The following is a 72,089-nucleotide window of genomic DNA, read 5'->3' on the forward strand; positions in this document are numbered from 1 at the left end:
TGAGTTCTAAGTATATTTTAGATATAAGGCCCTTGTCTGTTGTAGCTAGTGGAGATCTTCTCCCAATCTGTGCACTTTCAGTAGAAAGTTGCTAGTTATGTCTTTTGCCATGCAGAAGCTCTGCAGTTTATGGAATCCCATTTGTTCAACCTTTCGATTTGTTGTTTCTGAGTCTTTATTAAGAAAATTTCAGCCTGTGCCAAGGAGTCCTAGAGTGTCTCTTATTCCTTCCTGTAATGTTTTCATGGTGTCTGCTTTGACTTCGAGGTCTTTGATCCATTTGGAGTAGATTCTGGTGAAAAGTGACATATAAGGATCTAGCTTTAGCTTTCTACAGTTGTTTAACCAATTTTGCCAGCATCATTTACTAGAAGAGGCTGTCTTTCTTTCATTCTATTTTAACTCCCTTATCGAAAATTAGATGGCTATAGGTCTGAGGGTTCATTTCTGGGTCTTCCATTCTATTCCATTGGTCCTCAGGTCTGTTCTTGTGCCAGTTCCAAGCTGTTTTGATTACTATGGCTTTGTAGTAGGGTTTGACGTTTGGTATTGATATTCTTCCAGCACTGTTCTTTCTGCTAAGGATTGTTTTTGCTATTCAGGGTCTTTTATTGTTCCATACGAAGTTTTGGATTGCTTCTTTGATTTCATTGAATAATGAGGTTGGGATATTGATAGGTATTGCAAGGAATTTGTAGATAGCCTTTGGCAGTATTGCCATTTTCACGATGTTAATCCTCAGAATAGAGGAACATGAGAGGTTTATCTACTTCTTTAGTTCTGCTTTAATTTCTCTTTTCAAGTTTTTAAAGTTTCCATCATAGAGGTCCTTCACTTCTTTTTTTTTTTTGCCTGTCTTGGGGCTTGAACTCTGGGCCTGGACACTGTCCCCTCAGCTCTTCAGCTTAAGGCTAATGCTCTACCACTTGATCCACAGCGCCACTTCCAGTTTTCTGGTGGTTTATTGGACATAAGAGTCTCTCAGCCTTTCCTGCCCGGGCTGGCTTTGAACTGCAATCCTCAGATCTCAACCTCCTAAGTAACTAGGATTACAGGCATGAGCCACTGGCGCCTGGCTCCTTCACTTATTAAGTTAACTCCTAGGTATTTACAAAAGGAGTTGCTTTCCTGATTTCAGCCACACTCCTGATTATTGGCATACAGAAAAGCTATTGATTTTTTAGGGTTAATTTTATGCCCTTCTACTTTTCCAAAGTTTTGGATCAGCTCGAGTAACTTGGGTGGGGTCCATGGGGTTCTTATAGAGGGAGCCATGAGGTCACATGGATAGTGAGGATGTTCCAAGAAGGGGAAATCCCTTTTGTAGCCCTAAGATAGGAACTCCAGACTTTCTTGGGCATGGAGGTGTTGGCCAAGCTGAAAGAGCTATGCTTGAAAGCAATGAGGACCACCCACAGATCTTTATGGTTCAAGTCATGGTTGGGCAGAGAGAAACACTGCTAAGTGGATGGGTAATGGCCATGAAATAGGAATAGACTAGTTGAGAACAAACAGCTTTCCCAGAATGTCATATCCTAGTGTACCATCATCCAGGGATTTTGAACAGTGGGCCACTGGGCAGAGAAAGGAAGGAGTAACTTTCTGATATTTTGACATTGAGGCTTGTTTTCTTTGTTAAAGATCGTTGGACTGAATATTAGACTGTGAGATAGTTCATGACCTCCCTTAAAAGTTATTCTACACCTTAAAATTCATGAACAACTTCGTGTTTCCATTAGGAAAAAGCCTATAGACTCAGCTCTGCCACCTTGTTAACCTCTCTTCCTTTCCCATCTTTCATAGAACTCTTCTCCAGTTATTGGATTGCTCTCAGCTTCTTGACTAAGCTGTGCTTTCTCTAAGCCCTTGTAAAGATTGTCCTTTCTGTGTGAAGTTTCTTCTACTATCCTCAGAGTTCACAGTGAATGCCAGATACCCTGGAAGCTTTCTCTAGTTTAGGTACTTTCGTCAAGTGCTATCTTAATATAGTGTCCCCCTTCTAACAGAGCACTGAAATAATTAAGACACACTAAGAACAAAGGGTGAAGCTAGGCACTAGTGCCTCCTAGCTATTCAGGAAGCTGCTATCTGAGGATCACAGTTCAAAGCCACTTGAGTAGGAAAGTCTGTGAGATTCTTTATCTCCAATGAACCACCAGTAAAATTAGAAATGGAAGTATGGCTCAAGTGGTAGAGTGGTAGCTTTAAGCTAGGGAGTAGGGAAAGCTATGCAACACAGCCTAGTCCCCCTGAGTCAAGGCTCAGGAAACACACACACACACACACACACACACACACACACACACACACACACACACACAAACATGAGAGGGGCTGGGAATGTGGCTAAGTGGTAGAGTACTTGCCTAGCATGCATGAGCCCTGAGTTTGATTCCTCAGTACCACATACACAGAAAAAGCCAGAAGTGGTGCTTGTGGCTCAAGCAGGATAGTGCTAGCCTTGAGCAAAAGAAGCTGAGGGACAGTGCCCAAACCCTGAGTTCAAGCCCTAGGACTAGCAAAAAAAAAAAAAGAGAAAAGTATACAGGGTATACCAGTATACCTATTTAATGTTCAACTTCACAATATAATGCTGGCAGCTGAAGCCCACTATGAACTTGGCCTAATACTGTACTTTCTCCCTACTCTCAATCATTACTTGAATTTTATGTTTACTATTTCATGTCTCTGTACACTTTATTACATGTGTACATATTCCTAAATAATGTAGTGTTGTTTTACATTATTTTATATGTTATTCCAAAGGTGTTGGACATTTCCCTTCAGTACACTTCTTCCTCATAGCTGAACATATGAAACTCTCGATCATTTCCACTATTGTATATTATATCATAGTTTATTTCTGAGTGAGCAGAGGAAGGGTGGGAAAATGTAGTTGTAATATGTGAAAATGTAGTTGTATATATGTAAAAACGGAACTAGGAAATTTGAGGAGTTGGTGGGGTTGGGAGAGATGAGTGGGAATGAAGAAGAGGTGAATGACTGATCAAGATGCATTGTACTGGGCTGGGAAGGTGGCTCAGTGGTAGAGCGCTTGCCTTGAATGCCTGAGGCCCTGGGTTGGATTCCTCAGTACCACATAAGCAAAAAGAAAAAAGCCGGAAGTGGCGCTGTGGCTCAAGTGGTAGAGCTCTAGCCTTGAGCTGAAGAGCTGAGGGACAGCGTTCAGGCCTCATGACCGGACCCCCCCCCCCCCAAAAAAAAAAAAGATGCATTCTACTCATAAACAGGTATCATGAACTGAAATCCTTTTTGTACAATTGCTGAAAGATAATAAAAAACAATTTGCCTTCCCACTGATGTACATTCCGATTGTTGACTGTGTTTGCTACTGCAAACATATTAGTAACAAGTATCATACTAGTAGTTTTATAAATGTGAAAGTTTCTCTGGCTATACAGTCAGAAATGGATGCAAAATCCTCCTTCCTCCTCTCGCATTTTAAACTCATGCGGGATTGGCAACACAAGGTAGCTTTTAATGCATTTTGGATAAGGAGAGGCACAGGGGAGGGGACTATGTAGTCTTGTTTACCATGGCGTTTTCTAGAGGACTCTAAACTCTTACCGGTATGATGAATGACAAGAGCAGGGATTTAGCAAAGGTTGCTTAGGAAACCTGAAAAGGATTGGGGAGTAAAGGCTTCTCTTCTAGATATTTCTCTTCTCTAGAGAAGAAACACGGTTTGCTCATGAGAGTAGATTTTTCTTTGCTTCTCTTTAAAAAACAATTGCGTGTGTGTGTGAGGTGGTTCTGGGTAGGAAGCACAGATCCGGTGCCAGAGCTCTGGCTCAGCTTCCTCAAAGGCAGGCCACCAGGCCCCTCCTTCGTACTGCGCTGCCCTGTGAGGGCCCAGCTCCAGTCACTGGAGCCGGGATTCCCGGGCCTCTCCCTCGGGCACCTCAGGCGGAGGCAGTGATGATGTATGAGGGGGAGGAGATGTCGAGCACGTGGTCCACAGCAGTGGAGAGGCCTCAGAGCCGGGCGCAGCGGTCCAGAAGCACAGGCGAAGCAGGCTCCGGACGTAGGGATGAGTGTGGCGCGGGTCGCAGGCCCGGTGCTGGCCGTGCTGCTGCTTCTGGCGTCGGTATTGAGTGCCACAATGCTTGCCCCTGGCGACTCCTGGGAGCCAGGTAAGCGCAGGCCCGGTTGCCAGTGCCCCCCCCCCCCCCCCCCCAGGCTCCCCGGAGCCTAGAGAGCGCTGAGCTCCGCCCCCCCCCCCGCCCCCTCCCCCCCCCCAGCCTGGTGAGCGCTCTCCTGGCTGCCCCCTCTGGAGCTTTGTGAGTGCGCACCAGACTGCTGCCGCCTTCTCTCCCCTCCCTCCCGGCAGCCGGGTGAGCACAGTCCCGCCCACTCCGTGTCTTCTCGCGGCAATTCCCTGCTGGGAAAGACTCGGGGGCCTGGGATGCTGAGCCTGAGCGCTCCGCCTCCAGCCTGAACCGCTGCAGTCCTGGCCGCCTGGCCTAGGCGCTTCCGGCTGCAGTCCTCTTGGCAGGGAGAGAGTGGCCCCTGCCCCGTTCCCCCCACCCCGCGGTGAAGGCCCAGGCGCACTGGCTGTGTGGAGAGGAAGGCGCCGGGGCTGGGCTGCCCTCCGGCCGCGTCTTCCGTGGAGAGAAGCCTTTAATCTAGACACTCGTTACTCGATCGCTGCAAAACTGACTTTCATCTAGTATGCAGCACAAAAATGCAGGCCTTTCCCCTAGGTCTGGTCGGCAGGGAACGTGGCGGAGTAGAACTCGCGGCCCTTGGTCTGTACTGGGATTAAATCCCGCGCAAATGGCGTCCAGGGGTGAGAGGTGGCAGCGGAGGGCTGCCCGAGGTGTCTTTGGGGAACTACCACGCTCGCCTCTTCGATTAACGTTCAGAAGTGGAGGCTGGACTTCCTGACTGCCTGAGCTTTGTGTTGTGGGGAGGAGGACTGCCCCAGGGCCGGAGAGGGCAGGAGGCCGGCTGGGGGGCTTCTGCCTCTGCTGAATACTGTGCAGCTGGGACAGGAGAAGCAGTTCATCCAGTGATCCCCAACTTACTTTGTCCCAGAGCTCACCGGGGGAAAGGGTGGAAAATAAAAATTGGACATGGTGCTTTTGGCTCATGCCTGTAATCCTTGCTACTCAGGAGGCTGAGGTAAGAGAATTTCAGTTCTAAGCAGTTCTGAGTTTATCTCGGTGGAGTTGTGGCTCAAGTGGAAGAGTGCCTGTCTTGAGCGAAAAAAATTAAGGGACAGTACAGGACCTGTCCTGTACACACACACACACACACACACACACACACACACACACATACACACACACTTAATGCAAATACCTAAGAAAGCCTTTGGGGTTAAATTAACTATTTCAACAATTCTCATGAAAACATTGGTGGAAAACATGTTTACACATGCTCATGATTAATTAAGATATTTGTCAAGTTAAAAAGTCGGGAAAAAGGGCTGGGAAGGTAGCTCAGTGGTAGAGTGCTTGCCTTGCATGCCTGAGGCCCTGGGTTCGATTCCTCAGCACCACATAAGCAAAAAGAAAAAAGCCGGAAGTGGCACTGTGGCTCAAGTGGTAGAGCGCTAGCCTTGAGCTGAAGAGCTGAGGGACAGCGCCCGGGCCCAGAGTTCAGGCCCCACGACCGGACCCCCCCCCCCCCCCCCCCAAAAAAAAAAAAGTCAGGAAAAAATTTAAAAGGCTAATCTTTGTTCAGCTGCTAAAGGAGCTTTGTAACCTAGAGGTTAGGTGTATTTGGCTGGCTATCTCAGTTTATATCCTGGCTGCTAGCAGATTCTGACCTTGGACAAGTTCCTTGATCCTTTTTGGATTCATAGTGGCATGTACCTTTAGTCCTAGCTACTTGGAATGCTGAAGCCATAGACTTGAGGCAAGAACTATTTTACAGGGCTGTTATGGCATGCAGGAAGAGCATGATTTGGGTATCTACAATAACACAGTTACCATGGTAAATTAGCACCATTAAATTGGTGCCCTTGTAATAGGAAACAGGTCTACTGTGACTCAGAAGGGCAGAATTTTGCATTTCCAACAAGCTGCCCAGGCTTTTGAGTTCACAATATGGTATTATGGCTGAGGAATATTTGGGTTTTGAAATTGAACAACTTTGGTTCAGATCAGTGATGTCACTGAAAAATTTTCATGGGCATGGTCAAAACTCTTTTGGGCTTTAATCTGTATATGTAAAATGAAGAAAAATTTAGCTTATATTATTATATGGAAACTATTAAGTTGCATTTCTTCCTAATTCTTATTAGATTTAGAAAAAAACAAACATGTGGAACTGAAGATGGATCAGGCTCTGCTACTCATTCATAATGAACTGCTAGAAACAAACTTGGCTGTCTACTGGAAGTCTGAATATTGTTATTGTGTATGTATTGTGTGTATATTCACAGTTTTATTTCCTTTGGAGTTTGTTTTATTCAGTCCTTATTGCTCTAATCTAAAACTCTTTTCCCTGCACTTGGACAGGTTAAGAAAATAAATAAGAATTAGAGGAGATATAATCAAAAGTAAGACCCTATCTAAAAAGTAACCATAGCTGAAAACAGGGCTGGAGGTGTTGCTGAATGGTAGAGCATATTCCTAGTTAGAACAAAGCCCTCAGTTTGAACCCAGTATGGGGGAAAAAAAAAATCAGCTAGATGCTGGTGGCTCATGCCTGTAATCCTAGCTACTCAGGAGGCAGAGATCTGAGGATTGTGGTTCAAAGCCAGCCCAGGCAGGAAAGTCTTTGAGACTCTTATCTCTAGTAAACCACCAGAAAACCAAAAGTGGCACTGTGGTTCAAGTGGTAGAGTGCTCTCCTTGAGCTGAAGAGCTCAGGGATAACACCCAGGCCCATAGTTTAAGCCCCATTACCAAAAAAACCCCCATTATAATAGATACTTTATGATGAAGTAGATGTTGGAACATGAAGTAGATGTTGGAATGTAAGGGACCGGTTAAGCTTTAGCATTTACATAAATATTTACAATAAATATTTACTAAATATACAAAATAAGAAGGCTCTAAATTTATGTGTCTCCAAAGAATACAGAAAACAATGGTAGAAACTACAAAATGAAAATGTAGAGACAAATAACATACTTCCATCAGACTGTAACAGAGTAATAGTGGTAAAGTTAAAAAGTGTGGATTTTATAGCCAAAATTCCAGATTGGAGTACTCCTCTGTCACTTTGTAACCTTGAATATAATATTTTTTGTGCACTGTTCCTCAGTGTCTTTGCCTATAAACCTAAAAGAATAATAGAATTTATAAAAAAACAGTTGTACATCTTGCAATCCCATTTCTCTGCCAAATAGAAAACAAACACAATAAAAGCTATGATACAAACATTAAATATTTAATAGAAAAATATTGAGGCCAGGCCAAAGTAATTACTATGAAAATATTTTAAGTATTTTTAACAAAGTTGATAATAAATGCCACAGGTACTGTTATAGCTGAGGGCTTGTTCTATGTCTTAGGATACTTAATTTAATCCTTATAGCAATCCAATGGAGAGGTAATGCAGTAGAGAAGATTTTTTTTTTTTTTTTTTTTTTTTTGTCGGTCATGGGGCTTGAACTCTGGGCCTGGGCGCTGTCCCTCAGCTCTTCAGCTCAAGGCGAGCGCTCTACCACTTGAGCTACAGCGCCACTTCCATGCAGTAGAGAAGATTTTATAAATAATTCTGAGATTAAGTAAAAGATAGTGACTTTTTTCTGGTTGCATAACTGTTAGGTGACAGCATGGGAATTTACACCTTTTGGAGCTTTCTCAGAATTCTTCTTTCCTAATCAGAAAGAAAAAGGGAAATGCAAAACTGTTCAAAGTGCTCTCAAAGTTTTGGAAGGCAAACAATGTAAATATAAACAACAATAAAAGAAAAATAAGTGAAGATATGAGTTATAATATTTTAAAAGGTCACACAGTTGACAAATTTAAGGGAACAATAATATTTGAGAAAATTTGAAATTAAGATCAAGATAACCTGAAATTAAAAGAATTATATTGTGAATAGATTAATGAAATTTATTAGGTAATAAATTTGAGATTCAAAATATAGTAGGTGTTATGGCAGACTTCTATAATCCTAGCTTTTGGGAGGCTGAGGAAGGAGAAGATGAGTTTGAGACCTAGTTTTCAATCTTTGGCAATTTTTCTTTTTCTCTTCTCTCTCTTTTTTTTGGTGGGCCTGAGGATTAGGTCCATTTTTCTGTCATTTCTTTATTTGGTTTTATTTTTGTCATTTTCTGGGTTTAGGCTGAGAGCCTCATGCTTGATAGACAGGTGGTCTACCACTTGAACCATTCCTCCAATCCCTTTTCTGGGTTGGTTATTAGTGAGATAGAGTCTTGTTTTATGCCTGAACTAGCCTGGATTATGATTCTCCTACTTGTGCTTTTTCATGTCACTGTGATGATAGGCACACAACAGTATGCCTTTCCATTGATTGAGATTGAATGTTGTGAACATTTTTGTTTGAGCTGGACTTAAACCATGATCTCTGCCTCTCACGGAGCTAGAACATGGCCTTGTGCCATCACACCCAGCTTTTTCTTTCTTTCTTTCTTTCTTTTTTTTTTTTTTTAATTGTGAGAATACCATACAGAGGAGTTACAATTACAGGGGCAAGATAACAAGTACATTTCTTATCAAGCATTTTTGCCTCCTCTTTGTTTCCCCTTTCCATCCCTTCCCATACACCGCCCTCCCCCCACCTGATCCTCCCCCCACCCCCCACCAAAGTTGTAAAGTTCATTTTTCGACATAATGACTTGGACATCTCATTGTTGTAATGGTTCCACCTGTATCCCTAGTTAAACGATTTGTTTTTTCCCTTCTCCTCCACAAATAATACCAACATCAAATACAGTGAAAGCATGGGTTATACCATGGGGGGAGGGACATACAGAGCAACATAGAAATCATCTTATAAATATGTTAGAAACGATTGCATGATCTTTTTTTTTTTTTTTTCTTGAGATCGGTCTTGCTACATTTTCTAGGGCAGGCCTTGAACTCAGGGTCCTTCTGCCTCTGTCTCCTGAATAGCTGGAATTATAGTCATACACTCCTATGCCAGCTATGGAATTAGTTTTTCCATTTTCTATTTCTTTCTTTCTTTTTTTACTTTTGTGGGTCATGGCACCTGAATTCTGGGCCTGGGCACTCTCCCCCAGCTCAAGGCTAGTGCTCCACCACTTGAGCCACAACACCACTTCTGACTTTTTCTGTTCATGTGGTGCTGAGGAATCGAACTCAGGGCCTCATGCATGCAAGCCAAGCACTCTGCCACTGAGCCACCTTCCCAGCCCAGTTTTTCCATTTTCTTAAAATATAATATGAAAATTGTCTCAAGAAATTGAGAACATAAAAACTAGATAATGAAATTGGAAAAGTTATAACATTTCTTCACCTAATTTTTTGGAACTTTCAATAAATTATTCTTTTTTTTTTTTTTTGGGTCCGGTTGTGGGGCCTGAACTCTGGGCCTGGGCGCTGTCCCTCAGCTCTTCAGCTCAAGGCTAGTGCTCTACCACTTGAGCCATAGCGCCACTTCCGGCTTTTTTCATTTTGCTTATGTGGTGCTGAGGAATCGAACCCAGGGCCTCAGGCATGCAAGGCAAGCGCTCTACCACTGAGCCACCTTCCCAGCCCCTCAATAAATTATTCTTATCCTATATGAATCTAGCTCCCATGCCTCCCTAAAGGAAATGGACTTGCTGTTTGATTTCTGCAATATAGGTGGGGTGCCAGCCTCCTGAGTAGCTAGGATTACAAGCGTGAGCCACTGGCACCCGGCGGGCTGTTAAATTTAAAACCTGGCAAAGACATGGAGAGAAATACAGGCCAATATCAATGTCAAATTTTAAAAATTCTATCAGAATAAATAGCATATGCAAAGATTATACTAGTGACAGTTTCAGTAGGCATCAGTGTAAAGGAAGTGATAAAATTTTGACAGGAAACATACAGGCTAAATGGAGAGATAGTTAATGTACTGAGGTGACGATTACCATAGGAAAAACAGTAGCACTTCCTATGTTTATTCAGATATTGAGCACAATTGCTATAGAATGTTTTGTATAATCTGCATAAATAATTCTGGATTTCACATGAAAAAGTAAATGAGCCAAAGATTCCTGGTGGCCCAAAACACTGGGCAATGCAGAGACTTACTGTAGCAGATAACATATATGATGAAGCTACAGTCACTTTGTAGCCAAAAAAGACCTTGGTCTTTTTAACTAACATACCAAAATAAATATAAAAAGTACAGTTAATCTACTCAAGAGGCTGAGATATGAGCATCATAGTTTGTATATATGCTGCCTAAGCGAACACTGAGCATCATAGTTTGAAGCCAGAACATGCAGGAAAATCCATGAGACTCTTATATCTAATTAGCTACTAAAAAGCCATAAATGGAGCTCAAGCTAGAACACTAGCTCAAAGACAGGGCCCTAAGTTTAAGCTTCAGGACTGGCACAAAAAAAAGTAAAATTGAATTTATGTAATTTTTTTTTGCCAGTCTTGGGAGTTGAACTCTGGGCCTGGGCACTGTCCCTGAACTCTTTTGCTCAAGGCCAGCACTCTACCACTTGAGCTACAGTGCCACTTCCAGCACTGTGATTAATTGGAAATGAGTCTCACAGACTTTCCTGCCATATCTTTTCCAGACTGGCTTTGAACTGTGATCCTCAGATCTCAGCCTTTTGAGTAGCTACGATTTTCAGGCATGAACCGCTGGCACCAAGTTGAATTTATGTAATATTTTAAGGGTTTGTAAACAATTTATCACACACTCTAAAAACAGTCAACTTGAAAAATAAAATCTACCAACTTAAAAAAAATGGAAAAGAATGAAAATATTTTTAAGTTAATGAAGTAACAAGAAATAAGTGAAATTAGATTAGTATGTTCAAATAAAAATTTAAAAACAACAAAATATAAGAAAATGAAAAGGAAAAAAACTAGAATGCAGAAATATTTGACGTAGTAAAAAATATCACAATAGAAAAGCATATTTTTAATAATGTTCAATAAAACATGAGATATAACTGATGGTTCACACACTGTAGGAAACAGTATCAAACATGCTGACTTTATTATTATTATTTTTTTGGGTCCAGTCATAGGGCCTGAACTCTGGGCCTGGGCGCTGTCCCTCAGCTCTTCAGCTCAGGGCTAGCTCTCTACCACTTAAGCCACAACACCACTTCCGGCTTTTTTTCTTTTTGCTTATGTGGTGCTGAGGAATCAAACCCAGGACCTCAGGCATGCAAGGCAAGCGCTCTACCACTGAGCCACCTTCCCAGCCCAACATGCTGACTTTATTTAGTCTATTGATTCATACTGCATTTTTAGTGCAGTGCTATAAATACCTAGTAAATAAACCAAAAGGGAAATGATTTTAAATCCTGGTAAAGCTTATGATGAATTAACTTGTTCTAATTTTACTTGAATACTATTTGGCCATTTATAATGGAAGTTACTGAAATGCTTATTTTATCTAGTAATCTCACTTTTGGAAGTTTACCTTTGGGAAAGAAAGAAGTAAGAATCTCATGTATTATTGATCTTTTAAAGTAATATTTTTATAATACAAAAAACAAGAAGATAAAACAAAAACCTTGAAATTTATCCTAAATACATATTAAGAAGTTGATGAGATATTATGCATCCATCAAATATTGTAAATATGTACATTAGAGTTCTGTAAGTTTACTTGTTAAATATTTTTTTAGTAAAACATAAGGATTCAAGATTTAATGTAATCTATTAGTGAAATATGAATAAAATTAGTTCAATTATATTTGGACAGTCATTATTTTAATAAAAAATAGTTGGTAAATTTTATCTCTTATTGAGATCTAAAAGTTTTATGAGTATGAAGAAAAAGTCATGTTAGGATATTCAGATGGGTGCTCATGTCCTTTAAATACTGTAAGACGGGGCTGGGAAGGTGGCTCAGTGGTAGAGCACGTGCCTTGCATGCATGAGGCCCTGAGTTCGATTCCTCAGCACTACATAAGCAAAAAGAAAAAAGCCGGAAGTGACGCTCTGGCTCAAGTGGTAGAATGCTAGCTTTGAGCTGAAGACCTGAGGGACAGCGCCCAGGCCCACGACCGGACCGCCCCCCCCCCCCAAAAAAAAATATATATAATCTGTAAGACTTAGAAATGTCTAACAGGGCTAGAGGTATGGCTCAGTGGTAAAGCACATGCTTAGAATGCGTAAAGCCCTGGGTTAGATCCCTAGCATCACTGAAAACCCTCTAGGAAACAAAACAAAACAAAACAAAAAAATCTTACGTTTTTATCTTACAGTGCTTGTTTCAGTTTCTGGTAAATGTTTCTCATGGTGGAAAACCAGGGAAGCCAAGCATCGCAGCTGTCTCTCTTAGTACCCAGCATGGATCCATTCTACACATTAATGATAGCTTGGAAGAGAAAGAAATTTGTAGGTTTGTGCCTGGTTTGATTTGAACTAATTGAAGTCTGTATTTTTCTCTTTGCTTTTTTTTTTCTACATTTTTTCTCATTAAAATATTTGTCTTTATCTTTCCTGATCTGTAGCTAAGAATGAATATTCTATATGACAATTAACAAAGACAATATTTTTTTTGAAAATCTAACCATTTGTCTTAATTTTACCCTTTCTTTGTAGGCTAGAATACAAATTTGGAGAGTTTGGAAACTATTCTGTCTTGGTAAAGCACACCAGCAATGGAGTAGGTGAAATTACCTGTGACCTTGTAGTTAATAAGAATCCGGTTGACAGTAACCTTCGTATGTACATGCACTTTAATTCTGTTTTTTTGTTATAAAGTATTACAAAATGAAGCAATTCATGAAATTTTAAATAGTTTAAAATGTAGATTATAGATTATTTAAATCATTTAGTTATGGCATAAGTGTAATAATTATTTTCTTTTGGTAGTGAGGATCAAATTCAAGGCTTTGAACACGTTAAGCACATGTTCTGTCACTGAGCTATACTCCTAGTTCCAGTTACAATGTTTTTATTGTGTCATGGATATATACTAAGAAAATATACTAATGCAATATATGATATATTAACGTATTTTAATAAGTTTATTTCTGATTAAATTTAATTGTGAAGTACAAATAAATCAAAAGGTTAATGCAGTGGAAAGAAACTAGAATTAGTGTTTAACTATCCTTGGTTTGGGTTTTAAGATGTATTCCCTGTGTGGCTTATACCAATAGACCTTTATGTTAAGGAGGGTTCTTTTTTCTCTAAGAAGCCCACTGAAGAAAATCTGTTACTCTTCATCATCCTTCAGATAATACTATGTGTGTTGACTTTCAGAAATTAATAGTGAATCTGGGTGGTTACAAAGACTGGTCACAAGGAGCCTGAGGTTATTTAAAAGGAATATAAGAGTCAATGTAAAGGACCACAATAGGGGACAATTAAATCATTAGAAAAAGAATGAAGCTGGGCGCCAGAGCAGCTCAGGCCTGTAATCCTACCTACTCAGGAGGCTGAGATCTGAGGATCGCGGTTCAAAGCCAACCTGGGCAAGAAAGTCCGTGAGACTCCTATCTCCAATTAACCACTCAAAAACTGGAAGTGCTGTGGCTCAATTGGTAGAGTGTAATCCTTGAGCACAAAGAGGTTCAGGGACAGTGCCCAGACCCTTAGTTCAAGCCCACAATTGACAAAGGAAAAAAAGAAAAAAAAAGCCTCATGTTTCAATTTCTTGGAGTTGATTTCAATAAACATTATTTTATATGATCATATGCACATAGCTATTGAGCCTTTATGATCCTCTCCTAAGAATATCCTCTTTTGGTCTCACTGTGTGAATGTTTAGAATTCTGTTTATGTCCAAGTAATTTTTTTTTATCTTTTACTATCCATTGTGATTACTTGTAGATTTATAGGCACATTCTAATTACTACAAATGAGGGAAATCACGCAACCTATGTTTATTTAGGTCTAGTTTACTTCGCTTAATATATAGTTTTTGCAAGTCTTCCCATTTCCTTACTTATGGGGCAATGCCATTCTTTTTGATGGAAGCATAGAATTCCATGGTGTATATATACCACATTTTCTTGATCCATTCATCTACTGAGGGGAATTTGGGCTGATTCCATATATGTTTGGTCTTTTGAGAAACCTCCATATCCCTTTCCAGAGTGGCTGAGCAAGTTTATATTCCCACCAACAGTGTAGTACTGTTCCCCTTTGACTACATCCCTGCCAGCATTTGTTATTGTTAATTTTTTTTGATAATGGCCATTCTAACTGGAGTGAGGTGGAATCTCAATGTTGTTTTGATTTTCATTTCTTTTATGGCTAGAGATATGTTGAATGGCTAGAGATGTTCATGTGTTTATTGGTCATTCTTCCTTCTTCTGAGAAGTCTCTCTTTAAGTCTTTAGGCCATTTATTAATTGGTTGTTGTTTTTTGAGTGTTTTGGGAGGACTAGGAATCCATATAATCAATATAATAAATGGATATGGATTCCTCAATATAATAAAGGCTGTGTATATGATAAACCTACAGCCAGCATTAAAGTTAATGGTGAAAAGTCAAAAATATTTCCTCTAAAATCAGGAATGAGACAAGGATGTCCACTCTCTCTACTCTTCTTCAATATAGAACTGGAATTCTTAGCAAGAGCAATAAGGCAAGAGAAAACATAAAGGGGATCCAAAAAGGGAAAGAAGTAACACTGTCCCTCCTCGCAGATAACATGATCCTATATTTAAAGCACCCTATAGATTCCTCTCCCAAGTTACTTGAGCTGAACTGAAATGTTGGTGAAGTAGCAGGGTATAGAATTAACTCCTAAAATTGATAGCTTTTCTGTATGCTAACAATGAGAAGAGTAAGATTGAAATTAGGAAAGCAACTCCATTGTAATAGCCTCAAAAAATTAAAATATCTAGGAATTAACCTAACCAAAGATGTGAAGGACCTTTGTGATGAAAATTTAAAAAATCTAAAAAAGAAATTAAAGCAGATTTAAGGACATGGAAAAACCTTTCATGCTCCTGCATTGGAAGGATTAACATCGTGAAAATGGCAATAGTGCCCAAAGCTATCTACAAATTCAATGCAATATCCAAAGGATTGTTATAAAACTAAAAAGAACTTTGATTGCCTCTGGTGGTGACAAGAGCACCTGATTTTGACTAGGTTGAATTTTAAATCAACTATCAGTTGAAAGATTTTGCTGAAAACAATATTGTATACCTGTATTCTAGTACTTAGGAAGGATCTTGAATTTATGGTAGCCTGGGTTATATAGCAAGTTTTAGGACAGCTTGGACTACATAACAGGATCCTGTCTCAAAAAGAGCAAAAACAAACAAGCAAACAGAGAAAATAAAAACCAAAACAAATCCCACAAAACAAACCCAAAATGAAAAAAAGATAAAATTGAAAAAAAAGGAATAATATTAGCATATTCTGTTTTTCCTGTTCTAACTGTAACAGGTTAGTGTAAGTACCTAAATGTGAGTGAATTATTTCATGAATAAAGTGATAGATTGATAGGATATTTGCCACTGCTGATGAAATAATTGACATAGGCAAATAACCATCTGACAGAAGAATTTTACACTAGGGGTTCAGGCTTTCACCATTCAGCTCCTCCATATTATCAAAGCAAATGATTGTTCAATTTGTACAACATTGTGGTTGTAAAATAGTTTTACGTTTACAGAAAAATTGCAAAAAGTTCCCAAATATCCTGCATTTCTCTTATACCCTTAGTGTGATAGTGTAATGCAATTTGTATAATCTTGTTATATTATTGAGGACAGGAAGTTAACATTCATACAGTACTGATCTCCAGACATTTAAATTCCTCAGTTATGTTTTTAATGTCTTTTTTCTGGTCCATGATCAAATTCAGGGTCCCTCAATCCATTTAGTTGTCAGAACTCTGCCTTTCTCTGTCTTTCATAATCTTGGCTAATTGTTTTGTAAGTTGTCCTTGGATTTATATTTGTTTCATATTTTCTCATGAATGGGTAGAAGTTTTGCAATTTTTAGTAATGCTACCAGGGTGATGTGGTATTCTCAATATAGTCAGGAGACACATGAAGTCAGTTTGTCTTTTGAATGACATCATGAAGTATGTAGGGATGAAGGGGCATGATACCTGGGATTTAAAATAAGTTAGACCTGGGTGCTGGAGGCTCATGCCTGTAATCCTCTCAGTTTAGTTGGCTGAGATCAGAGGATCACTGTTTAAAGCCAGCCCTCCCAGGAAAGCATTGAAATTCATATCTCCAAGTAAGTACCAGAAAACCAGGAAGTAGAGCTGTGGCTCAAGTGGTAGAATGCTAGCCTTGAGCAAATAAAAGCTTAGGGACAGCGCCCAAGCCCAGAGTTCAAGCTCCAAAACAGACACACAGACACACAGACACACACAGACACACACATACACAGAGACACACACACTCTGTCAGCCAAAAGAGGAGAGGGCTAGTGCCCATGCCCAGAGTTCAAGGTCCAGAACAGACAGACAGACAGACAGATAGACAGACAGACACAGACACAGACACACAGACACAGACACACACAGACACACACACAGACACACACACAGACACACACACAGACACACACACACACACAGACACACACACACACACAGACACACACACACACACACACACACACACACACACACACACACACACACACACACACACACACACACACACACACACACACACACACACACACACTGTCAGCCAAAAGAGGAGAGGGCTAGTAATAGGAGAAAGAAGAGTGATAATTAATTTTGTTTTTGCAGGCTGGAGAACAAACCCAGCACTTTGCAAATGTTAGGCAAGTGCTATGTCTTGAACTAAAACCCAGCCCCAAGTGTGACAATATGTTGATAGATCTGGAATCTGGGTCATAGATATATGTGGATAAATACAGTTCTCTGTACCTTTCGTATGGTTGGTATATTTCACAATAAAGGTAATAAAGATTCCCTCATAAAGGGCATTCTTAATTGTTCATAGGAAATCTAACATAAAAATCTAAGCTTTTCTGAAATTTATTTTCATTTTCATTGATAAATGTAATGACCTAAGAACTTTGATGCTTATGATGGCATTTTTGGTGATAATGTTTTTCTTCCTATTTCATAGCTGTAACTATTGCATTCCTTGTTGGTTTAGCATTCATCATTGCAATATCCTTCCTAAAGCTTTTGATGAGGTAAGTTATTGGGAAGAATATGACCTGGGTAGTCTGACCCACCAAACATTATTCTGAACATTATTCTGTCCAAATGGAGTAGCTAAAATGACTTTTTTTTTGGTGCCAGTCCTGAGACTGGTCTATGCACCATCCCTGAACTTTTTTGCTTAAAGCTAGAGCTCTACCATTTGAGCCATAGTTGCACTTCTTGGTTTGTGATAGTTAATTAGAGGTAAGAGTCTCATGGTCTTTCCTGCTCATCCTGGCATCAAACTGAGGTCAAACACTTGCAAAGAGGAGAAATTCTGTCTTTACCCACTGCAGAATCTTTGCACTTGATTTTGCCTCTCTTGTTTATGTGCAATATGCTGTTGTTGACGACAGTGTGATTATTTTCTATTTCTTGCCTGAATGCTTTCCAAAAATACCTGCAGAAAGTCCAGAGAAGTATCTGGACTAAATCACTATCTAAATCAGAAGTATCTAAATCAGAAAAAAAGGAAGAATAAAGAAGCTCCCTTTCATTTGGAGAACACATATGTACAAGAGAATTAGTGTTTTAATTTTTTCCTAGTTATCTCAACTTTTTATGCCCTTCCTTAGCTGTTTTAATATTTTTCATGTGACAATGACATAAGCAATGCTAAATAAACTCAAAATGAGAATTATGTTGTGAGGAAAAGAAATTACAAATGGACGGATTGACTATCTGGATTTTGTATGAATATTAACTTTGGCAATAGAACTATAAAAATGTTAGACAAGGAAACTGAACTGGCTATGTGGTCATAATAAGGACTTATTGCTCATCTTTAAACTATTATTTGATATATGGATTATGTTTATATGTAAAATAGTTTTATCTTTTAATGATACTGATATATATGCTGATATATATGTAGATAAAATGATATGATGCCTGAGATTTTTTATAATAATCACAGCAGAGATGAAAGGCAGAGAATAGAACTATAAATGAAATAAGATTGGCTGCATGTAGATATTTGGTGAAGCCAAATGATGATTCATTATTCTAGTGTCTTATCTGTACAAGCTTTTAATGACAAGAGAGGGGCAGATCTATGTACTGGGTAATTTAAATGTGGCAAAGTTAATGCAAAACATATGGATAGCTTTGTTTTTGCCAGGCTAAGATTTACTTTTTATTTTTTTTTTTATCTTCCAATACTGGAAGTGCTTTGAGATATGTTTTATATTTTATGAGGTATATTAGTGCTTTGAGGTATATTTTATATATATATATATATATACATGTATGTACATGTATGTATATTTTCTTATATATGTATAAATTTCAGCCATAAAAAAGGAAATCATAACATGTCATTTACAAGGAATGGATGAAACTAATAGCATATAAAGTGAAATAAGCTAGGTTCCAGAAAAAGTTCTTTGTTGTTTTTTTTTGGTATGTCACGGGGCTTGAACTCTCAGCTTGGGTGCTGTCACTGTGCTCTTCAGCTCAAGGCGAGCACTCTACCGCTTGAGCCACAGCACCACTTCCGGTTGTCTAGTGGTTTATTGGAAATAAGAGTCTCATGGACTCTCCTGCTCGGGCTGGCTTTGAACGCGATCCTCAGATCTCAGCTTCCTGAGTAGCTAGGATTACAGGTGTGAGCCACTGGTGCCCGGCTCTAGAAAAAGTTAACATGTTTTCTCTCATATGTGGATGTTAGACCTTGAAGTTGTCATATCTATTTCTTCGATAAAACTTCTTTTTCTTGTTTTGTTTTTTGCTGATTACAAAAAACATGCTACTTAATCTTTTGACCATTAAGACAGATTTATGGTGCAGTGGAACAAATTTTATATTCTGCTGAGAGGTCCGCAGAAGTCAGAAGTGTCTATTCCAGGCATATATTCCCATCCTTCCCCAAATGACTAGTGACCATGGGCACCAAAGATAGGGTGTTGCTTCCTTCCCACATCTAGACTGTGATACTCTTATTTTAGTTTTCCTGGCTGTAGCTATGATGACCACTCCCATTTTCCATTGGAGTTTCCTGGACTTTTCTGTTCAAGCTAGCCTGGAAGTTCTTTCTTCTTAATCTCAGCGTTCCACCTAAAATGCACCTAAAATGCACCTAAAATGATAGGTGCATGCTATCTATCATTCAGCTATAGATTGAGAAGGAGTTTCAAGAACTTTTCTGCCAGGGCTGGCCTGTAACTATGATCCTTCCTATTTCAGCCTCCCAAGTAGCTTGGGTTATATACATGAAACATTGGTTCTTAGCTTAGATTTTTGTTTTTATGTTAATAAAAATCTTTCAGAATGTTAATATTTAATTTATTATTGTAGAATATAAGCCTTAATTTTATATCCATCTAACTTACAAATATTTTGAAAAGTCTAATTAAAGAAAATCCATTGTCTTTTATTTACAGTTTGTATGACTTTAATAATTGGATTTCTAAGGCAATGAATTCCCGAGAAACAGATCATCTTATCAATTCTGTGAGTTATTAGAATGCATTATGTATTATCTATGAAGTTTTCTACACTTGGAATTTATGATTTCTTACTTAATAATCATTATTACTAGACAAGCATCCTACTGCTGAACTATGTTCTCAACTCGAGTCCCAAATTCTCTTTTTTTTTTTTTTTTTTTTTTTGAGACAGGGTCTCATTTCAGGCTAGTCTTCAATCTAGCCTGAAACTTGTCATTCTCCTGTATCCTGAATGCTGGCATTGTAGGTATGTGCCAATGACATATATTCTTTTTTTGTGGGAGAGAAGATACTGGGTTTGTGGATGCTGGGTAGACATTCTACAGCTTAAGGCATGCCTCCAGCCAAAGGCTTACATATTTTTTTTTCACCATTCAGCTGGAATCTTTATTATTTCAGAAATAGATATCCTGTGTACTTTGAAGTGGCAAAAATAGTTATTTCAGGATTACTGTAACAAAATGTTCCCCAAGATTAGCAGTCATCTCAATAATCATACAGATCTCCTTTCATTCACTGAAGACTTCCCCCAAATAACTATTATGTATCAAAAAAACTTGCAAATATCATGAGAAAGCTATGTAGGACAAAAAGGAAATTCTGCTAGGGGAACCAATGAACTATCTTCAATATCCCTAGTATACTTTTTTTTTGTCTTGTCGTTGCGCCTGACCTGTGGGCCTGGGCGCTGTTCCTCAGCTCTTCAGCTCAAGTCAAGTGCTCTACCGCCTGAACCACAGCGCCACTTTCAGCTTTTTCTGCTTATGTGGTACAGAGGAATCGAACCCAGGGCCTCATGCATGCAAGGCAAGCGCTCTACCATTGAGCTACCGTCCAGCCTCGCCAAGTACACTTTTGATGCATACATACTCTAAAGAAAAAAATAATTTTTGCTTTGTTTTTCAATGTTCAGTCTGAGAGGAAATGGAAAAACAACAACAACCACAGTTTCAGGAGTAAAACATTTTCACAATCTCTAGAGTAAGCTACAAATGTCCAAAAGCTCTAAAGTAAGCTACAAAGTCCAAAACTTTGAGATGAAAAAATGAAAGCATGTATCTCAATTAGACATTCAATAAATATGCACAAAACTCAGCAGCTAGTGAATATAATTCATGTATACCTGACAAAAGCATCAAATATCATACTTGTGAGAGTAAGATACTTTGTTTTAGACATTTCAATATAAAACTCTCTCTCTCTTTCTCTCTCTTTCTTACACACACACACACACACACACACACGTAATTCTATCAGGGTCTCCATATGATTCACATTCTGGACTGTAACAACATATCAACACTGGAAAAAGAGTACTAAGGAAAAGAACAGAAGAAGAAATCCTGCATTTTTCTTCTACAGGCTAATGAAAAAAAACAGCAGTTGTTTATTTTCAAATACACCAAATAATGTTCACTAGGGCTAAGTCCTATGACTGCCTTTCTCTGCTCTCTGTATCAAATCCTTGGAGTCACTTATAACATCACAATATTTTGCATCTACCAAAATACATAGGCTAACTCTTAATCTAATACACTTAAATTCTCATGACACAAATCTTTAGTTTTCACATTTGTTAGTGTGTTAGGAATATTTACATGCAAAGTTTGAAAAGATTTCTTATCTGGAAGAGCACTACTGAATTTATTCTCTAGAAGAAAAAGCAGACCTAAAGGGTCACATTACTGGAACATTTCAAACATGTTGACAGGTTCTTATCCTCTAAACTTCAATGAAAGCTGCTTGTCCAAACTGCAGTGAATATCTGCTCCTGTTCAACAGATGGAGGAGTTAGAATTTGTCACTTCATTTCTTTCTGTCACCTCCAGTTGCTAGCATAGTTGTGACGTGCATAAAAATATTCAGTATATCCATGTAGATACACAACATCAAATTGATTGGATCATAGCTGTTCTGTCCATACAATGGTGTTCTCTTTGCACATTTGATTACTTTCTGAGTATCATATAGAAGGAACATACTGAAAAGAACTAATCTACCATACATTGCCACTGAGTACAGGATGGCACCAGCCACAGTGTTCTGTGGCAGAAACATGGACCCCAGTGAAGACACAAATACAAGACCCAGGCCCACTCCCAGTAGGGCACCCATTTCAAAAACTTCTCTCTGGGAGCATACATGGCCACAGTGGAGAGGCCTCCTACAATGCCGGTAGTGTACCATGCAGTTCTTATGAGAAGGGGTCCCCCTAGTATTGTCAGAGGAGCCATCACACCAGAATGTAGCAACCAAGCAAGATGCTTCGGGCCCTTGTTCTGGTGGTCGGATATGGACTGTACTAGCATTCCAGCTCCAATCATGGCTGCAATGGTTGCGCCAGTTGTCACCCAAGAGCCTCTCAGCATGAAATTAATAAGAACAGGAGATCTGGCTATTGCCAAAGCAGACAAAGCTGTTAACACCAGTACTTTATGCTAAGTACATACAGGTAGAATGTTTTGTATCCATCACATACTGAGGCCAGATTATAGTTCAGACTATAGTTCAATAGTTCTAATCTCATTAGACATTCCCAAGCCACAGTAACACAGTGCACCAAGACCAACAGCAGGCCTCCCCCCAACAAACCACTATCCCATCTGGTCAATTTTTCCATTGATGGCTCAAATGTGGCATCTTTGAGTTCTTGGGCAGTTTTTCCAAGGCACATCCCAATTCTTGTCTAGGTGGCATATTTCCTGCTGGGTGTTAAGAGCTATTGATCTTTTTTTTTGGGGGGGGGGGTCTGGTTGTTGGGCCTGAACTCTGGGCCTGGGCGCTGTCCCTCAGCTCTTCAGCTCAAGGCTAGCGCTCTACCACTTAAGCCACAGCACCACTTCCGGCTTTTTTCTTTTTGCTTATATGGTGCTGAGGAATGGAACCCAGGGCCTCAGGCATGCAAGGCAAGCGCTCTACCACGGAGCCACCTTCCCAGCCCCTGAGCCATTGATTCTTTGTGATGAAATTCTTCACAAGGGGGAGAGGGGGGGAAGCCTTGGTGAAAGCTGGGTGGAAAACCCTGGAAGGTAGTGTAACGTAAGCCTTGCAGCCAGCATGGTGATGAACCAGGTTTACTAAGCAGATCGGAAATGCTCAGTTTCCGGTGACTTCCACCACACAGTTCCCCTTCGGGGTCTGCAAAAACCTTGGGCCCTCTGCCCTGTCCTTCAAGACATATATTCTTAATAAAAAACAATTTTGACCTCAGCTCTTAAGAAGGTTCCATTTTTCTTTTCTTTAATGATGCTGGAAGTCTGGGCCACATTACTGTGTAGTTTGGAGACATTTTCCATTCTTGCAGTCTTTCCAATTAAGAAAATAAAGAGAAAAATAAATAAATAAAAAAGAAATCAAGAACATGAATTTTAAATACATAAACACTGATAGTTTAATGATTAAACATGTCACTAAATTTGTGCTAATAAATTATCAGCATGTATACTTGTGTACACGACGCACTTAAGAACCAATTCTTTAGCTGGGCGCTGGTGGCTCACGCCTGTAATCCTAGCTACTCAGGAGGCTGAGATCTGAGGATCGCGGTTCAAAGCCAGCCCGGGCAGGAAAGACCGTGAGACGCCTATCTCCAATAAACCACCAGAAAACCGGAAGTGGCGCTGTAGCTCAAGTGGTAGAGCGCTCGCCTTGAGCTGAAGAGCTGAGGGACAGCGTCCAGGCCCAGAGTTCAAGCCCCATGACCGACAAAAAAAAAAAAAGAACCAATTCTTTGTGTCATTACAAATGAACACTGGCAAGCTCACTAAAATGTACCTCTGATGCTCTCTTTACAAATGTAAATTGAAAATTATCTTTGTCTTTCTACTCTAATATCGTCCCTTAAATACCAAGTAATAAACATATTACACTACTTGGCATTATTGAATGGATCTCTCTGCTTTTTGAAGGAGCTCGGATCCCCAAGCAGGGAAGACCCTCTCAGTGCTGTCTGCCAATCAGAAACACGACACCTGCCTACCCTGCCACACCGTCTCTGCTCTGTGGACACATTCAGAGGGTACGTGCGTTCTCTTGCAAGTTCTTGATATGTAATATAATATTTTAAAATAGAGGCATAGTAGGAGTGAACTGGTTTTTACTAGCATGTGCAGTCTGTCGAGGTAAGGTCATTTACATTTGAGAAAGTGGGCCATGGTGCAATAAACTGTGCCACCACCTCCAGCCAGTAGTCTGACAACTTAGAAGATGCAGCAGTCTACTAAGAAAATACCAACATTCAACATTCAGAAAGTATTTATCTTTCAGCACCAGCAGAACAACCTGAATATCAGGCCCTTTTCATAGCAGATCCAACATCGTGTCACAAATTGTTGTTAATTGGTTTTAGATCTGAATGAAGGGCAGAACCAAACTGAAAATAAAATATAAAACCATATAGCTAAAAGTAAATATATATAGGTATTAGGTCTTCCATTTCCACCCACTGAAGGCATTAAAACTCCAGTAATAACCTTATCCTTTCTTTCTAGTCTCTGCAGAGTGAGTTCTGAGTTCTCTTGATAAAGTATTAGAAGCTAAGTAATACTGGTAGAGTTTCTCTTATCAAAAATTGTTGGAAATATTTTATTTTTATTTTTTTATTGTGAAAATATTGTACAATTACATGGGCAAGATAATGAGTACATTTCTTATCAAGCATTGTAGCCTCCTCCTGTTGGAAATATTTTTAGCATGCTTTTCCCCCCTTAAACTGTTAGTGGTGATTATTTTGGTACTGGGAATTGAATCAAGGGCTTATATGCTCTACAACTGAGTTACACTGCTTGCCCCATGCCTGTATTTTGATTATGAGCTGTCATAAGAGATCAGATGTAGAATTTATGACTCATGGCTTCATAGAAACACTTAAAATTTGGATTTTGAAGCATTTTGAGGTTTTAGAGATAAAATTGCTAAAAGATCTTGAGTTCTGTGTCAGCCACTGCTCTTGTCTTAGTTTACCTAATCTCTTTAACAATTCTATAGGTATGTCCTCTTAATTTGCTTGTTTCGCAGATGAAGAAAAAATAGACTAAGTTGAATATTTTCTCAGTCATTCAGGTTCTAAATGAGACAGCCAGAATTTGATTTTAGGCAGTTGGGTTACAGATATCTCACTTTGCTACTTTATTGTACTAAAGTCTTCTTTCATTAAACAGTATATTCTGGTATATTTTATTGTATTCCTCTTTCTTATTATTATTCCACTTCTAGAGATAAGCTGTTCACAAATAGGCAGAAGCCAACATCAAGTGCCTAAAATATACCAAGCACTTAGTTACATGTGGTGAGATGATTGCTCAGAGTTAGTTTGCTAAAAGGAAAAGACCCAGGATACAAGTCTTTAGCTCTCTGATTCAAATGACTTTTTACATTCTTTAACAGTTCCTTAAGATATATTGGAATAGCAACTGAACTTCAGTTGTATGGTCCCAACTGAGGTGACTAGAAGATAATAATGTCTTGCTCTTTAAATCTCTTCTTGTGTTATAAATTGACCTGTTAATCATGGTATGACATGATGTACTTTGTGAGTGTGAATATCATTCCTTGTGATATTGCAATCATTTCTTGTCATATTGAAAGTACTGAAAGTACTCTTTCCATTTGCTTTCAGGATAGCTCTTACCCTCATGGTATTTGTTAATTATGGAGGAGGAAAATATTGGTACTTCAAACATTCAAGTTGGAATGGTAAGATATTCCCCAAAGGTAGTATTGCTCATAGTTCTTCTCAAAGCAACTAGCGGACAGGAAGATCCCTCAGCACTCTCTCCAGAAACTCCATAGATAAGACCATACTAGCCTGTCCTAGCTACTGAGCCTGCTTGTGTGCTGTGGCTCTATAGTTTATTGGTCTAGATTGCTTTTCTATAATAACATGAAGACTGAAGATTTCTGCTGAGAGTGTATAACTCAGAATTTAGTTTCAAATGATTCTTGTCACAGTGTAGGTAGGACAACCACCATATCCTTAGAGATTATGCCTTCTAAAACTTAATTTTTCTTGATGTGCCATCAATGAATGGTGCTGAATAGTATGGCTTGGTAGTTGGCTTAGGAGTACATTTTATGGGAACCAAGAGAATAATGTAATAAACTTGACTATTAGAGATGATTGACTTTTGAGACATTTCAGTTTTCTTTGACCTGTACAAATCATGTCTATAGAGGACCGGGGAAGGTTTTTAAGAGGGACTCTTTGTGATCATATTTGATAATTAGCACCTTGTTCCACAGACTGATTCCTGGTAAAGCAGCTTTGCAACTCAGACCTAAGATTCCAGATGGCTGTATTTACGTATTTATTTAAAACAAGAATTGCATATCCCATTTGTTTTTTTTTTTTGTCGGTCGTGGGGCTTGAACTCTGGGCCTGGGCGCTGTCCCTCAGCTCTTCAGCTCAAGGCAAGCGCTCTACCACTTGAGCTACAGCGCTACTTCCGGTTTTCTGGTGGTTTATTGGAGATAGGAGTCTCACGGTCTTTCCTGCCCGGGCTGGCTTTGAACCGTGATCCTCAAATCTCAGCCTCCTGAGTAGCTAGGATTACAGGCGTGAGCCACCAGCGCCCGGCTTTGTATATCCCATTTGTATTTAAGCACTACCTTCTCTTTTGCACAATTAAATATGTTCTATATTTTTGTACTATGTTGCAAAACAATAAGTGAAGAGTCAGGAAGTGTCCTAGACCAGAAGTTTTTTTTTTTTTTTTTTGGGTCCGGTCGTGGGGCCTGAACTCTGGGCCTGGGCGCTGTCCCTCAGCTCTTCAGCTCAAGGCTAGCGCTCTACCACTTGAGCTACAGTGCCACTTCCGGCTTTTTTCTTTTTGCTTATGTGGTGCTGAGGAATCGAACCCAGGGCCTCAGGCATGCAAGGCAAGCGCTCTACCACTGAACCACCTTCCCAGCCCCTAGACCAGAAGTTTTACTAGACAGAGTTTTACTTTTTGTGAAAATATATATAATAGAATCCATTTTGAGTATTAATATCCTAGAATCCTCTTTCTTACTGTTTGTACATGTGTATTCTGCAGGACTGACAGTGGCTGACCTTGTATTCCCATGGTGAGTTGGCAGTTTACCATCAATTTTTCCACAGGTCATCTGTAGTTCTTTGTCTTTAAAATGATACTGGAGCCCTAATTAAAAAATGTATGGTTATTATTAAAGTGTGTGCAGAGAGGTTAAAATTTCATAATTCAGGTAATGTGTGCATTTCTCTTTTTGACAATATCATCCCTTTCTTTGCTTTCCCCTAGTTTCTCCTTCCTGTCCCTGCCCACAGTTACATAGTTCATTTTCTACATAGTGTATATTGAATGCCATGATTGCTTTTGTTCACCCTTCCTCCTTCCCTTTCTGTGCACTCCCAAAAAGCCAAAAAAGAAAAAAATATATAAAAATCAACACATAAACATCACTACCATCACCAAGAACAACATAAATAACCCACATTCTGTTTCCTGGAATTCATTTTGTTAAATAGTATTTTAAATGTTTAGAAGAGTTATGCCTTTGGACTCCTCCTTCCCTAAAAATAACCTCCTTTGCTCTGATATGTGTGTGAATGCCTAGAGTCCCATATAAGTATCATGTCTAGTTATATTTTAGATCTAGTTTCTACATATGAGAAAAAACGTGTGCAATTTGTCTCTCTGAATTTGACTTACCCCACTTAACATGATATATTCTAGGTCCATCCATTTCTCTGCAAATGGTATTATATTCTTTCTAATGCATGAGTAAAATTCCACTGTATATATTTACCGTATTTTTTGGATCCACTCATCTACTGTAAGACATATGAGCTGTTTCTATAATTTGGCTACTGTGAATAGTGTAGCAGTGGCCACGGATGTACAAGTGACTTGTAACATTCTGGGTGTGGTATAGCTGGGTCATAGGGAAATTCTTTAATTTTTTTTTTTTTTGGGTCCGGTCATGGGGCTTGAACTCTGGGCCTGGGCGCTGTCCCTCAGCCCTTCAGCTCAAGGCTAGCGCTCTACCACTTGAGCCACAGCGCCATATCCGGCTTTTTTCTTTTTGCTTATGTGGTGCTGAGGAATCGAACCCAGGGCCTCTGGCATGCAAGACATGCGCTCTACCACTGAGCCACCTTCCCAGCCCCTGTTTAATTTTTTGAGGAACTTCCAAAATGCCTTCCAGAATGGTTATACTAGTTTACATTCCCACCAGCAGTGCACTAGGATTTCTTTTCCTCACATCCCTGCCAGCAGTTGTTGTTTGAATTCTTGATGGTGGCTAATCTAACTGGGGTGAGATGGAATTTCTGTAGTTTTTATTTGCATTTCCTTTATGGCCAGGGTTGAGCAATTTCTCATATATTTATTTGCCATTCTTACTTCTGAGAAGTCTCTCTTTAGCTCCTTTGCCCTTTTGTTCTTTGGTTAGTGTTTTATTTTCGGGATGAGGGTAATTTTGGAATTCTTTGTATATTTTGGAGATTTGGCCTTTGTTGGATGTATTGCTAGTAAAGATCTTCTCCCAGTCAGTTGGCTGTCTTTCTAGTTTAGTGATTTTGCTGTATAGAAACTTTTTATTATGATGTACTCATATTTGTAAAGTTCCTCTCCTCTCTGCTGTTCCTATAAGTTCTAATATTTCTCCTGATTCATCTTGCAATAGTTTAAATGTTTATGGTCTCATCTTGAGCTGTGATCCAATTTGAGTTGATACTGGTGATGGTGACAACCAAGGATCTAATTTTAGTTTTCTTCATGTGAATGTTCAGTTTTCCCAGTACCTTTTATTGCAGAGGCTGTTTTTTTTCACACCATACATTTTTGGCACCTAGGGCCCCCCTCCCCCCACTTTTTTTCCCCTTAGAGCCCTTTTTAAGACCAGCATTGAGCACAGCCTGTGTTTACTGTTATGAAGTCCATCCCAAAGTGGTGTTACTAGATGGTTTTTATACTTGGTATAATGCTTATGTTTGTGTAAATGATTTTCTAAAATTTACCAATTTATTTTATTAGCATGTAGTAGTTGTACAAGAGAACTGCGTTGTGATATTTCCATATACATGTACAATGTATTTTGAACAAGTTTATCTTTAGATTTATTGTACTTCCTAACAACTCTCCCTCCTCCCCTATATTTATTTGTTTATTTATATGTATGTATGTATTGCCAACTCTGGGGCTTGAACTCAGGGCCTGGACATTGTCTCTGAGGTTACTGATTAAGGCTAATGGTCTACCACTTGAGCCACAGCTTCATGTCTGCTTTTGGTAACTAATTGGAGATAAGAGTCTCATAAACTTTTTTTGTCTAGGCTGGCTTTGAATTGTGATCCTAAGATTTCAGCTTCCTAAGTAGTTAGGATTACATGAATGAGCCACTGGTGTCCAGCTTCCTTCTCCATTTGTAAAAAGGCATATAATGGGTTTCATGAAGTAATAACTTAGATTCTGTTCACCCCTCAATACCCTGTCTTTTCCTTTTCCCCTTATTCTAGATAGCCCCCCTTTTCCATTCATGTCCTATCATCATCATCATGATCATTATCATCATCATCAAAAAATTCTTTTTATGCTGGTCCTAGGAACTTAAACTCAGGTCCTGGGTGCTATCCCTGAGCTTTTTGCTCAAGACTAGTACATTTTTGACTTTTATGGTGGTTGATTGGAGTCTCATGGACTTTTCTTCTGAAGCTGGCTTTGAACTTTGATCCTGAGATCTCAGCCTTCAGAGTTGCTAGGATTATAGGACCCAGCATCATGAAAAGTTTTGGGTCTAGTTTATTCATATAAACAAAGACATTTGATTGGATTTTTGAGCTTGGCTTTATGCTCAACATGATGATTACGTGTTCCATGAATTTTCTTGCAAAGGATACAATTTCATTTTTTGTTGCTGAATAATTTCATTGTGGGGATATATATATAATATACATATACATTATATATAATATTTTTATAATCAATTCATTGGATTTTGTGCACCTGGGCTGATTCAAAATCAGTTATCCACAAATAATGCTGTGATAAACATGGATGTGCAGGTATCTCGCTGGCATGTTGATTTACACTTCATTTGAGATATGTCCAAGGATGGTATTATAGGGTCATAAGATTTTTTTTGATGAATCTTCATAGAAATGTCCATAGAAGTTGTGCTATTTTATATTTGCATTAACAGTATATGAAAGTTTATTTTTATCTTGTATTATCACCAGGTTTTGCTTGTTTCTTGATGATTGCCTGAGCTAGCTTTGAATCACAATGCTCAGATCTCAGCCTCCTGAATAGCTAGGATTACAGGCATGAGCCATCAGCACTTGGGCTGAATTGATTTTTGTATAGGAAAAGAGGTAAGAGGGTAGTTTTTTTTTTTTTTTTCCATATGTGACTATCTAGTTTTCCAGCACCATTTGGTAAGGAGGCTATTATTTCTGTAATGTATGGTTTTGTTTCCTGTGTCAAAGATCATATAGCTATAGCTATGTAGGTTTCTTTCTGGGTTCCTATTCAATTCCATTGGCATTTTTATGTCTTTTGTACAAGTAAGATGCTGTGTTATTACTGTGGCTCTGTGGTAGAATTTGAAGTTTGATATTGAGATACCTCTAGAATTGCTTTTTTTGCTTGTTAGGATATTTTTTATATTTCTATATGAACTTTAAGATTGATTTTTTCCAAAAAAATCTGTGAGGATTAATACTAGAATTTTGCTAGTAATTGCACTGAATTTGAGATTGTTTGGTGGTACGATCATTTTGATAATAGTAATTTTGCTATCCATGAAATGCAAAATCTTTCCATATTTTTGGGTCTTGGTCAATTTCTTTTTTCAAGGTTTTATAGTTTTCATTTTAGTGTTCTTTTACCCCTTAGTTAAGTTTCTTTCTAGGTATTTTCTTTTGAGATTATTGTGAATGGAATGTTTTCCTGGTACCTTCTTATCCTGTTCATTGTAAATAAAAGACCTATTAACACATGTGTATTGTTACTTTGCCAAATATGTTTATAAAACCTAGGAGGTTTTTGTTTATTGGCATCTTTAGGATTTTTTAACCATAGGTTTATATTTATAGATAAGAAAAATTTGTCTTCTTCCTTTCCTATTTGAATTCCTTTTATTCTTTTTATTGAATTTAGAAGAAATGATTTCAGTTTTTCTCAATTTAAAATGTTGAGTGAAAAAAAATGCTATTGTCTATAAATTTTTCATAAAAGCTTTTATAATGTTTGAGGTACATTCCTTAAATTTCTAATTTCTTTTTTTTTTAAGTTGTGAAAATACCATACAGAGGGGTTACAATTATATGGGCAAGGGTTATATGGGCAAGGGGGCACTACCCCCGCCCCCCCAGCGCGACCCCCTTCTCCTCCCCCCCACACCAAATTTGTAAAGTTCATTTTTTGACATAACTTCTTGTACATCTCATTGTTGCAATGCGTCCACTTGCATCCCTATTTAAACACTTTGTTTTTTCTCTTCCCCTCCACAAATTATACCCACATCAAATACAGAGAAAACAGGGATTATACCGTGGGGGAGGGACATGCAAAGAAATCATCTTATAAATATATTAGCAAGAAAGAAAAAAAAACATTTGAATCCTTATCTTGGGGTTCATTTTGCTTAACATCAACTTATGTGACCGTTTCTGCTTGTCTCAGACATATAGTAGTTATTGCAAATAAGGGAAACCATGGGGCCTATGTTTCCTTGGGCCTGGCTTACTTCACTTAATATAATTTTTTCCAAGTCTTCCCATTTCCTAACAAATGGGGCAATGTCATTCTTTCTGATGGAGGTATAGAATTCCATTGTATATATATACCACATTTTCTTGATCCATTCATCTACTGAGAAGCCTCTGGGTTGGTTCCATATCTTAGTTATGGTATATAATGCTGCAACAAACATAGTTGTGCTGGTAACTTTAGTATGGTCTTGTTTGTGATCATTTGGGTAAATGCCCAATAGTGGGATTGCTGGGTCATAGCGGAGCTCTATGTGGAATATTTTGATAAACCTCCATACTACTTTCCAAAGTGATTGAACAAGTTTACATTCCCACCAACAATGCAGTAGGGTTCCCTTCTATCCACATCCTCTCCAGCATCTGTTGTTATTAGAGTTCTTGATTCTAGCCATTCTAACTGGGGTGAGGTGGTATCTCAATGTTTTTTTTTTTTTTTTGAGTCTGTTCGTGGGGCCTGAACTCTGGGCCTGGGCGCTGTCCCTCGGCTCTTCAGCTCAAGGCTAGCGCTCTACCACTTGAGCCACAGTGCCACTTCCGGCTTTTTTCTTTTTGCTTATGTGGTGCTGGGGAATCAAACCCAGGGCCTCATGCATGCAAGGCAAGTGCTCTACCACTGAGCCACCTTGTCTTAGATCTTGTATGAACTTCTTTACTTCTTTAACTTGGTGTTCAGTGTTTATTCTCAAATCACTTAGTTGATTGGTTATGGTTTCCTTGGACTCCCATTCCTTCTGTTTGGTTCCATTCCGCATTCCCTTTTTGGTCTCCCTGAATTCTTTCAACTGTCTGTTTATGGATTCCATGAATGCCTCTATTGATCTTTGTCTATTTTCATCCCGCTCTCCCAATTCCTGTATTACTCTTTGATTAGCTTTCTCACGTTCACGCAATTCCTTTATTGCTCTTTGAGTGTTCTCAACCTGCTCATGTAATTCCTGTATCAATCTTTAAGTAGCTTCTTCACACTCACAAGATTCCTGAATTAATCTTTGGTTTGCCTCCTCTCGCTCCCTATCATGCTCACACTGAGTCCTTTGCAGTTCTTCAGTCTTTTCATTCACCAGCTATACCAGTAGTTTTTGTAGAGCTTTTTGGGAACTCTCCTCTGGATTATTCATTAACTGTTCTGTCACCTGATTGTCATGAGTGGGAGTTGAGATACAAGGACTTGCCATTTTTCTGTGTTTCTCCAGCTTGTTCTGCCCATTTGGTATGAAAGTAACACAAATTTTGTGCTAGAACACTATTTTAAGGTAAACATCAACCAAAGTCCTGTAGTTGCACAGTCAAAACGGCTGCAGATACAATCTAGTTCAACAGATACAATCTATTCAACATCAAACAACTATGGATTAATGGGCTAAGAACAGCAAAGAAGAATTTCACAAACCAAAAATTGTTAGGTTTTGGGAGAAATGTGGGGGAAAATAGGGTTAGAGGGATGTGGAGAGATAAAAGGAGAGTGAATTCAACCAAGTCCTAATCTCAGAGAGGGAATTGGAGTGGACAGAATGATAGGAGATAGAGTAAAAAAAAAAAAAAAAACAAGGAAAAATGGAAAAACAAAAGTTTATATTTAAGAAGTGAAACACTTAATAATTATATAAATTTAAAGAAATGATACTGAGACACTCACAGAGCCCAGCCTGGAGCCAGTCTTGTTTACTGAGTTTCAATTGATTGTCTAGGCTGCTGTAGGGAGGGGCAGCCTCTGGCTCTGTTTACCCAGTGAAGAAAGTCACTCTTGGTGGGGAGGGGGGAGGGGGGGGTGGAGATTTCTCTGCCTGGGCTGGGTGACTTTCCCCTGGGTGGAGCTGAGCCTGGCAGGTCAGGTCAGGTTCCTGTGACCTGCTAAATGACTCTTTTGTTTTCTTCCAATGGCTGAGTTGGAGCTAGCTGCTCAGCTGGGCCTTTGTCAGTAGCAAAGATGGAGATCTCCGGTGGTGAGGGAGGGGCAGCCTTCCCTCCTCTGCTCCCTGAGAAGGAATGAGGATGTCAAGGTTCTACTCATGCCAGAGTCTTGGGTCCTGGGCCGTCTGCTCCTGGTCAGTCTTGCTGGTGTTGAGTAGAATCAGCTTGCCACCGTGTCTGGCGCCTTTGTCCAGACTTTCTCTGTTGTAGGTATGGCAGCTACGGCAGCTGCCATGGCTGCTACCGCTGCAGCCCCCACAGTCGGCTACTGGCAAGTGCTCAGATCTTTCTCCTTGCCTGGATTTTCCCTCTCTGGCCAAACTCTGTCTACTGTGATGGCACACTTGGTGTGATTCTCTTGCCTAGGAGTGTTCACTGGAACATTAAAACTGCTTTCTATGCGAGAGCTTGTTTGGTCTCCAGCTTCTACTCTGCCATCTTCCATCGAACTCAGTTTAAATTTCTAATTTCTTTAGAACATTTATCATGAAAAACTAAAGCCATTTCCTCTTAACTTAGGAACAAGACAAGTGTTAGGTTTTTAAAAAGAGGTAGCTGAGTAAGAACTGCAGCACTCACGTGGTATTCAGGTAAGGGGTAGGTTTATTCAGTAGACCTGCTGGGACCAGGCAAGGTTGGCACTCCACGTGGCTGGGAAAGAGAGAGGAAAGAGCTAGAGCAGAGAGAGAGCTAGAAAAGAAGAGCAAGAGAGAGAGAGAGAGCTAGAAAAGAACAGCAAGAGGGATAGTTAGAAACGAACAGAGAGAGAGAGAGAGAGCAGAGAGAGCTAGAAAAGAAGAGCAAGAGCAAGAGAGCTAGAAGAGCAAGAGAGCATCTGGCCCTGGGCTAGGCCTTATGTACCGTATGGGCGGGGAAAGGTGTGGCCATATCAAATTCAGATGTGACCTCAGCGAATGCAGATGTGACCTCTTCCAGGTGTCCCAGTTGCCTAGGTAACGCAGGTAATGGGTGGAGACTTTGCTGCGAGGAGGGTGGAGTCTGCTAGCCATCCAGGAGCCATCCAGGAGCGGACCTTACATTCCAGCCTTTTAATAATCATGAAATAGGGCGCGGATTCTCTCTGGCTACTTCCCACTGACAAGGGGCGTCGACAATAGGGGTAAAAGGCTGGAATTTGGTCCCCTCCCAGAGAAGGCAGTGAGCAGCAGCTGTCCCTTGGTGGCGTGAGTCCTTAGGTGAAGTATGGAGAAGTCTCATGAGCATTGAGGGGCTGGAAAAAAATACTAGAGAGCAAATAAATGGCAAGAGGAAGGACTTGAGCTGAAAATGTTGTTAGAAATGTCCCTAGCTACTTCTGCCGTGATCGTATAGTGGTGAGTAGTCTGCGTTGTGGCCGCAGCAACCTCGGTTCGAATCCGAGTCACGGCACCATTTATGTTAGGTTTTTAAAAAGAGGTAGCTGAGTAAGAACTGCAGCACTCACGTGGTATTCAGGTAAGGGGTAGGTTTATTCAGTAGACCTGCTGGGACCAGGCAAGGTTGGCACTCCACGTGGCTGGGAAAGAGAGAGGAAAGAGCTAGAGCAGAGAGAGAGCTAGAAAAGAAGAGCAAGAGAGATAGAGAGAGAGCTAGAAAAGAACAGCAAGAGGGATAGTTAGAAACGAACAGAGAGAGAGAGAGAGAGCAGAGAGAGCTAGAAAAGAAGAGCAAGAGCAAGAGAGCTAGAAGAGCAAGAGAGCGTCTGGGCCTGGGCTAGGCCTTATGTACGGTGTGGGCGGGGAAAGGTGTGGCCACATAAATTCAGATGTGACCTCAGTGGATGCAGATGTGACCTCTTCCAGTTGTCCCAGTTGCCTAGGTAACGCAGGTAATGGGTGGAGACTTTGCTGCGAGGAGGGTGGAGTCTGCTAGCCATCCAGGAGCGGACCTTACAACAAGGATGTCCACTCTCTCCACTTCTCTTCAATCTAGTATTAGAAAGCCTAGCTACAGCAATAAGGCAAGATGCAGACATAAAGGGGATCCAAATAGGGAAAGAAGAAATAAAACTCTCCCTCTTTGCAGACGACATGATCTTGTATTTAAAGAATCCCATAGACTCCACTCCCAAATTACTCACGCTGATTCAAAACTTTGGCAAAGTAGCAGGGTATCAAATTAACCCCCCAAAATCAATGGCCTTTCTGTATGCCAACAATGAGAAAAGTGTGGCTGAAATTAGGAAAGCAACTCCATTTGTAATAGCCCCACAAAAAATAAAATACCTAGGAATTAACTTAACCAAAGAAGTGAAGGACCTCTATGATGAAAACTTTAAAATCTTGAAAAAGGAAATCAACACAGAACTTAAAAAATGGCAAAACCTCCCATGCTCCTGGATTGGAAAGATTAACATCGTGAAAATGGCAATACTTCCCAAGGCTATCTACAAATTCAACGCAATACCTATCCAAATTCCAACCTCATTCTTCAAGGAAATAGAAGAGGCAATCCAAAAATTCATATGGAACAATAAAAGACCCCGAATAGCAAAAACGCTCCTCAACGCAAAGAACACTGCTGGAGGAATATCAATACCAAATTTCAAACTCTACTATAAAGCCATAGTAATCAAAACAGCTTGGTATTGGCATAAGAACAGACCTCAGGACCAATGGAATAGAATTGAAAACCCAGAAATGAACCTACAGACCTATAGCCATCTAATCTTCGATAAGGGAGCTAAAACAATAGAATGGAACAAAGACAGCCTCTTCAGTAAATGGTGCTGGCAAAATTGGTTAACTACTTGTAGAAAACTAAAGCTAGATCCTTATATATCACCCTGCACCAGAATCAACTCCAAATGGATCAAAGACCTCGAAGTCAAAGCAGACACTCTGAAAACATTACAGGATGGAATAGGAGAAACCCTAGGTCTCCTTGGCTCAGGCCGAAATTTTCTGAATAGAGACCTGGAAACACAACAAATCAAAGAAAGGTTGGACAAATGGGATTGCATGAAGTTGCAGAGCTTCTGCATGGCAAAGGACATAGCTAGCAAGATCAATAGAAAGCCCACGGATTGGGAGAAGATCTTCACTAGCCATACAACAGACAAGGGTCTCATATCTAAAATATACTTGGAACTCAAAAAATTAAATCCCCCAACAACAAATCCTCAAAGAAACAACTGCCCAATAAACAAGTGGGCGAAAGACTTAAAGAGAAACTTCTCTGAAGAAGAAAGAAGGATGGCCAATAGATACATGAAGAAATGCTCAACCTCCCTAGCCATAAAAGAAATGCAAATCAAAACAACATTGAGATATCACCTCACCCCAGTTAGAATGGCAAAAATCAAGAACTCTAACAACAACAGATGCTGGAGGGGATGTGGACAGAAGGGAACCTTACTTCATTGTTGGTGGGAAAGTAAACTTGTTCAACCACTTTGGAAAGCAGTATGGAGGTTCCTCAAAAGACTCCACATAGAACTCCCCTATGACCCAGCAATCCCACTTTTGGGCATTTACCCAAATGTTTACAAACAAGACCACACTAAAGCTACCAGCACAACTATGTTTATTGCAGCATTATTTACCATAGTTAAGATATGGAACCAACCCAGATGCCCCTCAGTAGATGAATGGATCAAGAAAATGTGGTATATATACACAATGGAATTCTAGGCCTCCATCAGAAAGAATGACATTGCCCCATTTGTTAGGAAATGGAGAGACTTGGAAAAAATTATATTAAGCGAAGTAAGCCAGGCCCAAAGAAACATAGGCCCCATGGTTTCCCTTATTTGCAATATCTAGTATATGTATGAGTCAAGTGGAAAAGGTCAGATAATGCGATGTTAGGAAAATGAACCCTTAGATATGTATTTTTAATGTTTCTTTCTTTCATGCATGTGTTTCTAACTCATTTATAAGATTATTTCTTTGTTGCTTTGTATGTCCCTCCCCCACAGTATAACCCCTGCTTTCACTATATTTGATGTCAATATAACTTGTGGAGGAGATGGGGAAAAACAAGTCGTTTAAGGATACAGGTGGACCTGTTGCAACAATGAGAAGTACAAGTTGTCATGTCCAAAACGAGCTTTACAACGTCGGTGCGGATGGGGGGGGAGGGGGGAAGCTGGGAAGGGATATGAAGGGTAAACAAAGGAGGAGGCTGCAATGCTTGGTAAGAAATGTACGCATTATCCTGCCCATGTAATTGTAACCCCTCTGTACAGTATGTTCACAAATAAAAAAAAAAAAGAACATTTATCATGAACTAATGCTGAATTTGTTGAAGACCTTTCCTGCATCTATTGAGATATAGTTTTTGTCCTTGATTCTGCTTATATACTGCCGTATCACATTTACTGATTTGGTGTGTTGAACTTTCTTTGCATGGGTGGAATGAAATCAACTTTGTCATAGTTTGTGATCTTTTAATATGTTATTGAATTTGGCTTGCAATTAGTTTATTGGGAATTTTTGTGTCTGTTCATTGTGGAAATTGATCTATTTTTTTTTTTTTTTTGTCCTTTGGTTTTGGAATACTAGATTCATAGATTGAGTTTGGTTGTATTCATTCTCTTTATTTTTTTATTGACTGGTTTTAGGAACATTGGTTTTCTTCTTTATAGATCATATAGAATTTGACAGTGAAACCATCTGGTCTTCAGCTCTTATTTTTGGGGTGATTCTGTTACTATTTAAATATTGTTCAGTTGTAATAGATCTGCTTAGATGAATTACAGCCTCTTTGTTTACTTTTGTTAGTCCAAATGTACCCAGAAATTTATATATTCCTTAATGATACTGGTACTCTAACAATCACCTTTATTTTCTCTAATTTTATCATTTTTTTCCCTTTTGTTTAGTTCATTCGGATTTATCAATTAGAATAGTCATTTTAGAGAATCAACTTCTTTCTTCCTTGGTTCTTTTGTATTTTTTAAAGTCTCCATTTCATTAATTTTTGTGATAATGTTTTACTTAGGGCTTCACACTTGTTCGGCAGGCACTCTACTGCTGACCTACCTCTAACTAGCATGTTTATTTTTTTGAGATAGAATTGCATTTCTTTCTCAGATGAATACCTGGACTGCATTCCATCTATTTTAACCTTCTCATCATACCTGAGATGACAGCTGTATGTCAACCAGCCCAGCTTCTTGAATTGAGATACAGTTTTACAGACTTGAATGCCTACTCTGGCCTGGAACGATGATTTTCCCAATAACCTCTCACATACCAGACATGCTCCTCTGTGCCCAGCAATAGGTCAAGAAAGGGGTCTTCTGCTTGTGGTGGTTGAATCCTGAACCTCCTGATTTTACCCTTAAAAGTAGCTAGAATTACAGATGTGAGCCACCATGCCTATCTTTGCCATAAACTTATTTCTTTCTGCCTAATAATTTGAGTTTTTTCTGCAAAGTTGAATTATCTTACTATATTGAATTATTCATTTATTAATATGAAATGAGTTTGTTTCTTTTGACTAATTTTGTTTGAAATTTATTTTATTGTAACATATTAGTATAGCTTGGAAAATCTTTTTCTTTTTCTTTTTTTCTTTTTTTTTTTTTTGTGCTGGTCCTGGGACTTGAATTCAGGACCTCGGTGCTGTCTTTGAACTTTTTTGCTCAAGGCTGTTGTTCTACCACTTGAGCCATAGCTCTCCTTCTGGATTGTTGCTGGCTAATTGGAGATAACAATTTCATGATTTCCTGCCTGGGCTATCTTTGAACTGTGTGTGATCCTTCTAACTCAGCCTCCTGAGTAGCTAGGTGACATAAGCCACCAGTACCTGGCATTAAAAAAAATTTTTTTTTTTAAATTTTATTTTATTTTATTTGAGAACATACTGTACAGAGGGGTTACAATTACATGGGCAGGATAATGCATACATTTCTTACCAAGCATTGCAGCCTCCTCCTTTGTTTACCCTTCACCTCCCTTCCCACCATCCCTCCTCCCCCACTCCGACATTGTAAAGCTGGTTTTGACATGACATTTTGTACTTCTCATTGTTGCAACAGGTCCACCTGAATCCTTAAACGACTTGTTTGTCCCCGTTTCCTCCACATGTTATACTGACATCAAATATAGTGAAAGCGGGGGTTACACTGTGGGGGAGGGACATACAAAGCAACAAAGAAATAATCTTATAAATGTGTTAGAAACACATGCATGAAAGAAACAAAAACATTAAAATACATATTTGAGGGTTCGTTTTCCTAACATCACATTATCTGACTTTTTCCGCTTGACTCATACCTATACTAGATATTGCAAATAAGGGAAACCATGGGACCTATGTTTCTTTGGGCCTGGCTTACTTCACTTAATATAATTTTTTCCAAGCCTTTCCATTTCCTAACAAATGGGGCAATGTCATTCTTTCTGATGGAGGCATAGAATTCCATTGTGTATATATACCACATTTTCTTGATCCATTCATCTACTGAGGGGCATCTGGGTTGGTTCCATATCTTAGCTATGGTAAATAATGCTGCAATAAACTTAGTTGTGCTGGTAGCTTTAGTGTGGTCTTTTTTGTAAACATTAGGGTAAATGCCCAAAAGTGGGATTGCTGAGTCATAGGGGAGTTCTATGTGAAGTCTTTTGAGGAACCTCCATACTGCTTTCCAAAGTGGTTGAACAAGTTTACATTCCCACCAACAATGAAGTAAGGTTCCTTTCTGTCCACATCCCCTCCAGCATCTGTTGTTGTTAGAGTTCTTGATTTTTGCTGTTCTAACTGGAGTGAGGTGATATCTCAATGTTGTTTTGATTTGCATTTCTTTTATGGCTAGGGAGGTTGAACATTTCTTCATGTGTCTATTGGCCATCTTTCTTTCTTCTTCAGAGAAGCTTCTCTTTAAGTCTTTCACCCACTTACTTATTGGGCAGTTGTTTCTTTGAGGATTTGTTGTTGGGTGGTTCAATTTTTTGAGTTCCAAGTATATTTTAGATATGAGACCCTTGTCTGTTGTATGGCTAGTAAAGATCTTCTCCCAATCCGTGGGCTTTCTATTGATCTTGCTAGCTATGTCATTTGCCCTGCAGAAGCTCTGCAACCTTATGCAATCCCATTTGTCCAACCTTTCTTTGATTTGTTGTGTATTCAGAAAATTTCGGCCTGAGCCAAGGAGACCTAGGGTTTCTCCTATTCCATCCTGTAATGTTTTCAGAGTGTCTGCTTTGAGTTCAAGGTCTTTGATCCATTTGGAGTTGATTCTGGTGCAGGGTGATATATAAGGATCTAGCTTTAGTTTTCTACACGTAGTTAACCAGTTTTGCCAGCACCATTTACTGAAGAGGCTGTCTTTGTTCCATTCTATTGTTTTAGCTCCCTTATCGAAGATTAGATGGCTATAGGTCTGTAGGTTCATTTCTGGGTTTTCAATTCTATTCCATTGGTCCTGAGGTCTGTTCTTATGCCAATACCAAGCTGTTTTGATTACTATGGCTTTATAGTAGAGTTTGAAATTTGGTATTGATATTCCTCCAGCAGTGTTCTTTGCGTTGAGGAGCGTTTTTGCTATTCGGGGTCTTTTATTGTTCCATATGAATTTTTGGATTGCCTCTTCTATTTCCTTGAAGAATGAGGTTGGAATTTGGATAGGTATTGCGTTGAATTTGTAGATAGCCTTGGGAAGTATTGCCATTTTCACGATGTTAATCTTTCCAATCCAGGAGCATGGGAGGTTTTGCCATTTTTTAAGTTCTGTGTTGATTTCCTTTTTCAAGATTTTAAAGTTTTCATCATAGAGGTCCTTCACTTCTTTGGTTAAGTTAATTCCTAGGTATTTTATTTTTTGTGGGGCTATTACAAATGGAGTTGCTTTCCTAATTTCAGCCACACTTTTCTCATTGTTGGCATACAGAAAGGCCATTGATTTTGGGGGGTTAATTTGATACCCTGCTACTTTGCCAAAGTTTTGAATCAGCTTGAGTAATTTGGGAGTGGAGTCTATGGGATTCTTTAAATACAAGATCATGTCGTCTGCAAAGAGGGAGAGTTTTATTTCTTCTTTCCCTATTTGGATCCCCTTTATGTCTGCATCTTGTCTTATTGCTGTAGCTAGGCATTCTAATACTAGATTGAAGAGAAGTGGAGAGAGTGGGCATCCTTGTCTTGTTCCTGAGTTAAGGGGAAATGGCTTTAGTTTTTAACCATTGAGTATAATGCTGGCTGTAGGTTTGTCATATACAGCCTTTATTGTATTGAGGAATGTTCCATGGATTCCTAATTTTTCCAAAACCTTCATCATAAAGGGGTGTTGGATCTTGTCGAATGCTTTTTCTGCGTCTATTGAGATAATCATGTGGTTCTTATTCTTGCTCCTGTTGATGTGATGAATAATATTAATTGATTTGCGTATATTGAACCAGCTTTGCATCCCTGAAATGAATCCTGTTTGATCGTGGTGTATGATTTTTTGGATGAATTGTTGAAGTCGATTGGCCAAAATTTTGTTGAGAAGTTTTGCATCAATGTTCATCAAAGAAATGGGTCTATAGTTCTCTTTCTTTGATGAGTCCCTGCCTGGTTTTGGGATGAGGGTTATGATGGCTTCATAGAATGTGTTCGGTAGTGAGCTTTCTCTTTCAATTTCATTGAAGAGTTGGAGGAGAATTGGTGTGAGCTCTGCTTTGAAGGCCTTGTAAAATTCTGCTGTAAAACCATCTGGTCCTGGACTTTTCTTAGCTGGGGGGTCTCTTATTGCTGTTTCTATTTCAATGCTTGATATGGGCCTGTTAAGATAGTTTAACTCATCTTGGTTTAGTTTTGGCATGTCAATATTTGCTAGGAAGAGGTCCATTTCTGTCAAGTTCTCAAACTTATTAGCATAAAGTTTTGAGAAGTATTCCCTTATAATGTTCTGAATCTTGGTTGTTTCCGTGGTGATGTTTCCATTCTCATCTCTGAGTTTATTAATTTGGGTGTGTTCTCTTCTTTTTCTGATAAGATTTGCTAAGGGTCTGTCAATTTTGTTAAGTTTTTCGAAGAACCAACTCTTTGTTTTGTTGATTCTTTCTATAGTTTTTTTGGATTCTAATTCATTTAATTCTGATTTAATTTTGATTATTTCTTTCCATCTACTGGATTGGGGTTTATCTTGCTGCTCTTTTTCAAGGAGGTTTAGATGTGTCATTAAATTGTTAGTTTCAGATCTCTCCAATTTGTTGATGTAGGAGCTCAGAGCTATAAACTTGCCTCTGAGTACTGCCTTTGCTGTGTCCCAGAGGAGCTGGTATTTTGTGTGTTCATTTTTGTTGAATAGCATGAACATTTGAATTTCCTTTCTAATCTCTTCCATGACCCACTCATGATTTAGCAGTGTGTTGTTCAGCCTCCATGTGATACCGGACTTTCTTTGGTGGCTTTTGGTGTTGAGTTCTAATTTTATTCCCTTGTGGTCAGTAAAAAATTTTTTTGTAATTAAAATTGTTCTTTTACATTTACATTTTAGAAGGTATTTCTGAAGATCCTTGTAGAGTGGCCAAACACAAAAGATAAAAATTAGGATCCAGATTCAATATGATAAAGAGCTGGAATAATATTATATTTCAATAATGGAGAAAGAAGCAAAGGAGAAGAATGAAAAAGATTTAACAATTAGTAGATTCTTATTCTTGGGCAAACTGATATAAGGAAATATCCTCTAGTGGAATGGAGATGAGTTCTCGCTTTTTGAAACTTTGAGGCTAGGCCAAAAATGAATATGTAAATAGTTACAGTGTAAAACAATTATTAATAAACAACCTCTCTTTAAGAACAAAACTGACAGAAATGGTGCTGTGGCTTAGTAGTAACCTTGAGCAGAAAGAGCTCAGGGACAGTGCCCAGGCTCTGAGTTCAAGCCCCATGACTGACCAAAAAAAAAAAAAAAAAGAACAAAACTGACTATGGAGTACTTTAAAATACAGATGTCTAACTTCAGTAAACATGTTTACATGTCCAACATGTAAAGTCATCATGATTGTCCTCACAATAAGAAAAATCTGAACAAACTTAACAAGTCTTGGATCCATGAAGAATTGTGGTAGTAGGGTAACTCCTACCCTTAAAACTGGAGAGACAGGCAGAAACAGAATCACATCTTACTAAGAACAGAAGCCAGCAGCTATAGCCAATATTGTAGGAACACTGGGAGCTAATTGATGATTTGCTGGTGGCTGAATGAAGTTTGAGTGTTAAAAACTTTGAGGAAGCTGGGTGCCAGTGGCTCATGCCTATGATCCTAGCTGCGCAGGAGGCTGAGATCTGAAGATCGTGGCTTGATGCCAGCCAAAGCAGGAAAGTCCATGTGACTCATTTCCATTTAACCACCAGAAAACCGCAAGTGGAGCTGTGGTAGAATGCAAGCCTTTAGTAAAAGAGCTCAGGGACAGCACCCAGGCAGAGTTCAAGCCTCATGACCTACCAAAAGAAAAAAAAGGAAAAAAAAAAAAAAGATGCACTTCATTTTCCCCTTTCTTTTCTCTTTCCTCTCTCCTTCCCTCCTTCCCTCCCTCCCTCCCTCTCTTCTTCCCTCCTTCCTTTCCTTCCTTCCTTCCTTCCTTCCTTCCTTCCTTCCCTTCCTTCCCTTCCTCCCTCCTTCTCCTCTCTCTTTTCCTGGTTTGAGATTTCAACTAAATGCCTTGCACTCACTTAGCTTTCTTGCTTGCTGGTGCTCTACCACTTCAGGTACACTTACATATACTTCCAGCCTTACTTTTATTGGTGATTTTTGGAGACTGAATTTGGTTGGGTGCTTAGCTCCTTGGGAGTATGGTGTCTCCAAACCCTTAGCTAATCTGCTGCACATGAAAGTATACTTGCAGTTCTGATTACAAACTCTTGTGATGACTTTAAGGTTCTCAGTTCTTAACTCTCAAGCTCCCAAATATTCCCCACTTAATGTGCTATATTCTCTACTTCCCAGGCCTCTGCCAATTTATAGTTTATTGTTCTCTGGATTGCTGTTGTTACATTGTATGTTACATTCTGTGTGGTATGTTTATAACTTCTCATTGACACTGTTTGGGAAGGTTATCCTTGGAAATTTCATTTAATACTAAAGAACTTCCTCTTAAGACATGACTCAGAGATGTATTGTCAAATTCCTCAGGCCTAAAAAAAGTATGCTGTAATCCCTACTTCATTTTATTGCAGTAAATAGGTAACTTTATGTGGATAATTATAAGATATTAAAGATAAAGTATTTGTAATAGTCACCTAACTAATTGCTTTCTTTTTTAGGTTTGTATTTATTATGGGATCTTCAGTTTTTCTATCAATGACTACTATATTGCAACGGGGATGTTCAAAACTCAGATTGCTGGGGAAAATTACATGGAGGAGTTTCCTATTAATTTGCATAGGAATTTTCATTGTGAACCCCAATTATTGCCTTGGTCCCTGTAAGTATTTCCACTCTTTGTTAGTTTATAATGAGATTGAAATCTGTAAAATACTCCGTGTGTGTGTGTGTGTGTGTGTGTGTGTGTGTGTGTGTGTGTGTGTGTATTATGTGTGGGTAGATACTTGAGACAAAAGCTAGAACTTTGCACGTGTTAAACCCTCTGCCATTGAGTTATACCCCAGGTACAGTTTATTATAATTTGAAAGAAATGTAAATCCTCTATTATTAGAAATGCTTGTGCATTATGTCCAAGTATTAGCTCAATGATTTGGGGCATTATTTTATTGCCTTAGAATTTTAGAACTGGGAAGAGCCTCTGTGACTATTCAGACTTTCCCTGTGGTATGAAAGAAAAATCAGGCCTAGAGAGGTTGAATTTTTTTTTTTTTTCTGAGACATGTACATGTCTCAGAGAGAGCATACTTGGCCAAATCACCTTGTTCTGAGACCTTTCTCTCTCGACATTTTGGTTTCATTGACCTTTCTAAGTTGGCTAGTAGTTTAAGAATTCACTTCTTTTATTACCTTTATGCCAGCTATATTGCTGGAAAGGATATTTGTCACTATTTAAATTGTAGGCAGTGAGTCAGGACAGTTGAGAGAAGGATGTAAATGCTTTGTAACAGTATTAGGATTAAGGAAGTCAGTCAGGCTTACTCTGTCATTGACAAAAGAGGATCTTTTGAGAAAACCTGCTTTGACTAAATACTTAAGGCACTAAGAAGAAAAAATAGTCACTTCTACTTGTGGCACATAAAGTTGGATCTGAGCCGAGCGCCAGTGGCTCATGCCTGTAATCCTAGCTACTGAGGAGGCTGAGATCTGAGGATCACAGTTCAAAGCCAGCCCGGGCAGAAAAGTTCATGAGACTCTTTATCTCCAATAAACCACTAGAAAACCGGAAGTGGTGCTGTGGCTCAAGTGGTAGAGCACTTACCTTGAGCTGAAGAGCGCAGGATTAGCACCCAAGCCCAGAGTTCAAGCCCCACGACCGACAAAAAAAAAAAAAAAAAAAAATGTTGGATTTGATAGATTTCTCAGAAAATGAGCCATTGTCCCTGTAGATTTCTTTGTAGGGTTTGCTAGAGTATTATCTATTTTTAGTGATGCAGTTGTGTAGCCTGTAGAGCAGAGTGAATGAGTTGGTGACTTGTGTTGGTTTACAAGTTGCTGGTGGGCATGTTGTTGATTGTGTCTATATTCCTGAGAGGAAGAGGAAGAGGCCAGGAAATGGAATTCAGGGGAAGTAGGGGATAATGTCCTTGTCTTATCTCCATACCTGAGAAAGATACTTTTACTTTTAGTCTCCTTATTAGAGAGTGGGATTGATCTGTTCTTTAAACCTGGGTTTCATCCTTGTCTCCTGACCATGTTTATTTCCATCTCCAAAGATATAAAGTAACAAGTACATTTGTGTGTAATATAAGTATTTGTTACCCTTCAAACAATGTATTGCCTTGGAATAAGATGTGAAGTGATGTCTAATGCCTTACCTAACTGTATCTTCTGCAGTATCATGGGATAAGATGAGAATTCCTGGTGTTCTACAAAGGTTGGGAATGACTTATTTTGTGGTTGCTGTGTTGGAGCTCCTCTTTGCTAAACCTGTACCTGAAAATTATGCCTTGGTGAGAAATTATATTTTGTAAAAATGAGAGAGGAAAAAAATTGACTATAAAGTTACCAGAATTTTTTCAGTTCTGAATGTAATACTGTAGTTTCCTTTTCTTTTTGTGCTTGTCCTATGCTTTTAACTCAAGGCCTGGGCACTATTCATGAGTTTTCTTGCTCAAAGCTAGCACTCTACCACTTGACCCACAGCTTCACTTTTGGCTTTTTGATGGTTAGTTGGAAAGATGAATTTCCTGTCTGGGCTGTCTTCGAGCTGTGATCTTCAGATCTCAGCATTCTAAGTACTAGAATTATAGGTGTGTGCCATTAATATTAATATTTTAATATTTTCTGGTTTATAACTTCTAGTTTGCTTTCTTTCTAATTTTTGCTACAGTATTTTGTAAAAATAGAAATCAGATATCATACAAACCATATAAATTTTTGAATTACAATGATAAATTTTAACAAAATAATCACTGGGTATTTTCTAACCAGTATACTGAATTTTAGTCCCATTTTGTTTGCATTTAATTTATGTATTTTTTTCCATGCCCCTAACTCAGGAGAGAACTTACTCTTCTCTTCAAGACATTACTTCTAGCTGGCCTCAGTGGCTTTTCATTCTGATATTGGAAAGTGTTTGGCTGGGAATAACCTTCTTATTACCTGTCCCTGGGTGCCCCATGTAAGTGAACCTAAGACATGTAATTCCTTTTGCATGTCTCTTTCTGCCAAGTCAGAGGTTATGAGGGGTCTAAAGCCTTCAGATTTCTCCTTTTATTCTTTTTCTTTGTGGTGTCCTTTGCATTGGGAGAGGAGTTTGGTATTGTCTGAGTCAATCTGAGTATAAATTGGGCCTCTTGTCTTACTAATGAAGGAGAAATTGCAGTCATGAGAGTGAAAGGAGCCAGAAGGATTTTTTTTTTGTCAGAAAGTTTTTTTTAATTTATTTTTTCTTTATTTTAAATTGTTAAAATATACTAATTCTAATCTAAATTGTTGACAGTAATACATATATTTGAATTTTTAAAATTGTTACTGTAAAGCTGATGTACAGATAGGTTACAGATAGAGTACATATTTTTTTCTTATTTTTAACTAAGGTTTTTAATTGGCATGTATTCATTTTACAAAGGAAGTTTTACATTTCTATGCACAAATCAATCTTACCTCTATTACTCTCTTTCATCTTCCCTTTTGCTTTTTCACACAATTTCAATATGTTTGATCTATTTTCCGTTCTTATATAAGAATGCCTGTCTTTTTGGACAATGTTATGTTTTCCCTAGCTTTCTCCCAGTTTTTCCCTCTTGTACCCACCCACAAGTTTTGGAGTTCATTTTCAACATAATATCCAGTGAGTATCACTACTGCATGTTTTTACCCTTTGTCCCACCATTTTTTTTTTTTAAACTTTTTTTTTGGTCGGTTGTGGGGCTTGAACTCTGGGCTTGGGTGCTTTCCCTCAGCTCTTCAGCTCACGGCGAGCACTCTAGCACTTGAGCCACAGCACCACTATTGTCCCACCATTTTTGTATCATCCACTTAACACTCCCAAAGACAAATAAGAAAAAAGAAAAAGAAAAGCAAAAGCAGCAACAAAGAAAAAAACCTATTGTTTCCATTTCCTAGAGCACATTTTGATAAATATTATTTTATATGGTCAGTTGCCCATAGCGGTTGCACATCAATAAACCTCTCCTAAGAATATCCTCATTTGGTCTCTCTCTGTGTGATGCCTGGAGACCTGTATAATATATCATGTCCAAGTGTGTTTTGTTTTTACTTTGTGTATGTTTGAGGTTCTTTGGGTTGGGCCATTAATATGTTCTTTATTTTCCTAGTGGGTATCTTGGCCCTGGAGGCATTGGAGACTTGGGGAAGTATTCAAATTGCACTGGAGGAGCTGCTGGCTACATTGACCGCTTGCTTTTGGGACATGATCATCTTTACCAACACCCATCCTCCACTGTGAGTGAGACTGACTTTTACTTAGAAGAGGAAGTTTAGATAGAGAGAGGGGGGAAAACCCTGATCAATTTTGATGTATGTTCATTTAGCAGAATGTTATGGGAAATAAGTTTTACTTGGAAACATGGCTACTAACTTTAGTATTCATCACTAAACAACATTGCTTTGGATAATAAAGTAGAATGCATCATATAAAATGAGCACAAATTTAGAATGTTTCTGTACGTCAAGTAACTCTAGGCAGCAGATTCTGTGTGCAGAGCACACAGCAGGGAGTTCTTGTTGGATTAGTTACTGTTGGGGAGTGGCACTTCAGATCTACTTTGCAGTTGAGGAGAGGTTACTGACCCAAGACCATCCAGAAGTGCTATTTGGGTGTATGCTTTTGCTATTTTCTATTTTTAGCAGTTGGAGGAATGAACGCTTCATTCTTGAAAGGGTTATGGGGGTCTGGATGCTGTATTGGAGCATTTACACTCCTACAGTTTTAACATTTGTATTTTTCTCTAGTTTATTTGAATGTTAGGAACTAAGCCATGGGCTTTGTACATGCTAAATATGTGCTCAACACTGAGCTATACTTTTATTCAAAATGTATTTGAAATGTTATTTGCTTGAAAATAAGAAATCATTGCTTAGAATAGAGCTGACCAAAACAGAATATATGATTATAGAGACATTATGCAATGTATTTAAAATTGTTTGGACTTTGGGCTCAGCACTGTTAGCTAAGATAGCTGCAATTGAAGTGGCTGCTGATAGATGGTGGCTTATTCCTGGGGCTCTACATTTTCTGTACATGCTACACCTTTTATGGTGAGAAGTATTTTACCTGTGATCCTCATATGCTGGCAATGAAGTTCTATAGAAGAAGCAAACTACAAAACAAAAGAAAAAAACAAAGCACTAAATATGTAATCTATTTAAATTTGCATTCAATCTGAGTTCCTTTGTTCATGTGTGTGGTTAGTGATTGCTGCCTTCTTGTTCTTTCATTAAGGTGCTTTATCACACTGAGGTGGCCTATGATCCGGAAGGAATCTTAGGGACCATAAACTCCATTATGATGGCATTTTTAGGAGTTCAGGTATTTGTTCATTTCATCAATATGCATTTTCTTGACAGTTTGTGATTATTGATTTATGACCAATTAAAAAACTATTTCATTAAAACAGTCAGAAGTATGTCCTCTTTAGTTATAAAAAATTCTGTTTAGGTTCAGCAGATTGTGCAAATCTAGAAATTCCTAGAATTCAGCACAGTCAAACAATTAGATGCAATTATTACATTAATAAAAATTGTTTTTGGTAGGACTAGGGTCTGAACTCCACGCTTCATGAGGCTTACTAGGCAGGAACTCTATGTCTTAGCCACATCTCTAGTTTGCATGTGTGCTATTTATTTTTGAGATAATGTCTTGCTTCCTATTTGAGTGCATGTCTCAACTGTAGTCCTTGTGTGTGTATGTGTGTGTGTGTGTTTTGTTTTGTGTTTTATTTTGTCCATCTTGGAGCTTGAACTCAGAGCCTGGGAGCTGTTTCTGAGCTGTTTTTGTTCACCACTTGAGCCATAGCTCTAGTTCTGTCTTTTTGGTGGTTAATTGGACATAAGAGTCTCACAGACTTTTCTTCTTGGGCTGGCTTCAAACTATGATCCTCAGATCTCAGCCTCCTGAGTAGCTAGGAATACATGTGCCTGGCAGTCCTCTTGTTTTTTGTTTCCCACTGTATCTAGATGACAAGTATGTGCTATCTGATTCAGCTTCTGTTGAGATGGAGTCTTGTGGACTTTTCTTCCTGTGCCGGCCTTGAACCAATAGCCTCCTTGTTTCAGCCTCCTAAATAGATTACAGGCATGAACTATCAATGTCCAGCTCTATTAAAAAATAATTACGTGATGTATTTTAGCTGAGCAGTTTCTGGATAAAGGTTTTCACCAGATAGGTATGATGGTGTACCTCTGATTCACCTATAATCTGCATTCTTGGCAGACTGAGGTATAAGAGTGTTGAGTTTGAGGTCAGCATGGTTTCTAAAAAAAAATTTTTTTTTTTTTTGAGATACTGTCACAAACAAGCAAGCAGGTGAATGAATGAACAAATAAACAAAATCTCTGCTGGAGGTAGCAGTGTTTGGATATTGGTAGCTGTGGAAACTTACCATATTTCTTGTCTCTATATTTTTCATATGCATTTGTTTTAGTGTGTTTGTGCTACTGTGACAAATTACCTGAGGCCAGGAATTTTTAAAAGTGGAAATATATTCCTCATAGTTCTGTAGATTAGGAAATCCAAGATCAAGGTTGTAGGAAGTTTGTTGCCATGTGAGCATGTAGTCTCTGCTTCCAAGATGGCAACTGGAATGCTCATTCTCTGGAAAGGAGGAGTGTTGTGTTCTTACATAGTAAAAGGTGAAAGGGCAAAGATACTAGACTTGCTGTCTCAAGCTCTCTATCAGGGCATAAAATGTGTTCAGGAGGGCATAGCCTGTTATGTAATAATCATATCCCAGAGGATTCTGGTACCATCACCTTGGTGATTAGGTAATACATTGTAGAGGGACACAGACATGGCTTCAGTATTCATATTTTATGCCACAATCAATACTGGTTAATCTTGGTGTGTCTTGGGTATAACTTTGTTATTTTTCTTCCCAAAGTTCTCATTAGTGTTTGAAACTGTTTAGAGAAGTAAACGGGGAGGGGACGGGGAAGACATGTATAGTAGTATTCATAGAATTTTCTGTGATGATGATGAGAGTATCCATTTTATCCATTAGGCACCAACTAGCAAGGATAGCTCTTGAGTACTTGAATGTGGCTATTGTATGAGTGAGGAATTTTTAATTTTACTTGATTTAGAACAGATTTAAGGCATATACATTTTGATGATGAATTTTTAAAGTTAGAAATCTTGCCTTTATAGCACTTGATATTCTATATTCTGTTTTTATGTATATTCATATTTTTGCCAGTCTAGAGTAGAGGTTGAGAAAGACACCCGGATCTATACTGCCAAAGTTTGAATCTCACTCTGTCACTTACTGGCTTGGAGACTTCAGGCATGTTACTTGACTTCTCTTTGCCTTACTAGCACCTTAGAAGGATTAAATAGATTTTAATTTATATGAAGTTTTAAGTATTAGTACATACATTCAAAATTGTAACTATTTCCATAAATTATTATTATTATTGTTAACCTTTTATAACTTCAAAAATGAATCCATAATTTCAGTGGGATTTCACTCAACACCTTGGTTTAGGTTTTTATGGGCAGTTCCAGTCTGCCTCTATGCCTCTTCCATACAGCTGCCAGGCTGAGACCTTTAAGGCCAGAGGTGAGATGGCCTTAAAAGGCAATTTTCCTTGAGGGGAAATTTTCCTTGGCTCCCATCATTTTTTTTAATGTTTTTTATTGTGGAAATACTGTACAGAGTGGTTATAGTTACATGAGCAAGGTAATGAGTACATTTCTTATCAAGCATTGTTGCCTCCTCCTTTGTTTTTCCCCTTCCATCCCTTCCCTCCCACCATCTCAACTACACCCCCCCCCCATCACTTTTAGAAGGAAGACCTCACATGAAATGAGACCTAGTGAGCCTACCTGCCTACCACCTTTACATCACGTCCCTATCCTACAGCTTCTATACCTCCTCAGCACAACAAGGTGCTATGGTGCCTTTAACTTTTGGACATGCTTCTGTGCAGTTCCATTCTGCTCAGAATGCCCTTCCACTTTGACCATCCATGCTTGTAGCTCTCTGATATATCCCTACTTTTCTAAGCAAATACTCCAGCTCATCAATCCATATTTCTCCCTTAATCTACATTAATCAAAGGCAAGTATAAGTTATTATATCTCTTTGTATCCAGTAAATGATTGTTGAGTGATTAGGATGATGGATGAATGAGATATAAGAATATGTCCTGGTATTTTTTTTAGTCATGTTATTTTCTTCTTCAGGCAGGAAAAATATTATTGTATTATAAGGATCAGACCAAAAGCATCCTCATTAGATTCACTGCATGGTGTTGTATTCTAGTAAGTAACTTCTCACTAAGATTTCTTTTCTCACTCTATAGATTTAAGAAGAAATAAAATAGCAGCAGCGCTTGTATATAGCAGACATTACCATTGATATGATAGGAAATGTTTTTTACACTGAATATCAGAGAGGAATAAGTCTTAGAAGGATGTGTGTGTGTGCATGCATGCTGGGGGTGGAAGCCAGCAATTCATGTATGCAAAACATGCATTCTGTCACTGCTCCAAGGAAGAAAACCTTAAATAGGACGTTATTTGGCATACATTGGAATGAGGAATGCCTCAAAAAGTGTGGATTCTGAATGGGAAAGTTTATTAGAAAAACTAAATAACATTTTTAAAGAACAACCTCAGATTTATATATAAAACATGATTCTAAGTTTGGCCAATTCTTAATTTTAGCTTTAACTTTGTAATTTTGTTTTCTTTTGGGGTTCGCTATAACTTATTAATTAATTAGTCTTCTTTACCTCAGAGGAATTCTGAGAATATATTTTAGTTACACATGTTAAAATGCATTTCAGTCGTCACTAAGAAATTAAGTAACTTTTGGCTTTGAAACACAATTATGCTTTGGGATTATAGTATAGAACTTTAACATCTTTCTCTTCCCCATTATAGGGGCTTATTTCTGTTGCTTTGACAAAAGTTTCTGCAAACGAAGGCTTTATTCCAATAAACAAAAATCTTTGGTAAGCATAGAAAAACAGTATCATGTTAAATAGTGATGGTTCTCATGTTGATGTTGGCCATGTTCCTCATGAGCCCTACAATCTCTCCTTCCTCAACTTCTTGCAGGTCCATTTCATATATCACCACATTGAGCTCTTTTGCATTCTTCATCCTCCTGGTGCTCTATCCTGTTGTTGATGTGAGGGGACTGTGGACAGGAGCCCCATTTGTTTATCCAGGTAAGTCACTTTTAACTTAGGCAGAATTGGTGATGGAGGCCTAGTGATCTACATAGATCTACTGAGCTTCTGTAGTGTTGTAGCCTTGAGCTCGTGCACAGGTGGCATCTTTCTAGGAACAAGCTGAATGAAAGAGTGGCTGTGTTGTCTCAACACACAGGTGTGCTCTAAAGCAATCCACTTTGTTTTTATTTTATTTTATTTTTTTTGGGTCCAGTTGTGGGGCCTGAATTCTGGGCCTGGGCGCTGTCCCTCAGCTCTTCAGCTCAAGGCTAGCGCTCTACCACTTGAGCCACAGCGCCACTTCCGGCTTTTTTCTTTTTGCTTATGTGGTGCTGAGGAATCGAACCCAGGGCCTCAGGCATGCAAGGCAAGAGCTCTACCACTGAGCCACCTTCCCAGCCCCTAAAGCAATCCACTTTGTGTGCGTGTGTGCGCGCGTGCGCGCGCAGCTTGAATTCGGGATCTAGGCACTGTCCCTCAGCTTGTTGCTGTTGTTGTTGCTGCTCAAGGCTAGTGCTCTACCATTGTGTCGTGTGCGCGTGCGCGCGCAGCTTGAATTCGGGACCTAGGCACTGTCCCTCAGCTTGTTGCTGCTGTTGTTGCTGCTCAAGGCTAGCGCTCTGCCACTGTGTCGTGGCTCCACTTCAGCTTTTTGGTGGTTAATTGGCAATAAGAATCTCATTGACAAAAAAAAAAAAAATCTCATTGACTTTCCTGCCTGGGTTGGCTTTGAACCACCATCCTCAGATGTTAGGCTTCTGAGAAGCTAGGATTACAGATGTATTCCACCAGTGCCCAGCTTCCACCCCATTTTTATCCCTTTAGGTTCCCCAGTCATTGTATTCATGAGCTCAACTTTCTTCTTTAGGCAATACCATTTTTTAACATTTTTAGGTTTTTAACTAACAAATGAGACTTCCCATTTCTCAATACAAAGGTACTACTTTAAAGTTTATGCATAAGAAATATTATATTTTGTATTTATAATGTATTTTTAAGAAATGTATTTATAAACTGATTTGTTAAGCAGTAACTCCTTTGTACAACTACTTGAAGGTAATAAAAATACAATTAAAAAATAAAAAGATCATATCAAGGTTTAAATGGAATGGTTTAGATGCAATTCTAAAGGACTAAGAGAGTAGTATATCATTTCAATAACTCATTATAGCTCTTTAAGTTTAGTAATAAGTTACATCTTTGGACCTCACATTTTCTGTCTAGAAACTATGAGTAAAAGTTGTAATCTGGGCTGGGAAGGTGGCTCAGTGGTAGAGTGCTTGCCTTGCATGCATGAGGCCCTGGGTTCGATTCCTCAGCACCACATAAGAAAAAAGAAAAAAGCTGGAAGTGGCGCTGTGGCTCAAGTGGTAGAGCGCTAGCCTTGAGCTGAAGGGCTGAGGGACAGCGCCCAGGCTGAGTTCAGGCCTCATGACCGGACCCCCCCCCCCCAAAAAAAAAAAGTTGTAATCTTCCAGCTGGGTGCCAGTGGCTCATGCCTGTAATCCTTGTTTACTCAGAAGGCTGAGAAATGAGGATCATGGTCTGAGCAGGAAAGTCTGTGAACTCTTATCTCCAATTAACCATGGGAAAACCAGAAGCAGTCCTGTGGCTCAAGTGGTAGAGCACTAGCCTTGAGCTAAAGAGCTCAGGGACAGCGCCCAGGCCCAGAGTTCAGGCCCCATGAACAACAACAACAAAAAAAAGTAATATTCCTTTCTAATTTATTGGGATGGGACTGCTTTCAGTGATAGAACATGTATGTTGCATGCACAAAGACCTAGATTTGAAAGCACCACAAAAGCCCATTTGTAGATGAATATTTTTTAAAATAGTTTAAGAATACTGGGGCTGGGGGTGAGTGCCAGCCTTTGAGAATTCAAGTCTGGGTCCAGGATAAATAACAAACCCTCTAAATGGGTAACAATGATTGAGATGCATTGTAATCATAAACTGACGTGTTGAAATGAAATCCTTAAAGATAATAAAAAGAATACAGTTTACACCTAAGTATCTAAGATATGCACCACTTATTTTGGGCAGTTGCTAATAATGCAAGTTCATACTTTTTTTGTTTGTTTGTTTTTTGGTCAGTCATAGTGCTTGAACTCTGGGCCTGGGCCCTGTACCGCTTGAGCCATAGCACCATTTCCGGTTTTCTGATGGTTAATTGGAGATAAGAGTCTCACTGACTTTCCTGCCCGTGCTAGTTTTGATCTGTGATCCTCAGATCTCAGCCTTCTGAGTAGCTAGGATTAATGGCATGAGTCACTAGGGCCCGGCTCACTTCAGTATTTAAGCAGATAATCCAATGTGCCTCAGGAAATATACTCTGTTTCTCTTAAGGAATGAACTCTATTCTGGTGTATGTCGGCCATGAGGTGTTTGCGAATTATTTTCCTTTTCGGTGGAAGCTAGAGGACAAGGAGTCACACAAAGAGCATCTGACTCAGAACATAGTTGCCACTGCTCTCTGGGTGCTCATTGCCTACATTCTCTATAAAAAGAAGATATTTTGGAAAATCTGATAGTGACTGCTGAAGTATTGATACATCCCTTCAGAAAATCATCAGTGTTAATGTCAACAATGTGGAAACCTATATTTCCAGATTATTGTGGAAGATGCTGATGTTCTCAAGCCATTTTATTATTATATATGTTCTGCCTGTGTATTTGTGACTTAAACATTGGGAATGTTAAGATCTTTTTTTTTCTCCATCTTACATGAAATAAATACATTTGGAACTTCATTCTATGGAAATCTTTACTTTGAAAAATTGGCTTATATTAGTTTTAGGGGGGATTTCATTGTTCTATCTCCACACAGTGTGAACATTACACTGTATTCCAATCAGTCTCACACTTCTGTAATAGATAACAATCTAAGGTCTGTGGGCTGGGTTGTCTGGCTTATTGGTAGAGCACATGTCTAGTATTAGTGATATTTTGGATTTAATCCCAAGCACAAGAAAACCTCAACAAACCCCTCAAATAATATGAAGTCTACTTCTTATTTTCTGCAACTTGCCTTCCCATATGAACATTCATGACAACAAAGAAAAATACTATGATTTCATGTGGCAAACAAGCTTTGTGTCATAATATTGTCTAATTTTTTTTCTTTTTTTCTTTTTTGGTCATGGGGCTTGAACTCTGGGCCTGAGCGCTGTCCCTCAGCTCTAGGCTAGCGCTCAACCACTTGAGCTACAGCGCCACTTCGGTTTAAGAGTTTCACAGACTTTTCTGCCCTGGCTGGCTTTGAACTGAGATCCTCAGCTCTCAGCCTCCTGAGTAGCTAGGATTATAGGTGTGAGCCACCACCACCCAGCATTGTCTAATTTTTGACTAAGTACAATTTAATGTTTTTAAGAAAGCCAGAGCAATTTTATTTTCAGATTGTAAGGCTCTGATGAATCAAAAAAGTCTATCAGATATTTTCTCCTTTTGTACACTTGAAAAAACTTGATATATCTTTTATTGCCACCTACTCTTGCTTAGTTATCTCCCTCCGTTGATCTGTCCATCTGTCTGCGTCCATCCATCTGTCCGTCTGTCAGTCCATCTATGTGTCCGACTGTCCCTCCATGTCTGTTTTTCCCTCCATCTGTCTAACCAACTCCCTGTCTATCTGTCCACCTGTCAGTCCATCCATCTGTCTGTCCTTCTGTGTCTATCCATCTGTCCCTCTGCCCATCTATCTGCCATCTGCTCGTTGTCTGTTTGTCCCTCCATCCGTCTACCTGGCCATCTGTCCAACTGTGTCTGTCTGTCCATCTGTCTGTCTTTCCATCTGGCCCTCTATCCATCCATCTCTATTTCTGTCCATCTGCCCATCTGCATCTGTCTGTCCATCCACAGAAGTGGAGAAGAATGAACAAATGCATCATGATACTCAGAAGACACTGTGGAAAATGAACTATGCAACTTCTGGGCAGGAACAAGAGGGAGAGAACTAAGGGAAAGCAAAGGAAGGGGTAACATTGTCCAGAAAGTAATGTAGTCATTACCTGACTTATGAAACAGTAATTGCTTTGTACAACACCTTAAGAGGAATAATTTTCTTTTGAAAGAGTCAAAGGAGGATTTAGTTGTAAACGGACTAGAGAACCAAAGCCTACTTGAATTTAAACACAAAATGCCCACTGGTCCCCTCAATTATTTTTCTGACTAAAATTCATAACTATACAATTAGAAGAGGCAATAAATCATAAGGTAAGCATATTGGAAGGTGTGCTAGTATTAAAGTGTAGCTTACTCCAAGTGAACTACTTAATGCCTGGAAGACTTTATATAAATTTGATTGCATTAAAACAATCCAAACATCTAACGATCTTTATTTTTCCTGTAGCTTGTGGGAACTTGGGGCCTAAGTGCCAGTGAATCTGGGGACCCCTGGTCCCCGCTAAATTTCTCTTTCTTTACACCTGTCTCTGGATTTTCTAATTTTCTCTGTCTCTCTATTCTGTCATGCAGCCTCAGGTGGCAGTTAGCAACAGCCAATTGAACCAAAACACAGGTTCCACTCTAGTGGGCCAGTAAGGTCCTCAGCTGCCCTCCCCCCCCACCCCCCCCCCCATCCCCCCCCCCCCCCCCCCCACACACACCACCAGACATCTGCCCTGGCCATGGTAGAAGCTGACTGTTCAGGTCCTCAAAGGATTGACCCTCACTGTACCTGCACCCATTTCCCAGAAATGCCAATTGTTACTCCCACTTAGGCAAGAGGTATAGCTGCCTGGGGAGAAGGGGTGGACAGTTTTAGTTTTTTGTTGTTGTTTTTTTTTGTCTTAGATTCTTAACTGCCGGAAACAGCAATGACAGGATCTCACAAGGAGGTTTCCCAGGCAGCTTCTTCCTGCTAGACAGCACACACTCCAAGCCCATCCCAGCATAACATTTAATGGGTCAACCAAATATTTACTCCATTCTACCCAAGCACTAGCCTCTCATGTCCAGCCTCAGTTTTTACAGTCTGTCTCAAATCCTTCACCTCCACTCTGGTGACTTTAATGGGGTCATTTGAAGGAACACTGAGATTTGCCTCTGGCAGGACCTCACTGGAGGGCCAGTTGGAGCGGGAAGACTTATGAGTTGCATATTGAATGTGCCCAGGGGTTCAGTTCCTGAGACTAAGACCAGGCATCAGAGCCAAGGATGGTCCTTAGCAAACTACCTTGTACAGGAATCAGTGCCACCCTTCTTGCAGGCTTTTGGGCTGGGGTGCGGGACTATGGTTCATTGTTCCCTCCCATAGGAAGCCCAACAACCTTGACTCAGGTGTAATAATTCCCCTTGGTCTGCTTGAGCAGCTGTCTCAGCTGTGAGGACTTCTCACATGAGACTGGATTTCTCTTCCTTCCAGACTTTTATTGGGACATGAGTCTTCAGCTGGTGAGGAGAGGGAGCTGGAAAGCTCAAGAAGAGTTTGAGCCCAAAGTTTTCGCAACCCAAAAGAAGGTAAAGTAGAGGAGACCCGCACACAGTCCTTCAGGCCCTCTTCCAGAGCTTAAATGAGTGACATGTGGACAATAGCTAGCGCTTTGCTATTGGTGAAACTCTTGTTAATCGTTGATAGGTTTGTGCTGAACGATTATTGAGTAGTCAGCCCAAATCAACTAGGTAGGTGGTTCTCATCTATTAGATTGCCTTGTTTTTAAATACTCAGAAAGACAAGCAATCTTCAACTATTTTTTAAAATCCATACACTGTAATTAACCGAATTTCAAGATTTGTTGCCATTTGACTTTAAAACACACTTTCTTAATTCCTGAGTGCTTGTACTAGATAAGACTGAAATAACATCTTTATAGTGATAACTGTATTAAAAACAACAGACTAGGGGCTGGGAAGGTGGCTCAGTGGTAGAGCGCTTGCCTTGCATGCATGAGGCCCTGGGTTTGATTCCTCAGCACCACATAAGCAAAACGAAAAAAGCCGGAAGTGTCGCTGTGTCCCAAGTGGTAGAGCGCTAGCCTTGAGCTGAAGAGCTGAGGGACAGCGCCCAGGCCCAGAGTTCAGGCCCCACAACTGGACCCAAACAACAACAACAACAACAACAAAAAACAACCCCCCCAAAACAGACTATTATGAAAATGCCTACACACACGTACGTGCCCAGGAAAAGGTTTTAATTTAGACACCAGTCATTATGTAGACTCACAGACTCACACCTCCCATGTGGGCACCGCGCCTTCCCGCGACCCCCCCCCTCCACATGGACGCCGCGCCTTCCCGCGACCCCCCCCCTCCACATGGACGCCGCGCCTTCCCGCGATCCCCCCTCCACATGGACGCCGCGCCTTCCCGCGACCCCCCCCCTCCACATGGACGCCGCGCCTTCCCGCGACCCCCCCCCTCCACATGGACGCCGCGCCTTCCCGCGACCCCCCCCCTCCACATGGACGCCGCGCCTTCCCGCGACCCCCCCCCTCCACATGGACGCCGCGCCTTCCCGCGACCCCCCCCCTCCACATGGACGCCGCGCCTTCCCGCGACCCCCCCCCTCCCCCAAGGACGCCGCGCCTTCCCGCGACCCCCCCCCTCCACATGGACGCCGCGCCTTCCCGCGACCCCCCCCCTCCGCCCCGCCACGGGCAGCAAGCCACTCCAGGAGTCAGGGTCCCCAAGAAACGGGGCTCTAAGCACACCTGGCAGCCATCTGCTGAGCATGCTGACACAGGCCGATCCGCAGCTGTCGTGCCCACACCCAAGGGCCACACACTGACCTCCCCAGCGTGGCCCAGACCCCACTCACTCCAGGCTCGAGGTAGGCACTGCCGGCTTGTTCTAAATGTTCGTCTGTAGGTCTGTATGTAGGATCATACTCAGCACATCAAACTGAGTGACTGTGCAAAAGCTTCACTAGCCAGCATCTGCCTTTTACAATTTAGAAGCAGATGTTTCCAAATCAGCGGCAGTAGTGCTACCGGGTAAAGGAATCCTGAGAGCTTCTTCTGAAGGTTTGCAGCCAGTCAGCTCTTCATTTCAAATTGCTCAACCCCTCAAACTGAGTTGCTTTGCGGCAATTCAAGCTGGGATCAGTAACCTTGTATTGAGAAGCAAATATTTACAGGGAGCTTCCATTGGCGTCCTGGGTCAAAGGAACAGGATTTTTTTTACCCCCAAGAAGACTTGAAGCCAGTGAAATGCTCTTAGGTTGCAATGGTTCAGAACCTCAAACCAAGAGTGCAAGCAAGAGTTCGTTTGGTTAATAACTGGTCAGTAGGAAGGGGTGGATACTATAAACTTGTCTGGTCAAAGAAACCTCATGTGTTGCACTGAAATGGTCAACAGGGGGTGATGACCTCACTCCACAAAGGGAGTGACTATATGAAAGCCCCAATAGTAAACATCACTCATTTAATGTTTAGCACCCGATGTTCCCAATTGACATCCCTAGTCTTGTGGTATGAGACCTCCTGAATGCCTATTCTGGATGCTTATATCCAGTGTGGAGTGCTTAGGTTTAAATTGTTCATAACCTCAAACTGAGTTGCTTTGCCAAACTTCAAGCTTGTATCAGTAACTTTGTATTTAGAAGCAGATATTTCCAGGGAGCTTCCGTGGGCATACTGGTTCAAAGAAACAGGAAATTTTACCTAGGAAGACTTGAAGCCAGGGAAATGTTAGGTTCCCATGGCTAAGAACTTCGGAAAACCAGCGTTTGAGCAAGAGTTCATTCAGCCCATGACAAGTGTTCAGTATTTAGAGGCATATAATTTCAGTCAGCTTAATAAACTTGTCAATACTTCTTAGGAAGAACTCCAGATCTTGGACCCAGTATGCCCATTGCTGCTCTGTTAAAAAAAAATCTGCTTCTGAATACTACATTTTTGAATCTACATGCTTCAATTCTGGCAATGCAACTGAGGTTGAAGTGCTAAACAGTTTGACTCTAATATCCCTGCAGTGGCCGCAAACATTCAGACTGGCCACTCAGTTTGGTTTACTCCATAGGTCTATGAAAGCTAATTGCAACCATCATCATCTTATTCCTAAAAAGTGCATGTTGGTGAGGAAACCCTTTACACATTCACTCAGTTTGATGTGCTGAGTAAAGTGAACCTAGGCTTATGGCAGTATGTTCACTATTTGAGAAGACTTCAGGTTTCTTTCACCAGACATATTTATGGAAGCTGACTGGAAATATGAGCCTCTAAATACTGAATAGTAGTGGTTAGCCCAATGCCCTTTTCCATGCACACTGGGAAGGAGTTTCTGACCTATGGGAACATAACTGCATTTCACTGGTATCAATATTTAGGAAGAATTAGGATAAAATCACCCCCTTGTGTAGAAATAAACGAAACCTGCTTAAAAAAAAGAATTAGGGAATTTTAGACTCAGTATGCCCATTGACGCTCCCTGGAAGTATCTGCTTCTGAATATTACAGGGTTGCTTCTGAACACTTGAATTCTGGCAAAGCACCAGAGATTGAAGTGCTAAACGATTTAACTCTAAGACCTCTACAGTGGCTGCAAGAGTTTGAACAAACCACTCAGGTTTGCTTTACCGCATACATCTATGGTAACTAACTGGATCATCAGCTTCTCATTCCTAAAAAGTGCATGTTGATGAGGAAACATTTTACACATTCACTCAGTATGACGTGCTGAGTATGGTGAACCTAGGCTTATACCAGAGCGTTCACTATTTGAGAAGAAGACTTCAGGTCTCATTGACCAGAACAAAGATTCATGTTTCTCTGGCTAGAAATTTTTACGGACACTTACTGGAAATATCAGCCCTCCTATATTCACTGGTTGTTGTTAGCAGAATTACCTCTTCCAAGCACACAGGGAATGAGATTATGAGCCATCACAACATAACAGCATTTCACTGCTTCTTAGGAAGATTTCCAGATTCTCAGATCCAGTTTTCCCATTGATGTTCCCTGGGAATATCTGCTTTGGCATACTACTTTTTTCCTTCTATAAGCTTGAAGTTTCACAAAGCAACTTAGGTTCAATTGCTGAACAATTAGACTTTAAGGACTCTAGTGGTTGCAAGCATTTAGACTAGGCATTCAGGTTTGCTTTTCCCCATAGGACAATGGATGCATATTGGGAATATCAGCTTCATAGTCCTAAAATGTGGGTATTGGTGGGTAGAACTTTTACACATTCACTTAATTTAGCCTGCTGAGTAAGTTGAACCTAGACTTATCCCACTCTATTCAAGGTTTGAGAACAAGGCTTCAGGTATCTTTGACCAGACATATTTATGGACGTTGACTGGAAATATCAGCTTCTAAATACTCTACCATTGTTGTTAGCCAAATGACCTCTGCCACACATCCTGAGATTGAGTTTCTGAGCCATCCCTACCTAATGGCATTTCACTGCTTTCAATGCTTCTTAGGAAGAATTCCAGATTCTTGGACCGGGTATGCCTACAGGTGCTCCCTGAAAATATCTGCTTCTGAATCCTACATGTTTTCTTCTACACAGTTGAAGTATGGTAAAGGAACTCAGTTTGAATTGCTGGACAGTTGGAGTTGAAGAGCACTGCAGTGGTTGCAAGCATTCAGATGAGGAATTCAGGTTTGCTTTTCCCCATAGTTTATTGGGAATATCCGCTTCTTGTTCCCACAATGTGGGTATTGGTGAGTAGAGCTTTTACACATTCACTCAGTTCAACAAGCAGGGTAAGTTGAACCTCACCTTACCACACTCTATTGAAGATTTGAGAACAAGACTTCCATTTTTTATTTTTTTATTGTGAAAATACTATACTGAGGATTTATAATCACATAAGCAAGATAATGAGTACATTTCTTATCAAACATTGTTCCCTTCTCCTTTATCTTTCCTCTACCATCCCTTCCCTCCCATCTCCGACTTCTGGTTTTTTTGAGGCAATCTATGTCCATAGATATGTATGGACACCGACTGGAAATATAAGGTTCCAAATATACCACTATAGGTGTTAGCCCAATGACCTCTGCCATGCACACTGAGAATGTTTCTAAGCCATCACAAAATAACAGCATTTCACTGCTTTCAATGCTTCTTAGGAAGAATTTCAGATTCTGGGACCCAGTATGCCCACAGGTGCTCCCTGGAAATATCTGCTTCTGAATCCTACATAGTTTCTTCTACATGCTTGAAGTTTAGCAGAGCAATTCAGTTTGAATTGCTTAACAATTGGATTTGAAGAACTCTGCAGCAGTTGCAAGCATTCAGACAAGGAATTCAGGTATGCCTTTCCCATAAGATGATACATGCTTCTTGGGAATATCTGCTTCTCATTGGTACAACATGGGTATTGGTGAGTAGAGCTTTTACACATTCACTCAGTTCAAACAGCAGGATACGTTGAACCTTGCCTTATTGCACTGTGTTGAAGCTTTGAGAACAAGAATTCTGATTTCTTTGACACGACCTATGTCCATACATGTGTATACATGCCGACAGGAAATATTACCTTCTAAATACTCCACCTATGTTGTTAGCCCAATTATCTCTGCCATACATGGAGAAAGAGTTTCTGAGCCATCACAACATAACAGCATTCGACTGCTTTATTTATTTATTTTTTCCTTTCAAATCAAACCAACAGGGCCACAGTCCAATTTTACGAACAGAAATTTGTAACATCCATTTTTTTTTTTTTTTTTGGGTCCGGTCGTGGGGCCTGAACGCTGGGCCTGGGTGCTGTCCCTCAGCTCTTCAGCTCAAGGCTAGTGCTCTACTACTTGAACCACAGCGCCACCTCCAGCTTTTTTTCTTTTTGCTTACGTGGTGCTGAGGAATCGAACCCAGGGCCTCAGGCATGCAAGGCAAGTGTTCTACCACTGAGCCACCTTCCCAGCCCAGAAATTTGTAACATTCAAAAACTCCCCTCCTTTTACATATTCACTAGCTTTTGACTCTGAAAGGCAATTCGTTTAACAAACATATGCCATAAGACTTCAGAATTAGTATGCTACATACTCAAATACACCAAACCACTTCTTTCCTCTTCTTGAGTACTGTCATAAGAGGATTATATATTTGTGGTTTATTTATCTTTGTTCAGATGCTTGTTGATTTTTTTCAGTGCATGTCAAAGTGTTTAATTAGCTCTTGGCTTTTGAATCTTTTCATCTCCTCGATAGCATATTCAATGAATTCTTTCTTAAATTCCAGAGTTCCTTGCATTTCCTCAAGTAACTCAAAGACCTTTTCATATCCTTGTCCCAACTTCTGAATTTCCTTCGTGAGCTCACATTTTGTATCTAAAAGAGTCTTCAGGAAGTGGCGCTGTAGCTCAAGTGGTAGAGCGCTTGCCTTGAGCTGAAGAGCTGAGGGACAGCGCCCAGGCCCAGAGTTCAAGCCCCACGGCCGACCAAAAAAAAAAAGTCTTCACTCTTTTAGATCTGCCTTACTTCCGTTTAGGCACCACAGTTGATTTAGGCATTGTTCCAATCTTGTGGTCACCTTCTCTCTTTGTCTTTGCTGAGGTTTCAAGATAGGATTCAGCCTCTCCTGCTGCTTTCTTGCTTGTAACGATCCTAGTGTATTTCTTCTTAGGTGGTGGTAGAGGAAACATGACTTTATTAGCTGAATTCACTGCTCTAGTTCTTACGGAATTTTTTTTTTTTTGGGTCCGGTCGTGGGGCCTGAACTCTGGGCCTGGGCGCTGTCCCTCAGCTCTTCAGCTCAAGGCTAGCACTCTACCACTTGAGCCACAGCACCACTTCTGGATTTTTTCTTTTTGCTTATGTGGTGCTGAGGAATCGAACCCAGGGCCTCAGGCATGCAAGGCAAGCGCTCTACCACTGAGCCACCTTCCCAGCCCTCTTACAAAATTCTTATCTGCTTTATCAACCATCACTTTCAATGAATGGAAGCAGTGGCAGGATCAAGTTCAAGTCCTGGTCTTGGGTCTGGAGTTGGGAGCCCAAGAGTACCTCCAAAATGGTGGGGTAGCTGTGCACCTCATTCCCAGGATGACTTCTAGAGACTGCCTCCATTTCACTGCTTTAAATGATTCCCACAGGTGCTCCATGGAAACATCTGCATCTGAATTTTACATGGTTTCTTCTACATGCTTGAAGTTTGGCAAAGCAACTCCGTTTGAATTGCTGAACAATTGGAGTTGAAGAGTTCTGCCGGGGTTGCAAGCATTCAGATGAGGCATTCATGTTTGCTTTTCCCCATAGGTTGACACATGCTTCTTGGAAATATGCACTTCTCATTCCTACAAGGTGGGTATTGGTGAGTAGAGCTTTTAGGAATTCATGCAGTTCAACCTGCCGAGTAAGTTGAACCTTGGCTAATTGCACTGTGTTGAGGATTTGAGGACAAGACTTCTGGTTTCTTTGATGTGACCTATGTCCATACACAGGTATGTACTCGGAGTTGAAATATCAGCTTGTAAATACTCCACTGTTGTTGTTAGCCCAATGACTTCTGCCATGCACACTGGAAATGAGTTTCTGAGCCATACCAACTAAACAGCATTTTACTGCTTTCAATACTTCTTAGGATGAATTCCAGATTCTTGGATCCGGTATGCCCACAGGTGCTCCCTGGAAATATCTTCTTCTGAATCCTTCATAGTTTCTTCCAAAAGCTTCAAGTTTGGCAAGCAATTCATGTTTAATTGCTGACCAATTGGAGTTGAAGAGCTCTGCAGCAGTTTCAAGTGTTCGGACGAAGCATTCAGGTTTGCTTTTTCCCATAGGATGATACATGCTTATTGGGAATATCTGCTTTTCCGTCTTCCATCTGGATATTCGTGAGTAGAGCTCTTATGCATTCACTCAGTTCAACCTTCAGAGTAAGTTCAACCTTGGCTTATCATACTGTATAGATGATTGAAAATAAGATTTTTGGTTTCTTTGATGGGACCTATGTCTGAATATATGTATGGACGCCAACTAGAAATACCAGCCTCTAAATACTCCACCGTTCTTCTTAGCCAAATGACCTTTGCCATGGTCACTGAGAATGAGTTTCTGAGCCATCCCAATATAACAGAAGTTCACTGCTTTCAATACTTCTTAAGAAGAAATCCAGATTCTTTGATCCAGTATGCCCACAGGTGCTCCCTGGAAATATCTGTTCCTTCTGAATCCTACATGGTTTCTTGTACATGCTTGGAGTTTGGCAGAGCAACTCAGTTTGAATTGCTGAACAATTGGAATTGAAGAGCTCTGCAGCAGTTGCAAGAGTTCAGACAAGTCATTCAGGTGTTTTTCTCCATAAGACAATACATGCTATTGCAAATAACCGCTTCTCATTTGTACAACGTGGGTATTGGTGAGTAGAGCTTTTAGCCATTCACACAGTTCAACCTCAGGAGTAAGTTGACTTCACCTTATAGCACTGTGTTGAAGATTTGAAAACAAGACTTATGGGTGTTTTTTGATGCTATCTATGCTCATACAGATATATAGACGCTCTATGGAAATATCAGCTTCTACATACTCCACTTCTGCCACTCACACTGAGAATGAGTTTCTGAGCCATCGCAACATAACAGCATTTCACTGCTTCCAATGCTTTTTAGGAAGAATTCCAGATTCTTGGACTGGGTATGCCCACAGGTGCTCCCTTGAAATATCTGCTTTTGAATCCTACATGCTTTCTTCTACATGCTTGAAATTTGGCAAAGCAATTCAGTTTGACTTGCTGAACAATTGGAGTTGCAGAGCTCTGCAGCAGTTGCAAGCATTCAGACAAAGCATTTAGGTTTTGTTTTCCCCATAGGAGTGTACATGCTTATTGGGAATGTCTGCTTCTTGTTCCTACAACGTCGATATTGGTGAGTGGAGGTTTTAGGCAGTCACTTAGTTCAACCTGTGGAGTAAATTGAACCTCACCTTTCACACTTTGTTGAAGATTTGAGAAAAATACTTCGGTTGCTTTGATGCAACCTATGTCCATAAGTATGTATGGATGCTGATTGGAAATATTAGCTTCTAAATACTTCACTGTTGTTGTCAGCCTCTGCCATACACAGTGTGAATGAGTTTCTGAGCCATCACAACATAACAGCATTTCACTGCTTTCCACTTCTTAAGAAGAGTTCCAGATTCTTGAATCAGGTATGTCCACAAGTGCTCCCTGGAAATATCTGCTTGTGAATCCTACATGGTTTCTTCTACACCCTTGAAGTTTGGCGAAGCAACTCAGTTTGAATTGCTAAACAATTGGAGTTGAAGAGCTCTGCAGCGGTTGGAAGCATTCCGATGAGGCATTCAGATGCTTTTCCCCATAGGACCATACATGATTATTGGGAATATCTGCTCCTCGTTCCTACAACATGGGTGTTGGTGAGTAGAAGTTTTACACATTCATTCAGTTCAATCTGCAGATTAGGTTGAACCTTGCCTTATCGCACTGTGTTGAAGATTTGAGAAAAAGACTTCTGGTTTTTTGATGGGAAATGTGCCCATACGTATGTATGGATGCTGAATGGAAATAATCAGCTTGAAATACTCCACTGTTGCTTTTAGCCGAATGACCTCTGTCAAATACACTTAGATTGAGTGTCTCAGCCATTCCACCCTGACATTTCACTGCTTTCAATGCTTCTTAGGAATAATTCCAGACTCTTGGACCTGGGTCCTCCCTGGAAACATCTACTTTTGAATCATACATGGTTTTTTCTACACACTTCAAGTTTGGAAAAGCAACTCAGTTTGAATTGTGGAAGAATTGGAGTTGAAGAACTCTGAACTGGTTACAAGCGTTCAGAAAAGGCATTGAGGTTTGTTTTTCCCCATAGGACCATACATGCTTATTGGGAATATGTTCTTGTTGATCCTACACATGAGTATTGGTGAGTAGCGCTTTTACAGATTCACCCAGTTCAAGCTTCAGAGTAAGTTAAAACTTGGCTTATCACACTGTGTTGAAGATTTAAGAACAGGACTTCTGGTTTCTTTGATGGGACCTTTGTCCATATATATGTATGGACACCAACTAGAAGTATCAGCCCCTAAATACTTCACTGATGTTCTTAGCCACATGACCTCTGCCATGGTCACTGAGAATGAGTTTCTGAGCCATCACAACATAACAGCATTTCACTGCTTTCAATGCTTCTTAGGAAGAATTCCAGATTCTTGAAACCAGTATGCCCATAGGTGCTCCCTGGAAATATCTGCTTCTGAATCCTACATGGTTACTTCTACATGCTTGAATTTTGGCAAAGCAATTCAGTTTCAATTGCTGAATAATTGGAGTTGAAGAGCTCTGCGGTGGTTGTAATCATTCAGATGAGGCAATCAGTTGCTTTTCCCCATAGGACCATAATGCTTATTTGTAATATCCGCTTCTCGTTCCTAGAACATAGATATTGTTGAGTAGAGTTCTTAGGCATTCACTCAGTTCAACCAACAGAATAAGTTGAAGCTCCTCTTATTGCACTGTGTTGAAGATTTGAGAACTATACTTCTGGTTTCTTTTATGTGACCTAAGCCCATACATATGTATGGAAACTGACTAGAAATACCAGCTTCTAAATACTTGACCGTTGTTGTTAGCTCAATGACCTCTGCCATGGTTACTTTGAATGAGTGTCTGAGCTATTGCTACCTAATGGCATTTCACTGCTTTCAATGCTTGGTAGGAAGCATTCCAGTATCTGGGAACCAGTATGCCCACACATGCTCCCTGGAAATATCTGTTTCTGAATCCTACATGATTTCTTCTACATGCTTGAAGTTTGGCAAAGAAACTGAGTTTGAATTGCTGAACAATTGGAGTTGAAGAGCACTGCAGCATTTACAAGCATTCAAATTATTCATTCAGGTTTGCTTTTCCCCATAGGACGATACATGCTTCCTGGAAATATCTGCTTCTCACTCCTACAACATGGGTAATGGTGAGTAGAGCTTTTATGCATACACTCAATTCAACATGCAGAGTAAGTTGAACCTTGCCTTAATGCACTGTTGATTTTTTGCATTTATTTTTAAAATAATTATATATTTTTTTGTAAAAATATTGTACAGAGGGGTCATAGTTACATGAGTAGGGTAATGAGTACATTTTGTAGCGAGAATTGTTACCACCTCCTTTGTTTTCCCCCTACCATCACTTCCCTCCCCACCTCTCCAGCTCCTCCTGCTCCCCCTACCCCATCATTGTAGTTTGTTTTCAACATAGTGTCCTGTACATCTCATCATCACAATGGGTCAACCTATATCCTCATTTAAGCATTCCACTATACACCTTCCTCTCCCCAAATTACAAAAATGCATGTACAAGATGGAGAACATTGTCATCAAATCCAGTGAAAATGGGTTATACCATGGGGGAAGAACATACAAAAGAAACAAAAGAATCACATAGTGCATTATAAGTTCATTGAAAACAATATCAAGAAAGAAAAAAGAACACCTGTGTGCCTGTCTTGGGGTACATTTTGCTTAACATTATCTCATGTGGTCATATGTACATAGCCTTTGACCTTCTCTGCTTGTCCTAGACATGTACTAGTCATTGCAAACAAGGGAAACAATGGGACCTATGTTTCTTTGGGCTTGGATTACTTCACTTAATATAATTTTTTCCAAGAGTTTCCATTTCCTAACAAATGGGGCAATGTCATTCTTTCTGATGGAGGCATAGGATTCCATTGTATATGTATTTCACAGTTTCTTGATTCATTCATCTACTGAGGGGCATAGGGGCTGGTTCCATATCTTAGCTATGGTAAGATGAGGCATTCAGATTTGCATTTCCCCATAGGACGATACATGCTCATTGGGAATATCCACTTCTTGTTCCTATAGTGTAGGTATTGGTGAGTAGAGGTTTTACACATTCACTCAGTTGAACCTGAGGAGTAGAATGAATCTCGCCTTATTGCACTGTGGTGAAAATTTGAGAACAAGACTTCTGATTTCTTTGATGGGACCTATGTCCATACATATGTATGGACCCTGCCCAGAAATATCAATTCTAAATACTGTCCCGACCCGCAGGACATCAATGAGGGCAGTGAACCTAAGCGAGAAGGAATGAAGGGACAAGAGACACGAAGAATGACAGCAAGACAAGGATTCTGATCAAGCTGCAAATTTTTATTTTTCACACAGAGGTATTTATATGCTTAGAATAAGGAAGCTTTATATTGGCCATAGCAGCTGCAGGATGTTTGCTTAGGGCAGTGTGAAAAGGTGGTCGTCAGCAACTACAGGGTGTTTGTTTGGGGCAGGATGAAAAGATCGGATTCTGTAAACAGCCTCAAGATGTTCCAGTGAGATAGTCGAGCCTATCATGCTGAGAGACTTCCTTTTGGCTCCCAACAAAATACTCCACCGTTGCTAGCCAAATGACCTCTGCCACTCACACTGAAAATGAGTTTCTGAGCCATCACAACATAACAGCATTTCACTGCTTTCAATGCTGCTTTGCAGGAATTGCAGATTCTTGGACTCAGTATGCCCATAGGTGCTCCCTGGAAATATCTGCTTCTGAATCATGCATGGTTTCCTCTATATGCTTAAAGTTTGGCAAAGCAACTCAATATGAATTGCTGCACAATTGGAGTGGAAGAGCTCTGATGAGCATTCAGATGAGGCTATCGGGTGCTTTTCCCCATAGGAAGATACATGTTTATTGGGAATATCCGCTTCTTGTTCTTACAACGTGAGTATTGGTGAGTAGATATTTTACATATTCACTTAGTTCAACTTGCGGTGGAAGTTGAAACTTGCCTTATAGCACTGTGTTGAAGATTTGGGAACAAAACTTCCGGTTTCTTTGATGGGACATATGCCAATACATATGTATGGACGTCGAATGGAAATACCAAATTCTAAATACTCCACCACTGTTGTTAGCCAAATGAGCTCTGCTACACACGCTGAGATTGAGTTTGTGAGCCATTCCTACCTTATGGCATTTCAGTGCTTTCAATGCTTCATAGAAAACATTCCAGAATCTTGGACCTGGTATGCCCACAGATGCTCCCTGGAAATATCTGTTTCTGAATCCTTCATGATTTCTTCTACATGCTTGATGTTTGGCCAAGAAACTCAGTTTGAATTGCTGAACAATTGGAATTGAAGAGCACTGCAGCAGTTGCAAGCATTCAGATGAGACATTCAGGTTTGCTTTTCTCCATAGGACGACACATGCTTATTGGGAATATCCACTTCTTGTTCCTACATCTTGGGTATTGGTAAGCTTTTAGGCATTCACAGAATTCAACCTGGGGAGTAAGTTGAACATCACCTTATCACACTGTATTGAAGATTTGAGAACAAGACTCCGGTTTCTTTGACACAACTTATTTCCATACAGATATATGGACACCAACTGGAAATATCAGCTTCTGAATACTCCATCGTTGTTGGCCAAAGGACCTCTTCCCCGCACACTGAGAATGAGTGAGCCATCGCAACATAACAGCAGTTTACTGCTTTCAATGCTTCTTAAGAAGAATTACAGATTCTTGGACCAGGTATGCACATATGTGCTCCCTGGAAATATCTGCTTATGAGTCCTACTTGGTTTCCTCTAAAGGCTTGACATTTGGAAAGCAATGCAGTTTGAATTGCTGACCAATTGGAGTTCAAAAGCTCTGCAGTGGTTTCAAGCGTTCAGATGAGGCATTGAGGTTTGCTTTTCCCCATAGGATGATACATGCTCATTCCTACAGCGGGGGTATATGTGAGTAGAGCTTTTTGGCATTCACTCAGTTCAACCTGCGGAGTAAGGTGAACCTTGCCTTATTGCACTTGTTCAATAGAGAACAAGAATTACCATTTCTTTGACACGACCTATGGATGCCGATGGGAAACATTAGTTTCTAAATACTCCACGGTTGTTAGCCCAATGACCTCCACCAGGCACCTTGAGAATGAGTTTCTGACCCATTACAACGTAATAGCATTTCACTGTTTT

At 39.9% G+C, this 72,089-nt stretch overlaps 1 protein-coding gene and 1 pseudogene across 1 annotated transcript; one reads left to right on the forward strand and one right to left on the reverse strand.

Annotated features, from left to right (window-relative positions):
- Positions 1–3,952: 3,952 nt before the first annotated feature.
- Positions 3,953–55,987, forward strand: Hgsnat (heparan-alpha-glucosaminide N-acetyltransferase). The gene is made up of 18 exons (XM_042679460.1): positions 3,953–4,154; positions 6,272–6,387; positions 12,338–12,474; positions 12,678–12,799; positions 17,163–17,232; positions 19,624–19,693; positions 23,598–23,707; positions 25,307–25,383; positions 26,724–26,754; positions 44,534–44,694; positions 46,209–46,324; positions 46,874–46,995; positions 48,155–48,281; positions 49,282–49,368; positions 52,243–52,320; positions 52,945–53,015; positions 53,122–53,234; positions 55,584–55,987. The coding sequence occupies exons 1-18, from the start codon at positions 4,052–4,054 to the stop codon at positions 55,763–55,765; spliced, it is 1,893 nt and encodes a 630-aa protein (XP_042535394.1). The 5' UTR covers positions 3,953–4,051; the 3' UTR covers positions 55,766–55,987.
- LOC122107647 lies at positions 21,496–22,985 on the reverse strand (annotated as a pseudogene).
- Positions 55,988–72,089: the final 16,102 nt, after the last annotated feature.

Source organism: Dipodomys spectabilis, unplaced genomic scaffold (assembly GCF_019054845.1).
Source record: "Dipodomys spectabilis isolate Male_0828 unplaced genomic scaffold, ASM1905484v1 ptg000052l, whole genome shotgun sequence".
In the NCBI taxonomy this organism is placed as follows: Eukaryota; Metazoa; Chordata; class Mammalia; order Rodentia; family Heteromyidae; genus Dipodomys; species Dipodomys spectabilis.

Coding starts and splice junctions, on each gene's coding strand:
- Hgsnat (XM_042679460.1), top strand. CDS start 4,052: ATGAGTGTGGCGCGGGTCGCAGGCCCGGTGCTGGCCGTGCTGCTGCTT. Junction 19,694..23,597: donor CAGATCATCTTATCAATTCT/GTGAGTTATTAG, acceptor TGCTTTTTGAAG/GAGCTCGGATCCCCAAGCAG. Junction 25,384..26,723: donor CAAACATTCAAGTTGGAATG/GTAAGATATTCC, acceptor TGTATTCTGCAG/GACTGACAGTGGCTGACCTT.